This window comes from Rhinolophus ferrumequinum, chromosome 17 (genome assembly GCF_004115265.2).
Source record: "Rhinolophus ferrumequinum isolate MPI-CBG mRhiFer1 chromosome 17, mRhiFer1_v1.p, whole genome shotgun sequence".
Lineage (NCBI taxonomy): Eukaryota > Metazoa > Chordata > Mammalia > Chiroptera > Rhinolophidae > Rhinolophus > Rhinolophus ferrumequinum.
The window spans coordinates 7,727,696-7,791,795 of NC_046300.1; the positions used below are offsets into that span (position 1 = coordinate 7,727,696).

The following is a 64,100-nucleotide window of genomic DNA, read 5'->3' on the forward strand; positions in this document are numbered from 1 at the left end:
AGAACTCTACGTCATGTCCCAGTTCAGACTTCATTCAGGACTGGGACCTAAGGAATTTATGTCACCCAATAGCCTTTGAACTTTCCCTTTAAAGGAAGTTGGTGTTTTGAGGGATTTTTTTGTTCCAAGTGGTAGAGAGAGCTATCATTTAAGGGAATGAGCACTCCATCCCAGAATTCCTCAACTTTGCTAAATAAGACTGAACCTGATAGATTTCACAGAAGGTAAGTTTCTTCTTTAAGATTCTATGAGTCTGGAGCGGGCTGGTTAGGTCAGTTGGTTAGAGCAGGGTGCTCTTAGCAACAAGGTTGCAGGTATGATCCCCACATGGGCCACTGTGAGCTGCGCCCTCCACAACTAGGTTGAAACAACTGCTTGACTTGGAGTTAATGAGTCCTGGAAAAACACACTTATAATAAATGAAAGTTAAAAAAAAAAAAAAGATTCTATGAGTCAATATAGAAACATTCTAAATTAAATGTTTCAGTAAAATGAATATATAGTTTTGATTACTGATAAAATAACTGCATACCCAGATGTGGCAGTTTGTAGTATTGTGTAAATACCTGAAGCTATCCTGAATAAAATAATTGCAACACAGATAAAAATGTACGAATTCAAAAACTGGGTATGACATATCTCTAAAACAGTAGGTTCAGGTTTGGCAAGAACAACTGGATTTTGGAGTGATCGTGAACAATAAACCACCCTCAGAAAACTGAAACAGGAACTCATGAGATTTAGACATTACAGAATTTGGAGTCCAAAGAAATAAGTTTGAGTTGTGTCTACACTTCCTAACTTCAAAGTTCACTCTCTGCCAATGCCAGGCGTCATGACCTTGAAAAGACACTACCCCAGCTACACACATTGTTATTTAATTATCAACAAACTGAAAATTTAAAAATATCTTGTCCAGCCAGTTTCTCAGAGCACCTGTAGGCTTCACAGCAGGTAAATTGGCCTTATTAATTTGTAAACTTTTGAGTTGGAGAAGGGTTATATTCTTTATTATTTGTTTTTATTCAGGGCAGGTCTTGGGCAAAAATTATCTAGATATATAATTTGCCTGGAAAATAGATAGAAAAATGTATAGAAACCTGCAGATAATGTCAATCAGCTTGTACTATAACATTTTCAATAACGTAAGTAAGTTGTTGGTACTCTATGGTTTTCATTTCAATAATGCTATTAGTTACTAAAGGATGAAACAAGAGTTCACGGGAGCTGGCAGGATGGGACAGGTGAAGAGTTAACAGGAGCGAGCTTATAGGCAGACTAACAGGAGCGAGCTAAATATTAACCGCTTGGCTCTGAATGCCCTGGCTAGCACAACACCTGCAAGCTGACAAGCACCTTACTTCCATCACAGGTGGGAACAGAACAGTTCCCAATTGCAATGGCAACCCCCTGCAAGCTAACAAACACCTATCATGGATGGGAACAGAACAGTTCCCAGACATAACAGCAACCCCCTGCAAGCTGACATCCATCATAGACGGGAAGATAACAGTTCCCAGGAGAAGACAATTGTAACGGCAGCCCCCCTACAAGCTGACAAGGACCCTACATCCTGCATGGAAAAATATAAAACCCCAGCATTCCTCCTTGGCACAGCGGTCTCTATCAGACTCTGCCCTGGCAAAACTTCTGCCAGTTCCCAAACAGAACTCTCTCTCTCTCTTTGACATTTAATAAATCTTTTCTTACTTTTTTTAGAGTCTTGTAAATGCTTTTACATTCTATGAATGACCAGGGGTTAATTCTATGCAAAGACACTAAATATTAACACCAAAGTAACAACATTATGGAAGATTAGGGATATGGGTGTGAGTGCCCGCCCTTCTTAATTCAGAGATAAATACCAACTTTTAAACATTTCTTTGAAAAATTCTTGATGCTTATTCTTTATTAAAGGATCGCTTACAGATATTCTTTACGACTTTTTTTTCCTGGCATCTTCTAAAATTCTATGTTTGAGATCCTTTTTTCTAATGTTTAATTATTCTAGGCAAATGAATTAAGCAATTCAATTGCATCCAGCAGAATTTGTTCCAAGTCACCTGAGGAAAGAACAAACTTGAGGTGTTTAGACTTTGTTTCTTGGTCAGTGAACCAAGAAGGAGACATAGGTGTGACAATTTGTACTTCATGTCGGATTTTCTGTCCTACTATTAAAAGCTGCACATTTCCACAGCTTTCGCCAACATGAAGGGGGCCTTCTTGAATGCCGTCCTTGCTCTGGTCATCTCCACATGGGCTGCCTTTGCAGTTGGTGAGTTACATGTCCTTGCTCTGCCCACATTTTCTGCAGTATACCCAGGATCATGGGGGAAATTAGAGGTAGACGTGGAAGTGACAATTAGTTTTATTTAATCCTAATTCCTCATGTTACAGAAGTAGAAGCTAAAACACCCCCAAAAGAAAGATTCACACAATGTCATTGGTATCAAAGCTGGGAGTTGAATCCAAGTCTTCCAAATCCAGGACCATTAAACTTTTCAAAATACCTGGTCACCATTCAGGATGTTCAAATCTTAGAAAGTTCGTTTCCAGAATCTATATATTTACATTTCTTCAACCCAAAAAGAACTTGATTAGGCTCTATGGAAGTAGACTCAGATATCATTCTGGTTAATGGCTGGTTTTAGAGTAAACAGTGTTCATGGGCAACTGTAGGAAATCTCTGAAGGGCTCCACACATTCTTCTTCCATTTGGACTCCGAAATTCTTTCTCATTTGCCTTCAATCTCTTACTTTCCACTGTTGCTCTCTCTCACTTAAAATATTTTTTCAAAAAAAAAATACATATATATATTTTCAAGACTCTCACATTTAAGAGGCTCTGTAAGAAATTGAAAACTATTTGTCGTGCTTCTCGTATCTTATGGGAAAAAACCTTTTCCCTCCTCTACTAAAGAAAAAACTATTTCCTTCTATTCACAACACTTCTGATACCAAATATGAGGGATTTCCACACCAAGTAATTCTCCAGTTCTCTGTGGACACCATCGGGGTGTCCTGCCATTTAATTCAATTATGACACTCACTATCTGGCATTAGCACAGACCCAACAGGTTAAGGACTCAGTCCCACAAGACTGTGCCCTACTTCAGACACCAATCACAAGTCTGGGCCTCCAGTACTTCTGACTGACTGGCTATAAATCAGCAGTTCCCATGACTCCCTCTTCAGGTTCAATAATTTGCTGGAATGGCTCACAGACCTCTGGAAAGTGTTTTACGTACAATTACCAGCTTATTATAAAGGACACAGCTCAGGAATGGCCAAATGGAAGCGATGCACAGGGTAAGGTATGTGGGAAGAGGCAAAGGGATTCCATTCTCTCTCCCACACCTCACTGTGTTCACCAGCCTGGAAGCTCTCCAAACCCTTTCATTTAGGGTTTTTATGGAGGATCCATTTTGAAGGCACGATTGATTAAATCATTGGCCTTTGGTGATTAACTCCACCTCCAGCCCCTCAGGTTGAGCGGTGGGGCTGAAAATTCCAACCCTCTAACCACACAGCTGGTTCTTCTGGCAACCAGCCCCCATCCTCCAAGAGTCACTCATCAGCAGAAACTCAGGTGTGGGGTTGAAAAGGGCTTATTATGAATAACAAAAGACACTCTGTCTTATTGCTCAGGAAATCACAGGAGTTTTGGAGCTGTGTGTCAAGATCTGGTGACAGAGACCAAAAATATATTTCTTATTATATCACACCTTCCCTTCCCTATCGAATTTAATTCCTCTGATGATATCTAGACATTAGCATAAGGATAGAAATACAGATCAATAGCAGAGTATTGAGAATCTAGGGGGAAAAAGACCTTTCTTTTAGGGTGAATTAATTTTAACAAGGTTCCAAAACAATTTGATGAAGAATTGTCTTTTCAACAAATGCTGGAACAACTGGATATTCACATGCAAAAGAATGAACTGGACCCCTCTCTCATGTCAGAGACAAAAATTAACTCAAAATGGATCACAGAACTGAATGTAAGACCTAAAATTATGAAACTATTAGAAGAAAATATGAATGAATTTTCATGACCTTAGGTTAGGCAAAGCCTTCTTAAATATGATACCAAAGGCAGAAGGAACAAAAGAAAAAAATAGGTAAACTGCACTTCATCAAAATAAAAAAAACTTTAGTGATTCAAATGATACCAACAAAGATATCAGTAAAGTGAAAAGACTACCCAGAGAATGGGAGAAATTATTTGTAAAGCATATATCTGATAATGAACTAGTATCCAGAATACATAAAGAATTCTTACAACTCAATAACAAAAAGACAAATAAGCCAAAAAATTTTTAAACAGGCAAAGTATCTGAATAGACATTTCTCCACAGAAGATACACAAATGGCCAATAAGCGCACGCAAACGTGCTCAGCATCACTGGTCAGTGGAGAAATATATATCAAAACCATAATGAGATGCCACTTCATACCCACTAGGGTGGCTAGAATCAAAAAGAGATAAGAGCAAATAGTAGTAGCAAAGACATGGAGAAATTGGACCCCTCATACACTGCTGGTGGGATGTAAAACGGTGCAGCTGCTTTGGAAAATAGTCTGGTAGTTCCTCAGAAGGTCATCATATGATCCAGCAATTCCACTCTTAGGTATATACCCAAGAGAAATGAAAACACAGGGCCACACAAAAATGTGTAGTTGAATGTTCACAGCAGCCCTTCTCATAATAGCCAAACAGTGAAAACAACGAAAATGTCCATTAACTGGTAAATGAATAAATAAAATATGAGATATACATACAGTGGAATATAATTTAATTATAAAAGTTTTTTAATTATAAAAAAACTGATGCATGCTATAACATGGATAAACCTTTAAAACATGCTAAGTGAAAGAAATAACACAAAAGACTACATATTGTATAATTCCATTTATATAGTTTCCAGAAAGGACAGAAGACAAATTAGTGGTTGTCTGGGGAGCGGGAAGGGAACAGGTGTTGAGGGAGGAATGAGAAGTGACTGCTGATGGGTACAGGGTGTCTCTCTGGAAATATGAAAATGTTCTAAAACTGATTGTGGTGATAGCTGCATAACTGTGAATATACTAAAAACCAATGAACTGTACACTTTAAATAGGTGAATTCTTTGGTATGTGAATCATATCTTAATACAGCGGATATACATAAAATAGAGCTGATGATATATTACACTTATTATATATTATAATAGTTACATCAGATTATAGTATATACTATAATAATTATATCATTATATATAATATTATATATATATATATGAATAATTGCAAAGACTGTTTTGGATCAAGATTATGAAAGTTTTAATGAAACCCAGCATCTTTTAAGGTATCTCGATATAACTATTTCATGGTAATTTGTAACTTATAGGGTGTTTTCTAAAAATAGCTGAGAAGGATTGCAGAAGTTGTTATTTACCTGTAAAGCGGAAGAGCCAGAAAATCTCCATTTTACCTGAGGGGAAGAGGCAAAAGTTTTTGGAGTCTTCACTTCTTTAGAGGGCATCATGTATCAAAGAGGACTCGCAGCCTCTTCTGATGGGGTCTGGTGCTTCCTGTGTGCTGACTGGGGTCTCCCTCATCCCAGCTATTTTCCCTAAGGGCAGAAGACAGAGAGCAACAACTCTTCTGAATGTTTTGTCTTCTAGAGTTCCCTCTTCCCACAGGCGAAGGGGCTTCCTTAGAAGACACAAAGGTGAGTTCTGCTTCCTTGGTTCCCAAGAACAGGAATGGGGAGAAAATCGGGTTCCTTGATAGCCCCCATCTTTCTTCTGGGAGATGGGGGGAGGTGGGGACCGAGGGGACTTGCCTGGGAATAACACCACAATAAAAGCTGAGTCATCAACTCTGTGTAGCACATTTTATATGTGCCTGAGACCTCTTTCCATTCATTATCCCAACCGGTTCATACAACTCTCTTGTGAGATAGAAGGCAAGTATTTTGCATCATTAAATGGATGAAGAAGTCATGGCTCCAATTCAGGTCTGTCTTATGCTGCAGTGGACATTCTTGCAGCTGGGATGTACCAAGACATACATCCTGCCACCACACACCAAGGTTCCACAATGTATTCACTTTGTCCCCTTCCTTCTATATAAGTTTGAGCCCACTGCTGTCGGAAGCACCGCATACAAGTTACTCAGTAATGTTCATAAGGAAATTTTAACCTTGAAAGACATTTTCCCCTCTGTAACCTAACAATCAATTTGCGGTTGGTAGGGCAGGGATTTTCACTAATAAGAAACTTATAGCTCAGACTGGGAAGTCCACAGATTATCTGTTATGTGACGTATTGTATTGTATCATGTCGTATCGTATCGTATCGTATTGATATTGTTGGTGGAAAGTGCCAGGGGTCAAACACTGAGGCTTCTGAAGCCTGCTCTCCCAACTCCTGGTCTGCTGCTCCTTATTCCACCCCCTGCCCCACTACCAGGAATAACAGTCAGAGGACCTGGAGGAAGGCATCTAAAGCAGCAGTCTATGTCTTACCTTCAGGTCAAGTGCATCCACAGTATAAACCAGTGCTGGTTTTTCTCCTACATCAAGCCAAGTGAACCCATATGTGGCAGCGACCAGGTTACCTACAATGGTGAATGTCATCTGTGCTTCAACATTCTGTAAGTCTTGCTTTTATTCTTTGTCCTTTCAAGTCCGGAGGCTAAAGGTGGCCCCACAGGATAGGAAGGACCTCCCAGAATGCTTCCTACTGGTTAGAGCTTCCCTCACAGACCACACCACTATTTGCTCCTCCATTCCTTCCACACTCCTTCGTGCCCCCCCCCCGCCCCCAGTGATCCCATTCACAGAGTGCAGAAATCCACTGAGGTGAGGGGGCTGTGTCTGGCCTGGGCAAGGATCAAGTAGAATGAACTCAGTAGCAAGTAGCCACAGTATTCATACGTGAAGGTTATCCTCAAGGCCCTTCAGGCCAGAGAACAAAGACTGATGAAGAACAGGAGGGAGCTGGGTGAAGAATCTTCCCAGTGGCTCATTGATTGATCTATGAATTAATATTATTCCCTCAAACAACGTTCTTTAGCTTTCAGTCTGGTATATGGTTTGGTCTTTGGGCCCATCATGTATTAGAAGTTTCGGGTGATACCATGGAAAATGCCCAATTCTCTGGTCCAAGGGGAATAGTGAGGCACAGAGGTTTTCATCAAGGAAGCTGCCTTCTAGAAATGGGGGGGATTCCTCGACATCTGTGTTCTCCTTTAAGGAGAAAAGCCACACCCTTAGGTAACTAAGATTAGAGAGTAAGTCCAATATCTTAAGAGAAAGGAAAAGCAAAGACGTGAGAGTAGGTAAATGTATGCCTTTCTCCCCCTCCTCTGCTTGGTTTCTCCTTAAGAGAAATAATAAATCTTTGTCAGGATGAGAGATGTTGGCTGGGCAGGATGGGACTTTTTTGCATTTCTGGCTGCATAAATAGCAAAAATTATGCTAGAACCCATGAAAGAGTTGTGAGGTAAACAACTTTGGTGTCAGCCTCCATCACTGGTACAGATATCTGACAATCAGAATGCACATCTTGGGGGATTCACAACATCTAGACTCAGGACTGGAGATACGTGAGAGACGGCTTCCAAAGAACTCACTTTGACTCTATTTTTGAATTATTTTCTTAGCAGTTACCATGGGGATTGCAAGTAAAATTTTTAGTTCTAATAATATAGTTTGAATTAATACCAAATTAATTACAAAAGTATTTTAAACACTTTGCTCTTATAGAGCTCCATTCCATCCATCCTTCTTTGTACTGTTCTCAGGCAAATCACGTCTCTATACATTGTACGCCCATCAACGCAGATTTATAATTACTACTTTATACAGTTGTCTTTTAAATCAGATAGAAGAAAAATGATTTACAGACAAAAGTACTGTCTTTTATATTTTCCAATGTAGTTATCTTTACTGGTTCTCTTTATTTCTTCATGTGAATTTGAGTTTTTGTCTAGTGTCCTCTCATTTTAGCCTGAAGGACTTTCTTTAGTATTTTGCAGGTCTTCCAGCAACAAATTGTTTTTCTGGGCATGACTGCATTTCACCAAAGGTCTCATAGTGATGAATCCACTTGAATATGTTTAATTGAAGTGAAATTCACATCATATTCTATTATATATACATACCACAATTTGGTTTTCATTTATCCATTAATAGGCATTTGGGTTGTTTCTACCTTTTAGCTATTGTGAATAGTGCTGCTATGAACATCTATGTACAAGTATTTATTTGAGCATCTGTTTTCAGTGTTTTGGGGTATATAACTAGGAGTGGAATTTGCTGTGTCATATGGTAATGTTATGTGCAACTTTTGGTGGAACCACCAAACTATTTTCCATTTCATCTAGATTATCTAATTTGTTGATGTACAATTGTTCCCTTATAATCATCTTTATTTCTTTAAGGTCACTTTATTTCTTAACTTTCATCAAATGCATACTTTAATTTTATTGCACATTCTCTTTCTAATACTCTGTATTTATACTTAAATATTCAAGATTATTTTGAATTTCCTATATTTGATTTAGGGCTGAGTATGTTTTATATTCCTTGAAAATAAAGATGTACATAGTAGATATTTTTTTAAAATATATATTAAATAAGAATTCATTATTAGCAGAATGTTTCCTTCTCAGACTTAGCTAAAGATTATCAAATAAAACTTAGTCATAAATTATGATGTCTCATAGAGCAAAAATAATCATTTCAAAATATAATTTCTTTCAGATATGAAGGGCTTAACATAACTAAACTGCATGACGGACCATGTGTAAGTAAAGTCACTTTTATTTCTAATTTTTAGGAGTAAACAAGATAGAGTTAAAAGCTCACTGTTGTGGGGGGTTTTAAATATTTTGTTATGAAAATTTTCAAGCATACATAAAATTAGACACAACAGTATAATAAGCCTCATATGCCTATAATATAGAGTCTGCAATGTGCAAAGTGTTTGCCACATTTCCTTCCTCTGCTATCTCTTTTTTTTTTTTTTTTGCTGCAGTTTATTAACACAAATCTCAGACATTACATCATTTCGCTCCTCCATACTTCAGAGTGGACACTTCCTTACACACCAACAATGTTATTTTACACCTAACTAGTTCCTGTCATCATCTAATAAGTACTTCATGTTCAAATGTTCCCAGCCATCTCAAAAATAACATCTTCTGGGGAAAGAAATGTATTTTGGTTTGATATTTTAGCAGTAAAGAACACCTATTCCACCCCTTTTCTTCCCTGCCAGTCCCATTTCTGGGATGTTGAGAAAAGACCGTAACTGGTAGTGGTGGTTATTCTGAAAGTGAATGGACCAGGCCTCGCGTAGCCCTGCTCTAGATACTGTGTCTTTGAATTTAGGGTCGCAGGGCCAAAGCAAGAGCTCAACTGATGCTATAAAGACCAGCATAGTGTTAGGAGGCGTGGAAATGGGACAGGGACAAATCATCTTGGAAGAGAAAATAAAGAAGGTGGAAGGTAAAGCAGATTGAATGACAATTATATAATTTTGTGATAATTGTATGACAATATCTCCTGACACAATCTCAATTAATTTACAAGGCTCATCTGATTTATAGACCAGCATACATATTACTCACTTGGAGGTCTATAACCTGAATGTTTTCTAGTTCCATTAAGGAGAAATCGTAAAGAGATTTAAACACTTTTGTGATTTGGGGTAATTGTAAAAAGACCACATATGATCTCTATTTCTGTCAGATTCTTTTGAGTTGGGCTAATTCATAGAAAATCCTGCTGAATCCCTTCCTCTTATATCAGGACCACAACCGTTGTCAAATAAACCTCTGGTCTTATGTCCATTTCAAACCTGTAACTTCAAAGAGATGCTTTTAAACTTAAGGATATCCATAGAATGGTGTCCAAAGGCTGTTTTCTGGCAGAATTTCTTTTTGCTTGGGGAAAAAGTCCACTGATTTAAATGTTAATCTCATCCTGTACTGGAAGGTCCAGTCTTAGATATTTGCTCTTCTATGACACTGCCACACTGCCACACAAAAACACCTTCACAGAAATATTCAAAATGTTTGACCAAATATCTGGGCACTGTGGTCCTAACAAGTTGACATGAAAAATGAACCATCCCAAAGCCTGTCCCTGAACCACTGGCTGGAAGACACCTCCAATGCAGGACATCTGTCCCAGGGACCAGTACATGAACAAGCAATGAACTTTTTGTTTTATTTGAGCCTTTCCGTTTTTTCGTCTGTTTACAAGATGGCACTTCAGTCTGCCTAAGACAAAAATGAAGATACTATAATCTTCAATCCAGGGATGGTTGAATCATAGACCATTAACACTGCTAAGGGGGTTCTGAAATTCTGCTGGATGCATGATCAACCTACAGAATTGATAACATGTCTACAGCAGTAACACCCAGCTGGAAAATAAAACAGAAACAAAAACTACGAAGTATCTGGAAATTAACCTATGTAAGAATTAAAAACACTCAAGACTTCTGAAAACTTTAAAACTCAAAGGATATTTAAGAGCATAGGAATAAATGGAGAGACAGTCCATGCTCTTGGATTATAACTTAAGTTTTATGACTGCCCTCCACCTTTGCTGCCCCACGGCTCTCCTGGGGTCCGAAAGGCTCACAGAGGCATTCTTAGTGCTCCTCTGCCCACTTCCAGTCTTGTGCTTTTTTTCTTCTTCAATGAAATTAGGATATCTCTAGCCTGCCTTAATTCACAGAATAATTGTTTGGCATTCCTCCTGCTGGACTCTGGGTGTAGTTACCAGTGTGGTAATTTTTCTCTTAATTTCCCCAAATTTGATTTCTCTAAGTAGATATTTCTTTTGCAGGCAAACTCCTGAACTTCCCATGAAGCATTATAGAAGTTGCTGAGTCCGCAGATGACCAAGTGAAACGTAACGGCTGTCTCTTCGAGTATATTCCCATTAGAGGAGAGCGCTAGTGCTACAGAAATCCGATTAGGATCAAATTCATTGATTTGCCTCTTCAATAAATGATTCTCAGCAGAAAAATCTGGCTGGCAAATAATGTTCTTGATTAATAAGAATCTTTTAAAAATATCAGCTATTCTATGTTCTCATCCCAAAACTACATAACTTGTGCCATGGGCTCCTTCTGTTCTTGTATAGATTGTGAGCGACGAGGGAATAGGTTTCCCCAGAGCAGCAATATTTACAACATGAAGACTTTGATCATTATTGAGCTGAATATGTGTCATGTGAGTGACATGGCTTTCACTATATCGGGATCTGGTTTGAGAAATTTTGACCATACCCTAAGAAATTCAGAATTTTATTTGAAGAAAACTTACTGAGCACAATACCTGGAGAAGTGCCTTGCCACAGTAAGGTTCCTAAATCCTTACAAGCCCTAACTTATTTAAGTTTCACAACAAACTCAAGTACAACCTCGTTTCATAGACAAAGTAACTGCGGCTTAGAGACTTTCACATAACTCCACAGTGAGGATTCTATTAGAACGAATTGCGTGCTTAGATCCCTGTATAAAACCTTTGGTTATGGTGTTAGGGACACACTTATATACACATACACACATTAAACTGAGAACGGATGAGGAAATAATACATAGGTGTATGTGAAGCTTACAGAAAGCCAGGCAGGTATAGCTTGGCCCCTTCTTCTCTCCCTTAGCTTGGGAACCAGTGGCCCACAGGTTCTGCTGCTGTGTTGGAAGTTTGACAGGAGTAGGCTCTGCCCTTGGACAGGGGTGGAGGATAAGTTTTATTCAAAGGAATGCTAAGATCTGCTGATATGGCAGAGAATGGAAGCAATAGAGACCAGGTGAGAAAGGTGTGGCTCACAGCATCACTTTGAGGCTATGATGTGATGGGACCGATGCTTGCGGCATTTAACACTTTCCAGGCTGGTCACGTTCAATGTTGGCCACGTTGTTCATAGGCAAGTGTTTCTCTAAATCTGATTTTATCTACAGGCGGGGCAAATGAAGACCTGCGCCAGTGCTGGTCACATGGGTCAGCAAAGGCACCGTCCTTCTGCAAACACTATGGTTTTAGCAGGTAAGGGCTAAGGTCTGGGCCTTAGCGCACAGTAGGTTGCAGTCTGACCCTTAACTATACCAGCACTGGCCCTGACCTTCACTGCATTCCTTTGTGGGGCCCCTGCAGACTCTAAGCAGCAGTAGGGATCTCAGTGAAAGGCTCTGCTGAGGCACAGAGTTGACTTTCCCTGTACAGGGAAGTCTTTCCCTGGGTAGGTCTTGTACATATCAGGGGCAAAACAATTATTTGGTTCTTTACTACTGTTGTGCTTTTTTTTTTTTTTTTTTTTTTTTTTAGCTAGTTTGATAGGCCAGGGGCTTTAAACCACAATTAAGTTCCACATATGCTAAGGACACAAGTGTGTAACCTCTGAACTTTAAACGGTTAGTCCCAGCCTAGCAGGCCCACATTCCATCCCTTATGCTATTCTGAGCTAAACTCACGGCCAAAGGACAAAACTTGTGGAACTCATGCATTTTTCTTTTTTACATAGTTTAAGAGTCACTCTCTACAGAATTGCACACCTGAAATCTATGTATTTTACTAACAATTGTCACCCCAATAAATTTAAAAAATAAAATTTAAAAAAAAAAAAGAGTCACTCTCTACCTACTGGTCAGTTTGTCAATAACTCTGGCCATGGTTTTATAGCTCTGAGATTTACACAGCAGCTTCAATTGTAAAAAGGTGGTGGGTTCTACTTATAACAACAACAAAAATACAGTGCCCTTATTTCAAATAAAATATGCCATCTTCTTAGACTGAACTAGAAAAAACACTCAATGAAATTACCGCAGCCACAAAGGTTAAGAACGTAATGAGAAAAGCCTGTGCCTGGAACATTGTCTTCAGGAATCACATATGCTCAGGAAGTCCAGGAAGAAAAGCAGAGCTTCAGAAACCTGCTCTATCAGATTAGGAGCAGTGAAGAAAGAAAACAAAGGAAGACAGATTTTCTTAAAAGATAATCTTAGAGAGACTCATTTCCTCCCCTCTCTGCAGCCTAGCAAAGAGCCCGCTCCATGGGCCTTTCTTCTCTCCAATAAAATGTTAGAAACTCAGTAAGCCTTCTGGAAAGGAGGAAGGGAACAGCAGAGGAAAATGCCAGAAGAAAAGTGTCTAAAAGAAATGCTACTCCTTATTTGACACATCTAGAAGCTGAGGACAGTGTCTTGAGGGACACACGGCAGAGTTCTCAATTCTCACTGGGTCCCTGCGGGAACAAATTTTAGAAGAACAGCAGCTTCAGCTAAAAGATCTACCGAAAGTGATTCTCAGCTGAACGTTGTGGGGTAGAGAACCCCTTCTCGCCTCCCGCCCAGGAGGCAGCTGTCCTGGGCCTGAGTAACTCAGCAGCAGAGAGCAGTGGTCATTGAAGACTGCTCACAGCGGACTGGGGAAGTTCTGTCAGTGGAGCTCACCTTCAAAGCAGCCCTGGGGTGCCAGAAAGAGGACCCAGAGGGGAAATGGTATTAAAATCTTGAAAATGTTGGATGAAAAAGAAAGACCTGGTTATCAAAGAAGACCCGCTTATGGCTGCCACTACTATAAATTAACATTGCAAGAGGGCAGTATCGTCTTAAATACCACTGTCTAGAAACAAGACAAGACGCTGGTACATGCTCCGCAGGACACAATGAACATAGGTCATAATTCATCTCTTAATGGGATCATTCTTCCAACTGAGTTTAGACTCACAAGTTGGAGACTCTGAATAACTGGTATAGAATTATTGGAGTCCCAGTGAAACTGAACCAAGATGTTTTCAGCCTACTCACCTTCCCTCAGGTATCACTGAGTATCAGGGTCTTTTGACAGGTTTCCAAGGACAAAATTTTGCCTGGCATCTGCTAGGAACTGGGGATTGGCCTGCTTTTTAAGTTTTGTGGATGTGGGGCAATGCTGTGATAATTTTATTGTCTTGTTAACTATTTAGATTCTTTTTGTTGTTGCTGTTGTTTTGAGACTTATTAAGAGACTCGGCATTGAACTTGGGTAGCAGAGTTAGAAGACAGGTGCATTTGGCGCTCATACTATGTTCTCCAACAGCTCCATCAGTATTGAGCTGATATTTGGCCTCCACCTGCCTGCCATTCTTCTATTTCTGTTGGTTCTGAGCACAAGCTCAGCAAAAGGGTGTTATTTACTGGGTCTTCCCCTAAAATTGCATTTGTTCGTACTTTCACTATTGTTGTTGTTGAGATGATCAAAGCAACTATAAAATGCAGACAAAACCTTCTACAGTGTGTGTGTGAGACAGAGACAGACAGAGAATTAATTGCCATGGTTCTAAAAATGGGCAAAGTCCCTATAGTCCAAAGGCATGTTAATAAAGAGAAAGGTAGAAAATATAATTGGAGCTGGTGCCCTTGGAAAATAAAACTAAAAACAGATGTCTGGTCAGTGGCATATGGTAAATTTACTCTCATCCTATGAAGACAGAAATGGAGCCGTACCTTCACCAGCCAGACAGGTGAGAAGTGGGCTTTCCTAAAGACACCTTGTGGAAACAAGCTGCCAGAACCACAGATCCTCCTTCCAACATTCCAGGAGTGCAACACCTGTATGCCGGCACTAGAATCAGTTAAAAATAATAATAAAGACTGTCAACTATAATTTAATGTTTATATACATATAGTCCTAGGATGTGGAGTACAGCATAAGGAAGGGAGACAGCGGAAATGTAACCGCTGTGTGTGATGTCAGAGGGGTAGTAGGTTGGGGGGGGGGGGTTGTCACTTTGTGAGGGGTATAAATGTCCGTTACATTGTTTTGTACGCCTGAAACTAATAATAAAACAATAATAAATATTTAAATTGATGACAGTTCTCGTTTATTTTCTCTCTTCTCAAATTCAGTGATTCCCTTCAAGAAAAAAAATTACCACGTATTCAACCTGCCACAGCTGTACCCTCTCCATACATTAGACTACGCACCAGGAGTACCCTAGTTCTCACCACCCCTTGGACTGCTTCAATAGACTCCAGGGTAACCCGTTTCACAACCTGCTGCTCAAATTCCTTAGCGACACATTCAAGGCCCTTACGACTAGTTTCCCTCACGCCCTCCGTACACCTGGGCTCCAGCTAAGAATCCTCCCTCACCAAGCCCTCATTAGCTATGCTCCTTCGTGTCTGTGCAATCGCTGCGAACTCAAAAGGTTTTCAGTGGCTGCCTGCCTCTGTCCTCCGCGTACCTCTGACAAACACTGGGCAGCAATCTTGTGCGAGGCAAAGAATATGAGAGATCGAGTCAGGCAAGGAGCATTCTGGTGGCCCCGCTGAAGGCATTGCCCTCTGCCAGGCTGCCACCTGGATCGCCCATCCTTTCTACTCTGTGCATCCCGGCCTCGTCCTCCTCTCCGCACGAGGGCGCCCAAGCTAGGCTCGGAGGCGCGGTTTTCCCCCGCCCCGCAGGCGGCTTCATCCTCCCGACCGGTCCCGGGCGAGGGCCGGAGAGAGACAAGCGCCGCCGGTAGTCGGCCCTCCTGCGGCCAACTGTCCCGGCCGTGAGCCCGGGCGGACCTGACAGCACGCTCGCCTCGCAGGGCTCCCCCTCCGCGTCCGGCTCGGCCCACAGCCTCACCGCCAGGACCGGGGGCGCTGCCCGGCCGAACGCCTGAAGGACCCCGCGCGGGCCGCACCGGCTAGCTAGCACGGCGCCCGGTGGCCCGGGCCCGCGGCGGGACGACCAGGTGGACCGGCCTCCAGCGGGACCGGGGCTCCGAATGGCCCAGAATCTGGGGTGGGCTATGGTTCCTGATTCCAAGAGGCAGGGGTCGCTCAGCTGCAGGCCTGGAGAAGTGGAGAGGGGGCGAGGGGATGGCGACAAGAGATGAGACTGTGAGCCTGGGGGGGCCAGAGGGCGGGGCGTCAGGTGTTGTGGGGCGATGGCTGAATTGAGGGGCTGCAGGTCCCCGCAGCGCATGCGAGGACGAGGGGCTTGGCTGCTGCCTTCCCGGAAGCAGAGGGATGGGTGCCTCCAGGTGTGGGGACAAATGTCCAGGCAGCTTCTAAAATTTGTAATTCTCCGATGGAGTGACCTTTAAGTTGAGCAGGTTTCTCGAGCTGTCGTCATTTTTTGTAAAGAGCCAAGACAGCCGTAACTTAGCTGGCATTAGGAAAGGACTCAGGTCCTCTCCTGGAGGGCCCCTAGCGGCCTGGCCTTCGAATAGCTGGATCATTCATTCGTTGGTGCAACAAATACTGTTGCGAGCCAGCTACGTGGCAGGCACTCTCCGGAGGTACTGAGGATACATGGTGAGCAAAACAGAACCCCTGCTTTCATGGGGAAGAAGGAACTGAAGAAAACGTGCAAGGAGCCATGAGACAGTGTTACAAAAGTGAGGAAGACCTAGTGGGAGTGGGAGGAAACCAGAGGAAGCACATTCTGGCTGCGAAAACTTCTCCCACAAAGGCTGCCAGGCCAGAAAGTCTTGGAGCTGTAAGACCCACGAGGCTGGAGAAAAAGAAAGTTCAGGAGTGGGGGGTTCCAAATGAGGCTCCAGAGGGATGCAGGGATGGGATCGTGCAAAGCCTAATAGGCCACGATAAGGATTTGGGGTTTTATCATACTTGAAAGGGTTAAGGAGGGGAATGATATGATTCAATTTGCATTTTTAGTTCACTCTGGCTGCTGTGTGGAGAACAGATAGTAGAGGGTGGCAAAAGGAGAGATGGAGACTGTTGCAGAAGTCCAGGGAGGGAGGGTGGTGTCCTAGACTCGGGTGATGGCAGTTGAGAGGGAGAATTGTGTGGATTTGTTTGAGATGTGCTGGTTACATAAAACTGCCAGAACTTTGCTAGTGGATATGGAGGGTGAGGGAGGGGAGGTGTCAAAGACGTCTCTCCCTAGATACATGGCAAAGATTCCACTTGCTTTTGGGTTACTCACCACCTGGGATATTAGGGAGATTGGGATGGCTGATCTTATACTGGTTAGACGGGGCTTAGCTTTGTGGTTCGAGTGGCGCATCTTGCTGAAACCTACAGAAAGGACCTGAGTAGAAGAGACCTTGGCACAACACCACCTTTGACATAATTGTCAGGCAACTTGTGGGCTAAGAAAAAGGACAGTGTTGTCCAGACTGCCCTGTGTGTGTTCGTGGAAGCCTTCTCTATTGGTTGGCAAATAGGGGTTCCACCAGATCATCTTTTGAGACCTAGTCCTTAGTCCTGCAGAGATGACCAATTTCTCACATGCAGATATAATTTCATAATTGGAAGAGACCTCATATTCTCTTAGTTCAGTTTATAAAATACTTTTATATGCTTTATATCATTTCCACAATTATTTATTGAGTTCTTATACCATGCTAGACACTAGAAATACAAGTATGAATAGAATAAGATTATATAGGTTCATTTAGTCAATACATCAAGCACCTTTGTGTCAGGCATTGTTTCAGCTGCTTCAGATACAACGAGGTTGCAACTAGTTCCTGACCTTGGAGTTGCATGTCTACAAGCCTCGCCATTGAGGACTATGTGTAAGAGTAGATAAGAGATGGCATCCAGCAGACTTGCTGGTGTCCTGGCAACACCCCAATTCTTGTCCAGTCTTCCAGTTTTAGAAGTGATGGGCACTATTGAATAGAAGGCCTTTGGAGTGGACACAGTCTGCCCTTGTGGCCTGGCTGTTGAGAAGTGGAAACTGTAAATCCTCTGGAGAACACCAAGGACAGTTAGGAAGGGAAGGGAATATTGGAGAGCTAGGTAGTGTTTAAACTTGAATTTCTCTTGAATGGGTAACTCTTTCATAGGCTGCAGTCACAGAAAGCAGGTAATGTACTCCACAGGGCAACCTGAATGCCCCCTCTACCAGTCCCTTCCCTCAATCCCATGAGTCCAAATGGCCATTAAATACAAGGTACACATGTATATAGTAACAATGTATACAGTTTTACTTTGTAACTGTCATGTGCTTTTTGGGTGTCAGGAGTGAAAGAACTGGTTGACTTGCAAGGCTGCGTGGCTCCAGAGTCGTACGGTGGGGAGTGCAGCCCCGCTGGGTCCCTAATCCAGCTCTCTGGTGGCAGGAGGGAGATGACCTCAATCTTGCGAAGCCCTCAGGCTCTCCAGCTTACTCTGGCCCTGATCAAGCCTGATGCGGTCGCTCACCCACTGATCCTGGAGGTAAGAACGAATCCTAAGCCTCTGCTGTATATATACCCTGGGCACTCCTTCTGTTTCAGGTGCCACAGGGCCACTTGTGAAGACTGACAACACAATCCTGTGTTAGATGCCATGGAGGCAAAGCTAGGAGCCATGGACTCAGACCCTAAGGAGACTAAAAATCTTTGGGAGAATGGGGACACATATAAAATAATAGGACCCAATACAGTAATAAGAAAAACCAACCTCAAGACAGTGTATGTATATTAGTTTTCTATTGCTACATAAAAAGTTACCACACATTTAGTAATTTAAAAAACATTTATTATTTCAGTGTTAGAATCTGAGGTATAGTAGGCTTGGCTGGGTTCTCTCCGTAGGGTCTCACAAGGCCAGAGCCAAGGTATCAGCCGACTGGGCCCGATCTGGAGGGTGTGGGGAAGAATCCACTCCCACACTCATTCGGGTTGCTGGCAGAATTCGGTTTCTGTGGTCAGAGGACTGAGGTCCCCATGTTCTTGCCTTTAGGTGGGGCCTTGTCTCTAGGGACCACTCACATTCCTCATCAGATGGCCCACTCCATCTTCAAGACAGCAACAGGGCATCAGATGCCACAAAACTGACTTCTTAAGCTCCCAGCCAGATAAAACTCTACTTTTAAAGAGCTCATGTCATTCAATAGGCCCATCTGGATAATCTCCCTTTTGATTGAAGCAAAGTCAACGGATAGTGACCTTAATTACACCTGCAAAATCCCTTTTGTCGTGTAATGTACCAATGACAGTGCATCATATTCAGTCCTGGAGATTGGGGTAGGATCTCAGTGGGGCTCGGCGAGGGTCATTTTGGCATTCTGCCTACAATAGTTGAGTAAGTATTAGCAGTCCTGCTAAGCCAGCCCACTGTGGGGAAGACCAGAGCCTTCGGGAACGTGGCCTGCCTGTGTTGGGACTAGGACAGGCCACCAAGGGAAGGTGGACTTCCACTGATGCACAGGAGGGTAGGTGTGCCACCGCAGGGAGGTGCTGAGGCAGGACTGTGTGTGTGTTGGGGGGGGGGCACAGATGGGCTGGGCTGGTGGGACGAGAGAATCGGAAGAGGCGGAGGGCAAGAAAGTGCAGCCTTGAGCAGGGGACTAAAGTGGTTGCACTTCATTCCATGAATAATAACAACTCAGAAGCTTCTGATCAGTGTGTGACATATAAATTATGGTGTTTTTAATTTATCAAGTGTGGTGGTTCAGAGAGTGGGAGAAACTCAATGCACGACCACTATCAGGAGACTCATGGTGGTCTGAGTGCTACTTCCTGTAGGCTTGCGCGCAAGGGGCTGTAGGATGGGGGCAAACACGGCACTTCCTGCCCCCTCCACCCAAGGCACACACTCTGGTCATGTGACTGAAGGTCTTCACCTCACCTTCTCTTCTGACCCACACGGACAGACTCAAGTCCTGGCCTCCGATGGGTCCTCGCGATTCTTTGAGTCAGCCCGAGCCTCCTGTTCACTCAGATGGTCCTTTTGACTGATTTTTATCTTTGTGGTGGTGTTTTCCCAGGCTGTTCATCAGCAGATTCTGAGCAACAAGTTCCTTATTGTACGAATGAGAGAACTTCTGTGGAGAAAAGAAGATTGCCAGAGATTTTACCAAGAGCATGAAGGTAGGATCAACAGCCATCTGATCCCAAGAGGCGTACAAGAGACTTTACCTGGACACACAAAGGCAGGCTCTCTACTTCCGACCGTAAAATTGTAGCCAGTCTTCTAAAGTCTCTGTTGATACACAAACTTTTCATGATTATCAGGTTCTTGTTTTTTTTATATTTTCTAAGAAAGTTCGACCTCACAGTCCCAACCAGAAACTTAGTTTTATGTCCTGATAACATCAGTAGTTAACATTTAGTAAATGTTTACTGTGTCAGACATTTCCTAATGCTCATGATTTCATTTCTTTCTTCCAGCAGCCCTACGAGGTAGGTTGTGTTATATCCCCAGTACACAGATTAGGAAACTGAGTTAGGGAAGTCAATGACTCCCCCAAAATTGCAAAGGTTTTAAGTGGCAGAGCCAGGTATGTCAGGCTCCAAGGTCCTCGTTCTTTTCTCTAGAAGTTTTTATCACTCCATGTTAGGAGACAGAAGTACTACAAGTTCTCTTGGGCACCAGTGTCTTGATGAAGGTTGTCTTTTTGCAGGGCGTTTTTTCTATCAGCGGCTGGTGGAGTTCATGGCCAGGTACTTCTAATTTTGGTTCCAGCATCTTCATCTACTAAGACACCTTTCTCCCTGCCTCCTGTATAGATTCATTAATTTCATTTGTCACTCTGTAAAGTTGTAATCAGTGCCAAGTGTCCAAAGAAATGTGGGCTTGGGGCTCTGACTAGCCAACACTGAGCTGGTGGCCACCTGTCCCAGGGTGGTCACCAATCCAGTGGCTATAGAAGAGTGTTGCTGAATGCTGCCTAGCAACTCTGCTGATCTCTGTGGCTTCCTAGTACGTCAGCAGTAGCCCTCCCCCCCATCACCTTCTATTTGAAGCAGCATTGGTACTCAGCTACTAGAAAAGGCAAGAAAACTCTCAGGATGTACAGTGTGCCTTTATCTCTGCCCTGCTCACGGCATGCCCCCCTAAATCCGATAGCCAGATTCCTGCCATGAGCTCCTTTTGTTCACAGTGGGCCAATCCGAGCCTACATCCTTGCCCACAAGGATGCCATCCAGCTCTGGAGGTCGCTAATGGGACCCACCAGAGTGTTTCGAGCACGCCATGTGGCCCCAGATACAATTCGTGGGAGTTTTGGCCTCACCGACACCCGGAACACCACCCATGGCTCTGGTGAGTTGTCCTCCCGGGTCCACGGCCATGAACAGGAGGATGGTTGGGGTTGGTGGGCGGGCCATATGCTGGGGTTGAGAGTCAGGTCCGTCCAGTGAGCTTTTTTCCCAATTGTATTTCTGGCCTTTGTGACCATCTCAGCAGATGTGGCCCCAGGACTGAGGGGCAGGAAGGGGAAGTAGAGGCTCAGGTTTCTGAACCTGACTCTGACCGTCTCTTGCCTCCGTTCAACACTCCCTATTAGAATCCCTTCTCTTCTTTACTTCCTCTTACAGACTCTGTGGTTTCAGCCAGTAGAGAGATTGCAGCCTTCTTCCCTGACTTTAGTGAGCGGCGCTGGTACGAGGAAGAGGAGCCCCAGTTGCGCTGTGGCCCCGTGCGCTACAGTCCCGAGGGCGGCATCCACTGCGCAGCCGGACCAGGAGGCCCCGGCCCAGCCTGATGCAGGCCTGTGGGTCTGGAAGACTGGGGGCATTGCCCATCCTTTCTCTTAGTCCTCTGGTCCAGAGCATTCTCTTGGGACCTGAGAGGCCTGGGGCTCGTGGTGCCATCTCGGCTAGGCACTGCCACCTGCCTGGGGGCCTAGCTTCTCACTGCCGCTGCCTCTAGAACCTAACTCTCTATCTACCTCTTCTCTGGAATGTTCATGGCTGGGTCAGAGGGATGATGGCTCCTCTTTTTTCTGAAAACTATTCATCCTTTTTCAAGGAGGAGCTTGCCTAATTGACTTGCCTGAAAAATGCAGGGACTCTGTATAAGCGACATCTGGCCTGTCTTCTCAATACAAGTCAGCATCTAGCGAATCCTCACGGCTGGGAGCACCTGCACGTGCCTTCTTTCTCTCTGTCCTGGAGTACTTGAACCTGTCCCGAAGCCAAGTTTCCCTCTCTGCTAAGTGAAGAGAATTGTGTAGCAATCTCCAGGAGGTTCACACACACAGTGTGCGGCTTATGTCATGCAGAAAGGCACCCTGGGACAGAGCTGAGTGTGGGCTCAAATCCGTGCTGTGCACCTGGCACAGGGCTGCATCCTGAAGGAAGGGGCACCTTTTATTTGAATAAAGGTGTATCTGCCCAGTGGAGGCATGTTTTTATGACTCACATTTTTCTGGTTTCCACAAAGCCACTAAAGGTCGCCCTGTCTCTGCGGTAGCTGAGGATGACAGTTATCAATTGTATGACGAACCACCTCAAAATTTAGTGGCTTGAAACAATAACGATTTATTCGTATGTGTCTTTGCATTGGCTGGGTAATTCCACTGGTCTAACTTGGACTCACTCACGTGGCTGCATTCAGCAGGTGGGTCCAACGTGGTCTTTCACTCTGAGCTGCTCATACCATGAAGAGGGCAGGCCTCCATTCACAAGCTCATGAAGCTTCTGCTTGTGCCATGTTTGTTAACATCCCTTTGGTCAAAACAAGTCACACGGCGAAGCACAGAGTCCAGTGGGAAGGGCCTGCATAAAAGCATGGATACCAGGAGGTGTGAACCATTGGTGTCCACTTCCATGACAAGTCAATGTCCCAAAGACACTATTTCATACCTACCATGTTTCCCCAAAAATAAGACTTAGCTGGACAATCAGCTCTCATATGTCTTTTGGAGCAAAAATTAATATAAGACCGGGTCTTAAATAATATAATTAATATAATATAATATATAATGTAATAATACCAATGTCTTACATTAATTTTTGCTCGAAAAGCCGCATTAAAGCTGATTGTCCGGCTAGGTCTTATTTTCGGGGAAACGGGGTATTATAAGCTGAATTGTGACCCTCAAAAACCCGTATGTCCTAACCTACAGTCCCTCAGAATATAACCTTATTTGGAAATAGGGTCATTGCAGATATAACGAGTTACGATGAAGTCATACTGGAGTAGGATGGACCTCTAATCCAATATAACTGGTGTCTTTATAAAAATGGGAAAATTTGGCACAGACACGCATACATGGAGAACACCAGGTGAACATGAAGACAGAGATCAGAGCAATTCTTCTACAAACGAAGGAATGCTAAAGATTGCCAGACTAACTGCTAAAGCAGAGATGACTGTGCCCACCCTCCCCCAAACTTTAGTTAGCTACCCTCCCTGTAGTTAGAGCACACATAGAGCCTTTGTCAGTTCTCGAATATAATGGATGAAAAGGATAGAATACCCTGCTTTTCTGTTAGTATGATAGCTGGTACAGTCCGTTACCTTACCACAAAGGACACAATCACGGTCTTAAAAGCAGGTAAAATACCTCTTTATTGTTCCCATACAAATCAACTCTACATCTATACAAAACCAGCCTCAGAGGGGTCCCCGGAAGTCATTATTCCAGTAGTATGCCTCCAGGTCTCCTATCTAGTCCTTAAAACTCTGTCCCTCTGAGTATTTCTAGCTCCATGTCTCCCTCAGTCCCTACCTATGTGGCCGTCATAGAGAAGGTGTCCTTGGTGACTGACAAAGTGAAATGACTAGAGATTGAAGGGAAGGGAAGGGATGTGATTGGCAAGCAGAGCAGGAAAGGGAAGAGGGAGGGGATGGATGTGAGCGAATCCAGCACCTAGCTGTGAAGTATCTTACAGAAAGCTGACGGTGATTTTGAAGCTGAAAAAATCGCGAGTCCAGGGAAAAGGTTTGAATAAGAAAAAAGTAATCAAATTCTGTTGGGGCTCAAGAAAGACGAAGACTGAGGGGAAAAGGGGGATGAAAAACAAAGATCATCAGTGCTGTCGGCATACGGTGCACTGAGCGGTGGGCACAGAAACAAGACTGCAGAGCTTCGAGATACGTGTGGGACGAGGAAAGAGTGAATAATGGGGATTACTTCCCAGTTTGTTAAAGAGATACGGGAGCTGGAGAGAAAATGGGATTAGAAGAGGTTTTTTTTCAGAATGGTAATAATCTGAACATACTTAAATGTTAAGGAAGTGGTCAGTAGACAGGGACTGGTTCAGGATAAATAGAATTCATAATCGCTAATATAAAGTTCCTGACAGGCAGGACGGAATAGGATCTCAGGAAACAGGAGTGGAGGGACTGGGGAAGTAAAATGGAAGAGAAAGCCAACCCAAGCATGGGGTACTGAGCTGGTCACCACTGTGGACAACGGGCCTCGATCTAGCTGGAGGGCCTCTGCCTGCCACCAGAGGCCAGGAGGCTGGGTGTGTGCCTACTTGTTTCCATCATCCATTGTCAAGCATTTACCAGGGAGACTGAATTCTTTTGCGGGTCCAGATTTGCACATTGCCAGAAGGGCTTCCTGCATTGAACCAGCAGAGGAGCTCCTGAGAGGAGCATAAGAGAAATGGAGTGAGGAGCTCTGGGGTTTCTCCTGGGTGCAGCGTCAGGGTAAGAATGTGGCCAAGACGACGGAGATGGGACACAGAAGTGGTCCAAGGCTGTCCACCCCTGGTCGTGCATGTGCACAGAGCCAAGCAAATTCCTGGTGGGCCTCAATCTCTAGTGAAGACTCAATGTAAGCAGATTAGTGGGGGGAAAAACACATTCCCCACTACTGCGAGTAGCCCTGAGGCCACAGTTGAGTCTTATTATCTCCATCCTTTACATACCATATTAAATTCCTTCCCCCAGACCAGCATTTACAGGTCTAAGATGCTTACCGACCGGGGAAACACAGACCTTCTCTCTAAGGGGTTTCACCTTGGCGAGGAGCTGATTACTGCGAGTGCGCACTGACGGTTATCCCTGGGTATGGAAGCGCACCAGAGAATCCCCTGGGCTCAGATGTATTGTTCCTTCCCCCCTGGGAGCAGCAATGTCAGCAACGCATGATAATCAGGGTCAGTGACCTACGTGAGCACGGTAGCTCCTTTCTTTCCCTGGCCATCTGCCCTCATGAGAAGCTCAAAGTGACCCAGTCAGTCCTAGCAGTTCAGTGGGTACTTCTGCCGTGGCAGAAGGCGCGCCCCTTCTCCTCCTTCCTTCCCACCCCCACCCCCAGTAACAAGGAACTCTAAGTCAGAAGGGCCTTTCTAGGCACTGGAAGCACAGGTTTCCACCAGGTACTCTCTGCAGTGCCCTGTCATGGAGGTTTCCACCTTAGAATCCGCGTGTAAGGTGTCTGCAGATGGGTCCAAAGCAGCGAACACCTACGTCTTGTGTCCCAGAATTAGATTTTAGGAGCCCAAAGGAATGTGAAGGACTAGGCTGCTTGTGGGCAAGGAACTGAACAGAATAAGCCCTTCGACCCAAACTCCTGCCTCCCAGGCTGAATCCCACACCATCAATTATTAGTTGTGAGAACCTGGGCAAATTACCCACATTTCTGTTTTAACTTCCTCATCTGTAAGACTGGCGTGCTACTGTTACCCACATCACATATTTGAGTTTTTTCTTGTCTCTCTTCTTTCCTTGGGGACAGGCAATCCACCAGGGGTCCTAAGCATCCTGCATGCTCAGTTCTGGTGGTGAGGATGGGAGCTGTCATAAAGACAAGGCTTTCTGGAAGAAAAGAGCCAGTTCCAGGGATATAATGTGTTCTCACCCAGTGTTGGAGCCAGTGTTCCACCTGTTGATAAAAGTTTGTAGGCTGCGTGGTGGGTGGTAGGACTGAAACAAGCCCCTGGGTGTGGTCTTGGTGGTTGCTCACTCTCTTCCAGGGGAAAAGGGAAGAATGTTATGACCGTGGGACAGCCAGCCCTGCAGCCTGACTGAAAGGTGATCCTAGGCCAAGGTGTCACCAAAGCTGAACTCAATGTCAGGAATGCTAAATGAAGAGCTGCCTGTGGGGTGAAAGCACTCCAGAGTCCTTGGCTGAGCCCCAGGCAGCCACTCACATGTGAGAATGCAGAGCCTCGCTTCTGGCAGACCAGCATTCTCCACATTCCCGGGCACTCCCTTCCTCCTACCCCAACCTCAGCTGCTCTGAGGGCGACCAAGTTTCCCTGTCCCCGAGGGGAACCAAAGGCTTTATGTGCCTGTCTGAGTATGCTGGGTAATTTTCAGAGGGGAGAGACTCCGATTTTTACAGCCCTACTGGATACAGGTGCCTAAGGCACCACGTCACCTGGTCGGGCCGGGGTGAAGGGAGCACTGACTGCACGCGTGCCCAAAAGCACTGAAGACTGCAGTGTGGACCCAAGTGGCACAGCGGGAGTCAGAAAGCACCCCAGTGCTCAGCAGGTGCCAGGAGGCACATGGAAAGTGAGCAGCACCAACCCTGGAACAACACCCAGGGTAGTAAAAAGGCCTCCCTGCTCTTTCCCCATGAGACCTGCCCTCCCGTCTCCTGGTGGCTATGGCTTTAGCCCCTGATGGCCTCCTAAAGGGAAAAATGCACCCAAATTCAACTGATGGGTTTGCAGTGGGGGAGCTAACGTGACCTTGTGAGTGAGGCTTCTGGGCCCACTCGCGTCCTGCTGACTGATCCTCGTAGCTGACATGCGTGTTACACGCCGGTATTGAGAATGCTCATGTGCATTCAGGGACTGTCACGTACACACAAGTGATCCCAGTGCCCTTCCAGCGGGTTCAACAGAAACAACATAGAATCACGGGAACAGAAATTGCAGCTTAAAGACTTAATGGCTGTCAGAGAACTCAGAGTGGACAAGGAATGGAGCAGAAAGGAAGGAGCCCTGGACTATACTTCAAGCACTGGTTCATCTTCCCACGATGTGTGACGGTGAAAAAGCAGCCTAATAGATACCACATGTTATGCAACTAGTGTCTCCCAGACACAGATCTAGATCCATCTGACCATTATTTCCTACAAAAGAATAACTTCCAAAGTTTAAAAATGATTATGTACAGAAGGTGGCGGTATGTATTTGCTTTAACCTGAAATCAAGTATATTCATGATCTGTTTCTGCATTTGTGTACGTTTTGCTTAAAAATCAAATAAAACACTTACCATTAAAATATACCAAATTAAAAATATAAGCAGTATAGATTTAGCTTGAGAACAGGTGACAGAAATCCAGCAAAATATGGGTATTTCAAGACAGACCTCTTCACAACATCTATTAGAACCGCCACATTTTCTCACCTGTCAGCCTCTCACCACACGAAATCCTCGGGAACTGCAATCTCCAAGTTTACTCTCCCATGAATTCCTCAGTCCACAAATTCTCCCTCAGACTTGTTCTTCTTGGTCATACATGGCCCTGGGGAAGCTGGGCCCTTGAGTCATCCAAGGTCAGGGTGCAGAGTGGGATCCACCTCCCCAAACGAGCAGCCCTGGATGCTGCATCTGAGTGCACCTTCATCCCAGTTCTCCAGGAGCTCCCGAGGACTACAAGTCCTGGATTCTGAAGTTCTGAGAGCCCACGGTCCCTTTAAGACTCATAAATGCCCGACCCTCATCCCCATCATCCTCTCCTCCTCTCCTGGAGGCTTACCCTAGAACCCAGCATGCGAATTACAGGAGCCAGTTCTGGGGGCCTTAATTCCCACCTCTCACCCCAAGTCCTAGAAAGAAGTATCACTGGGTCAGGGTATAAAGGACCTTCTCAAACTGGGTAAAGTAGGGGCAACAAGACAGGGGAGAGGAGGGAACAATGACAGAAACAGCTACAGAAAACCAGGACTCCTGGGTGAACACCCTCACAAAGCCTCATGGGAGTGGCCTCTAAATGCAGACCTCTTAAGATGTTAAAATTGTGCAGAAGTGAGGTGGGGTAATGTGGGTGCCTCCCTTACTCATGGAAGCGTAGGGTAGGGAATCAGTGACAGTAACTTGAGTTGACCTTGGAAGGTTCTATCCTCACCTCCATGGCAGTTGGGAAAGCAGCAGATGCAGCAAGGAGCCCCTCCAGTGACCCTCTGACCCCTCCCCAAGCTCTCTTCCCCACCATCCCATCCTGCAGGCACTTTGTGTTCCGTTATAATACCCCTTCCTGAAAAAGAGAGAAAGAAAAAGAAAGAAATCACCTAAATGTAAAGCTACAATTATAAAATTTCTAAAAGAAAATGTAGACTATCTTCACAACTTGGGGGTAAGCAATGATTTCTTAGACAGCAACATTTTTAAAAAGCTAATAAATTAGATTTCATCAAAATCTAAAAATTTCTGCTCATCAAAAGACATTAAGAAATCAAATAGGCAAGCTCCAGACTAGACAAAATATCCACAAAGCAAATATCTGACAAAGGACTAGTATCCTGGATATATAAAGAGCTCCTACAACTCAATAACACAAACACAAACAACCCAATAAAATATAGGCCAAAATTTGAACAGACACATCAAAAAGGAAGATATGGGATATATGTATGGCTAACAAGTATATATAAAAGTACTAAACTCATCAAATTATACACTTGAAATTTATACATTTCATTGTTGTAAATTTTACCTTAAAAATTTGGATTCTACTTAATAATATGCATACTGAAGTTTTTTGAGGTGAAATGTACTGCCATTTTCAGCTGTCGACTGGCAAAAATAACTCCAGAAAATCCACCAAAAGAGCGGATTATTCAGAAAAAGAAAAAAGAAACAAAAACCATCACCGCAGCAGTGCGGGAACACACGCCTCCAACCCGGGGCTCTAACCGGCCGCCCCCCGCGTGAAGAATAGCCCAAATTCCAAGATGGCTATTCTATTTATTAGTATCCCTCTCCTGGATTGTACCATATAGTTTTAACAGGAAGTCAGGATTAGAGAGTTAACAAGGGGCCCAGCTTCACCCATAGTCCTCCCAGCTCTACGGTTAAGCATTTTAAGATGCCAGTTCACTTTTATCTTTATCACAGCTTACTCAGAAGTGCATCAAAATATAAGATGGCTTAATAGATGAATAGAAGGATGGATAAATGGATAGATATGGCATAAAGCAAATATAATAAAATGTCAATTATAGACTTTAAGTGTTGGATTTAGGTATTGGGTATTCATTTTACAATTCTTTGAACTTTTCTGTATACTTAAAGTTTTTAATAAGAAAATGTTGGCAGGGGGTAGAATACGGAAAATAAAGACAGTTGCTTCCCTGTTAGGAAGTGATTTACTACCGAGTCACCCACATCTCTAACAATCAAGGTTGGCCCCTGTGGCTCTACAGCCTGGAAACTGACCATCTGGCTAGTGTAAAACCTGAGGAAAATACCAATGATGTAAGTTAAAAAGAAGTTCAATATACAAGCTCACACTATTACATGCCATTAAGGTAATATAATTATTTGTGTGAATGTTGGCATAGAGAATTTTAATACTGCATTTTAGGACTTTAATAATCCCAAGTTTTCATTAAAAATTACGCTTTTGGGGCCAGCCCAGTGGCTCCGGTGGTTAGAGCTCCAGGCTCCTAACTCCGAAGGATGCCGGTTCGATTCCCACATGGGCCAGGGGGCTCTCAACCACAAGGTTGCCGGTTCAACTCCTCGAGTCCCGCAAGGGATGGTGGGCAGCACCCCTTGCAATTAAGATTGAAGACGGCACCTTGAGCTGAGCTGCTGCTGAGCTCCCAGATGGCTCAGTTGGTTGGAGTGCGTCCTGTTAACCACAAGGTTGCTGGTTCGACTCCCGCAACTAGAAAACGTCAACTGGACCTGGAGCTGAGCTGCACCCTCCACAACTAAGACTGAAAGAACAACAACTTGAAGCTGAACGGCACCCTCCACAACTAAGATTAAAAGGACAACAACTTGACTTGGAAAAAAAAAAAAAAGTCCTGGAAGTACACACTGTTCCCCAATAAAGTCCTGTTGCCCTTCCCCAATAAAATCTTTAAAAAAAAAAAAAAAAAAGTTACCCTTTTGTTTTAGAATACCCTAATTTTTTAAATTTTTTTTCTTTTCATACAAATATTATTAAAAGAAAGCTTTAGCTGTGTACACTGGGCAGCTCATTTTATTCCATCTGCCAGCACTACATTTTGGATCTAACTCTTCCTTTACATTATCTTAATCCATCCTGTGGCAGTAATGTTTAAAATGAAGGTGTGGGAGTTCAGAACAAGTCACTCCAAGATGTGCTTTTGTGGTTTGCAGATTGTTTTGAGCTAAGGGTAATTTTATCCTCAGGCTGAAGATAAACTTCTGCCCTTCCTTTAACTATCCGGAATAATGTGAATCAGGCACCTTGCCCATAATAAGAGATCATCAGCCACCATCTCTGAGCCACCTACAGGGCACGGCAAACTGACAGTCACTCACCCTCTGCTCTCATCATCCTGCAAGGGCTCTTGGAGGCCCCCAGGGCACCTTACCTCACCCCTGGCTCAGGATGTCTTCTATACCCAGTTCCCTTTCTAGCTCTCTGCCTCTCCTGCATGTGGGATCTCTGACTCTCTCATGTGTGCGGGGTTCCCACATATAGAGGGGGCCAAAAAAAGGTATATACATTTTAAGAAAGGAAAAAACTATTAAAATTGTAATACTCAATATATACCAATAACAAAAGACGAATACAAGTCATATGCGTACATTTTTTTGGCCCCCCTGATATATGTATGTATTAAGTTGGGTTATTTTCTCTTGCTAATCTGTCTCGTGTCTATTTGATCAGACCAGCCAGAAGAACCTTGAGGGTAAAGGATAGAATACCCTAAATTCTTAATATTAAAGTTAGTTATGTTTTTCTGTGAGCTTAAAAAATTAAAAAGAGCTCTTTCCATCTCTGGCTGCCCCAAGGAGAGGAGCTGTCGCCGCGTCCACACATCTGTAATGGATGGTCGTGTGCAACTGCTCCAGCGTCCTGATCAAAAGGAACAAGCAGACGTACAGCACGGAGCCCAATCATCTGAAGGCCCGCAACTCCTTCCGCTACAGGGGGCTGACTCACTGCAAGACCGTGGGCCTGGAGCCAGTGGCCAAAGGCAAAGGCGTGGTGGTCGTCATGAAGCGGAGATCCAGGAGCAACAGCCAGCCAGCGACAGCCAGCCACCTCCTACGTGTAGACCCCCACCAACAACAACACCCGGGTCCCCTCAGCAACATCCGGCACACGATCCGCAAGAGTAAGTAAGGCCCAGAACTGCGCGCGGCCGCCATCTGCAGAGCCAGCGCCATCCTGTGCAGCCAGAAGCCCATGATGCTGAAGAGGAAGTGGCCTCGCCCCTCCAAGAGCTCCCGAGCACCTCTCCCCAAAAGCAATAAAGTATAAAGCATCAGCCAACTTTCTCCAACAACAATAACAAAAAAATTTAAAAAGATTAGAGTGCCTAGCACAATGGTTAACAAACACAGGCACGAACCACCTAAATGTTGATCTCTTCCTCCCTTCCCAAGAAAGATGCACCGATTCTCTGGACCATGAGCTAGGATTTCAGAGAAGAGAAAGGTGGCGCCAACTCACCAGGTATGTCAGCTTCTCCTCCTCACAGAGCCGGCGGGCGGGGAAAGGCGGAGCTGGGGAAAGAAATGAAGCGGCAGTGAGAACCCGGGCCATCACGAGGATTCCTGAGGACCCTTCTGGACCACAGCGTGGCCGCTTGTGCCCTCTCACCTGAACCAGAACCAGGAGTCTCAGCGCCTCCTGACCCCACCCAGGCCCTCAGCTCCTCTCACCTTGGCCTTGGGATTGAGTTAACTTCTCCACCGTCTACACCGCTTCTGTATTTTCGTATGTTTTCAGAAAAATACAGGTTTTAAGTCAATGTAATAAGCTAAACTCTCAGCACCCATTATCATCTTTCTACCCCACATATAAGCAAAATTGTCAAGACAAGGCACAGTTTTTCCCCAATACTTGTTATATGGCTCCAGTTACAAAAAAAAAAATAGTTTATAAAAATGTTAAATACAGAAATAGAAGTCTGTGATTTAAGAAAAATAAAAAAAATAATAATGAGTACCACATTTGGCCTCTCCCAGTGATTAGATGTGAGCAAGGCACAAGGCAAGAACTGTCTGAGCCCCACTCTGGCACAGAAGGGACAGGTAGCTCTAATTCCACTAAGCAAGTGGGGAAACTGAGGTACACAGAGTTACCTCACACAGTGAGCAAACGTCCTACGCACTGGGTCCTGGCTCTGCCCTAACTCTGAGATGCCACCCCTTCTCCCCAGCAGGAGACCATTCATAGGCACAGTAATCCTTCAGGGAGGCAAAGAAGTCCTTCGCTGGGGGGGGGGGGGGGACAAGAGGTGTTGGATGACAGGCCTACCCCAGGACCTCACCAGCAGGTGCCTGGGTCCATGTTGGACACATCTGCACAACATCCAGAGAAGTCAAAGATCCTTTCCAGCTCGGTGTAAAACACCTTTGCCATTCCTGACAACAAGGAAATGTCACTCTATTAAAATGTAATTTGATGGTTACTGCCTACATTTTCTTCAACTTTGCTGTCCAATAGAAATGGTCCTGCATACGCTCAAAGAGTGGATGAAAGGAGACAGAGGCGCTCCTGCCACTGGACAAATGGCTGTGTACTGGGCCAGGGGATGGCAAACTACGCACAGACCAAATCCAGCCTACCGCCTGTTCTTATACCACCCATAAGCTAAGAAGAATTTTTACAGTTTTAAATGGTAAAACAAAGAAAAAAAATTTTCATGACACATGAAAGTCAGATGAAATTCAAATTTCAATGTCCGTAAATAAAGTTTTATTGGAACACAGCAATGTCCGTTCAAACCTACTGGCTGCTTTCACACAACAGAGTTGAGTAATTGTAACAAAAACCATGTGGCCCCCAAAACCAAAAATATTTACCACCTGGTTCTTGATAGAAAGTTTGCCAAGCCCTGATCTGGACTGCTCTTGTTTGTCACATCCAAAGTCACTTGCTCTGGACTCTGATTTTCCAGGGGTCTCTGCCATTATTGTAGCAATTCGACTTTTGGCATTTGGGTGGGGGCAGTCGTTGGAAGTGGCAGCTGTGCATCTTCGAGTCTTGTTCTCACATCCTTTGATTCCAAGTTTCACTGCCTGCACAACACACCTTCCACTTAACAGGTGGTCAGTGGTTGCAGGCCCTCAACCCCAACTGGATTGAAGACCCTACGGGCCCTCTCCAACACCGACTCGGGCTTATCTTCCAATTCCCCAGGACTGCTGGGAAGTGCCTGCCAATTCATACCCTGAAGAAGCCAGGTTACTGGAGGTGGCCAGGTTAAAGCACTGGCTGAGCAGTCCCGGGGCTACCAGCCTGCTTACAGAGACCTCCGAGAATTCACCATCACATAACCACTGGACCCGTCTCACGCCAGACCTGAGCTGGTGCTTGAAGGCCGTGTTCCAAAACCCCACACGACAAGACACCAGCAGAAACCTGGCCTGTGCTCAGACGAAGACCTGCCCTGATCCTGCACTGTCCCTGAGCACCCTCCTCCCACAGGCGCTCTGAGCTTTCCTGCCGGATATGCTGAATCAGTCAGGGGCACGAGGAATTGCTTCGTGGGTTGCCACATCTCCCATTAGGTCAGAGGTAAGGTAGGGGCTTACAGGGGACTGCCACCCCATGACTGCCCTAGATGCTGCCTAGATGCCTCAGGTCCTTGGAAGTGAAGATTCGGTAGGAAACGGATCCACAGGACTCAGGTCTACCAGCCGCTGGGAAAGTACTGGGGAGGATCTACATGCCTCTCGCAGCTGAGACACAGTCACCATTTCAGGTGTGACAGCTGGGCTTTCAGATGGAGTCCTGATTCCACAAGAGTTCTGGCATCACTGGACTGTCACAACCACCCCATCTTCCCCTCCAATACCTTATCACCCGTCAGATCCTGACTGTCACGCAGAAGACGGAGGCCTCCCTCTCAGACAGTCATGAACTTGGTCTGCAGCCTGTGATACTGGGGGTCAGGACTAAGGCAAGAGAGGACTAGGAGCTGTAGGCCCTCATGGTTATGAGGGAGTCTTTCTTCCCACTAGTATTCTCCCCTCTGCTGAATTATCTGGGTCTCCCTTCAAATGTTTCCTTCATTTCAGGGGTTAAGTGTGCCTACTTCAAATGGTGGTAAAGGTTAGTTAGCCCTGCTGAGAACTTGGCTCTCAAGCATATCTCCCCAGCCAGCTGCTAGGCACCGAATGCCTTGGCTTCCAAATTTCTCTGGCAGATATGCCCAAATTACATTTACTTGGGCCCCTGTGTCAGGGGTCCCCAAGACCACCCACACATTCAGTGATTCACTAGAAGGACTCACAGGACACAGCATATAGTTGTACTCACAGCTAAGGTTTATAACAGCAAAAAGCTATGCAACAGGATCAGCAAGGGAAAATGACACAGGCCGAGTCTGGAGAAATCCATGCACATGCTTCCTTATACTCTGTCTTTCGCATACGGGGACAAACAGTTTCTTTAGCTGTGAAAAATGGAATAACACATGTGCAATGTTTCTACTCAGGGAAGATCACTAAAGACTCAGATGCCCAAGGTTTTTACTGGGAGCTGGTCATATAGGCACCTTCTGCCTAGCAGCTATAAAAATTCCAGACTTCCAGAAGAAAGGTGGGTCTTCAGCATAAGTTACATTGAAATATACTTTCAATATACTTTCACTGAAATATACTTTCAGTGAAATATACTTATTAGTTAGGGAACAGGTCAAGTGCCACGTTCCCGGATGCCAGCAAAGGGCCGAACTTGAAAGCACGTCTTGCTAAAGACAGTAGTCTCCGTCCTACTGTGTTAAATCTTTCCTGCACAGCCTCTTAACCCTTGTACTGCCTGCTGGGCAGCGCTCACTGACCCACCTACTAGTCTGTCAAAGGGAATTATGAGCCTCCATCACACAGGCTGTCAGTATGGAGCTCAGAGGCTGCTGCTTTTGCTGCAAGAAAGAAGCATCGGTGTGATTAGACAGTGGGAGCCTTCTCGTCCAGCTCCACTTCCACAGGCATCACCCCCTGCCCTCCATGCCTGGAAAAATCACAAATAGGAATAACATTCCAAATGAGGGATCCCCAGAGTCCCCCCAAACTCCAGACTCTCAGCCCCACAATATACACACCTGTCTTGGTGCCAGAAAGGGAAAGACCCCCGCTGGAGCCACACAGCAGCCAGAGGCTTCCCTCTGAGCAGTACCCAGCCGCAACGCCCCACGAGCGTTGTGTACCCCTGCCAATTACCCCACTCACAACCATCTCGCACATCCTCTCTCCCTTTTCCCAAACACTTTGGCCTTTGTCAGCCATATTGAAAGACGAGAAGAGGAGAGAGGAGACGAGAGGTTAGGTCCCCAATTAGTAGCCCAAGGCCTGAATTTTCAAGTCACTGCTAGCACCAAACAGCTCAGCAACTTTGGATGAACCCCACTGTTACCAGACTATTTCTCTTCAGGCAGAGACTTTAACAACCCCCACTACTCCCACTTCTCCAAACCCTTCGTTGAAGGGGCAGGTGATGCCATGGCTATAGTGACATAGTACCTGGGTTTCTATTCTGACCCAGCTCAGGGCATACAATGCCCAGCTTCTGACTCTCCTGGTCTAGGTTCCAGCTGTACTCCATTGCCCGTACTCTAAGGCGTTCCTACAATATTGAACTGAGTCCCATCAGTTAGGTAGAGAACCAGGCCGTACACTGACTTCTGGGAAGCTATCTTTCTATCTTCCATTTTTTATCTGTGTGGCACACGACACTATCAGAAATTTGCTTGTCTGTTTCCCCATGAGCCTGAGTCAAAGACCTCCAGCAACATGGCCCAGAGAAAGGCAAGCAGCGTTAGAGACTATGCCAGTTACAGAACCCGAAACACTGCAGACGCCTTGACTAGAGTCTCAGCCCAAGTGAGATCGTAATATGTTATATGGGAAAATGAAGAGTCATACCAAACTGCTGGACAGGATGAATTATACTGTAATCCAATCAATGTCTTTCAAATTAAATAAACTCAATGTAACACCAATCAAAATCACAAGATTTTTTATGAATCTAGACAAGATAATTCTTCTTTTAAAGAAATATATAATAGCCAAGAAAATTATGAAAATAAATAAAAGGATGACTTGTCTTCTAAAATATAACACTATTAAGCCATAGTAAATAAAATTGTTTTAGCATTAGTGCAGCAATAGACAGAGTGATGGGACAGAATCGTAAGTCCAGAAAGGGATGCATATGCTGCGCTCCTTTCAATACGATTTTTTAGAAGAGAGAGAGTTGATATATGACGTCAGAAAGGTAGTACATTGGGGGGGGGGGGTATCACTTTGTGAGGGATGTAAATGTCTATTACTTTGTTTTGAATACCGGAAACTAATTTAAAAAAAAAAAGAAGAAGAAGAGCGGGAGTTGAAGGGAAGGGAAACGCTGGCCCTGAGATTACACTAATTAGCTCTCACCAGTCACTAAAAGCTGGAACAGAAAGAAGGCATACCTTCATGTTCTTAAGAGTCCTTTCCTGACTTCTCATCCTCCTATTTTCTCCAGGACTCTGCCAAACACGTGTCCCTAACAGTGCTTAACGCAATTCTTCAGCATTTTTGTAATCTTAGTGATTAGGGTAAAGTAGGCCCTTGGAATGGACTGTATTATTCCCAACTAACTGCTTTCTCTCTCTGGAAAAGTTTTCCCACCCACTGACATCCGGCACAGCCATAGTACTTGCCTCAGCCAGTGACATGTGAGTGGAAATGGCATGTCTCTGTTCTAAACAGCATCTTTAACAGTCACTGTGTGGTTTCATCTCTCTTGGTTTCCCTCCGCCGTAAGTGCTACTTACCCCCACATAGGGTCTGCTTTTCACCCTTGGTCGTGGACTAAAAGGACACAAAGTAGAGCCACAGCTAAAAAACGAAGGGTTAGATAGGATTGGGGTTAGATCGCTGTTGTTAGATTGCCATTAAGATTTGAGGGTCGGGGCCCGGCCTGGTAGCTCAGATGGTTGGAACGCCGCGCTCCTAATGCTGAGGTCTCCCGTACTATTCCCACATGGGCTAGTGAGCTGCGCCCTCTACAGTTATTTGTTACTGCAACATAACTTTGCATACACAGCTCTTCTTTTTCCAGAACTACTAGCAGCAGGAGTTATGTGCCAGGTATTAAGTGCCAGGCACTGTGCTAAGTCTACTGTTTCATTAACCTTTATGACAAAGCCATGAGGGGGTTACTGCTGTTATCTCCATTTCACAAAAGAAGGAAATGAGAGGTTACTTAGGTCACTGGCTCACAAGCTCATGTCCCTCTCAGGTGGCAGAGCCAAGCCTAGAAACCAAGTCTTCAGTTTCTGAGCAGCTTCACTTAACCACTGCCTCAATAAATGCCTATAGAACCAATGACTGAATGAAAAAGCAAAATGACCAGACATCTAGAATTCACAGTAAAGCAGCAGATTTTTCAGAGTGACATGGAGGACCACTATCAGTCAAAACAAGCTGAATTATGCTCTGGTAAATGACCTCCAAAAATCTAAGTAGATAAAAGCAATTAAGATGTTGTTTTTCCCCTTGCTCAGGTTGCAGGTCAATCACAGGTTGGCCATGTCTGTAATTCAGATAGCAGAAGAAGAATAGGATGGATAGATGGATGGGTGGGTGGGTGAAAGGAAGGACAATCTAATCACAGTATATGACAAATATGGCATTTTAAATCAGTGAGGAAACAATACCTTTTTAATAATTGGTGGGAACAAACTACCATCTTCATAGCAGTTCAGTATCCGTCAAAATTGCAAATATAAAATGCCTTCTAAAACCATTAGAATCTTCTTTATCTTGGCAGAAAAGAAAATACGAGTCTCAGCAGACATTTGGTTGTGAGGGATGCATGCTCCTCCAATCTTACCCCCGACCCCCCAAAATCACCATCATTCCTTACCCTTCTGTCTACAGCACAATCCATCTAAGGAATGCCCATGGTGGCTAGGGAAGGGGGACTGAAAAAGCCATTCTGCAGGAACCTCCAACAGAAACACGCAATGTGTTAGAATTACAGACCCCCTCAGGCAAGACAGGATAAGAATACCCTCCAAACACATCAGCTTGTCTAGAAAACCTTCCCCAAGAGCCCAGGAGGTCTCTGCGGGATGCACACAGACACATTGTCACAGGGTAGCAATTGAATCCAGCGTTAATAAGAGCCACAGTGCCAACTACATGGGTAATTTTAAATTTCCTAGCAGCCATCTCAAAAAGTTTTTAAAGGTAAGATTAATTTTAATAACATTTAACCCAATACATCGAAATTATTATCATTTCAACACAATCAATATTTAAAAGTTATCAAGAGTTTATATTTTTTTGCAACCATCTCTTTGAAATCAGGTGTGTATCTGGCACAGCACATCTCAATAAAGATGTTAAATTTTCAAAGGTTAAAGAGAAACCTAGTCTTACTAAAACAATAAACTTGTGTCTGATGGGAAAATATTTTAAACTTCTTCAGTATTTAGTTACAAATTAATTAAAAGTAAGTAAAGTTAAGAATGTAGTTCCTCAGTACCACTCGCCATAACTCAAATGCTCAAAAGTCACTTGTAGCCAATGGTTGCGAGTGGACAGCGCGGATCCGACCCCGCCACGGGAGACTTGAGGAGGGGGCTTTTAGCACCATGGACAGTGAGTGTACTGGACGGAGGGAGGGAACCGCGCCCCACCCACTGGGGAAGTGAGCCGTCGGGAGGGGTCGTCAGCACCGCCCACAGCGCGCACTACCCCCACCCCCTGAGGGAACAGCCTCTGCCTGGGACACCGCGAACGCCAGCCCCGCGCCAGAAATTGGAGTGCAGGGGAGGGAGACGGCCACCTTCTCCCCTGACCTTCGCTTCGCCCTTCCTCTCTCACCCGACTCACCGTCTGCAGCCGAGCCTAGGCGATGCTCCCGCGGCGCCCACATCTGCAACTCAGCTGACACTATCCGCGAGGCAGCGTCGACTGAGTCAGCAGCGGCGATGCAGGTCACAAGCGGATAGAGGTGCGATCTCCTAACGGTTGGCGGCGCCGAAAGACTGAAGTGCGTCTGGAGGAAGTGCGTCACTTTGCGGCGCGCAGCCTGCCGGGAAGCGTAGTTCCCGGGACCTAACACTTCTCGGGGCAAACGGAGAAAGTGACTGCCCCGGGTTGCATTGACCTGCTGGCTTCCCCTTGGCCCGAGCCCGTTTTTTGTTTATACCACAGCTACTCGCAAGCAAAATATAATGTTGTTGTCCATGCTTTTAAACATTATGTAAATAGCTTTATAACGTAAATGCTAATTCAATTTGCACAGTTTCTATAATGATATGCAGGAATCCATTCATTTGTGTTCATTGCAATATGGTAACTTGTAGAAAGAGATCAATATTCCAGTTGAATATTCTCATATGTCTCCTTGCACACTGATGGAGAGTTTCTCTAGGGCAATAAATCACAAACTTTTTGTTGTATTAATCCCTTTACACTCTTAAATTTTTTTTTTCAGTTTTGTTGAGGTATAATTGACATACAGCACTGTATAAGTTTAAGGTGTACAGCATGATGATTTGACATTGTGAAATGATTACCACAATAAGTTACTTAATATCCATCATATACAGATGTCAAAAGAAAAGAAGTTTTTTTCCTTGTGATAAGAACTCTTAGAATCTACTTTCTTAACAACTTTCAAATATACCATAAAGCAGTGTTAACCATAATCATCAATACAGCCCTAGTACTTATTTATCTTGTAACTGGAAATATGTACCTTTTGACCATCTTCATCCAATCCTCCTCTACCCCACTGATAACCACAAATCTGATCTCTTTTTCTATGACTTGGTTGGTTATGTTTTTTAGATTCTACACATACGAGTGAGATCATACAGTATTTGTCTTTCTCTGTCTGACTTATTTCACTTAGCATAATGCCCTCAAGGTCCATCCATGTTGTCGCAAATAGCAGGATTTCCTTTTTATGGCTGAATAATATTCCACTGTATATGTATTCCACAATTTCTTTATCCATTCATTCATCGATGGACACTTAAGTTGTTTTCATGTCTTGGCTATAGTTAATACTGCTGCTATGAACATGGGAGTACAGATATCCTTTGTTTAAAAAAAAAGATTTTATTGGGGAAGGGGAACAGGACTTTATTGGGGAACAGTGTGTACTTCCAGGCCTTTTTTTTCCAAGTCAAGTTCTTCTAAGAGTATTATGGTATGGGCACAGAGTCCCAGACAGCAGTTTCCGGGCTCTCGGCCTCACATGGAAAGGTGCTGGCTTGGTTATTAGATGGCCATCAGCTGTAATCAGATGGCCATCCGCTATGGCTGGGTAGCCATCAGCTGTTATTGGTTAGCCATTAGCTACAAATATAACTGCTATGACTACGCTAGCGGGTTGTTTGGTTGGTTGGTTGGCAGAGAAGCAAACAGCGGATTGCAGATCGTGTGGCTCCTGCTTCTTGTGTCTCCAACCCAACCTTCAGCGAGAATAGAATGGTTTCTCCTATCTATGGCTCCGTGGGTGTTCCTTTTTGGCCTCACCATATCCTGCATTCTTGTGCAGGGAGAGGAGCTGAGACCCTGCATGACATATGGTTTCAAGGGTTACATTTAAGTCTTTATAGCCTATTTTGAATTAATTTTTGTGAGTGGTGTAAAATAGAGGTCTAGTTTCACCTAAAAATTGTAGAGGACCCCAAAAAGATTTTTTTTTTTAGATTTTTTTTTTATTGGGGAGGGGGAACAGGACTTTATTGGGGAACAGTGTGTACTTCCAGGACTTTTTTTTTTCCCCAAGTCAAGTTGTTGTCCTTTCAATCTCAGTTGTGGAGGGTGCCGTTCAGCTTCAAGTTGTTGTCCTTTCCGTCTTAGTTGTGGAGGGCGCAGCTCAGCTCCAGGTACAGTTGCCGTTGCTAGTTGCAGGGGGCACAGCCCACCATCCCTTGTGGGAATCGAACTGGCAACCTTGTGGTTGAGAGGACACACTCCAACCAGCTGAGCCATCCGGGAGCTCAGCAGCAGCTTAGCTCAAGGTACCATGTTCAATCTTAGTTGCAGGGGGCGCTGCCCACCATCCCTTGTGGGACTCGAGGAATTGAACTGGCAACCTTGTGGTTGAGAGCCCACTGGCCCATGTGGGAATTGAACCAGCAGCCTTTGGAGTTAGGAGCATGGAGCTCTAACCGCCTGAGCCACCGGGCAGGCCCTTATTATATATATATTCCATTTAAAAAACAATAACAAATCCATCACTTGTTAACATAAATACTATATTTTTATGAAAACTATCTGTATTTTCCTTTAAAAATTTAGTGATAAAAGAGGCATTGTTTTACATTTTTGCAAATTTCTTTAATGTCCAACTTGATAGAAAAAGCTGGATTCCCTTCTGCTTCTGTATCCAATCTATTGTGACATATGTCAAGCACAGGACCCAGGCAAAGGCCTGACAGATTTGTCAGGTTAAGTAACATGGAATCCTTTTTAGATCTGGCAGTTTATTACTTATATAGATAGCAAGAGGAAAAGTAGCCAAAGGTGCCAGCTCCCCAAGGCCCTTATATAAAGTGACACCAAAATAGAAAGGACTGGATGACTCCATCACAAATGGTAGGACACACTCTTGCTGAGAAGCCAATTCTAGACTACAATTGAGTGGTTTATAGTCCATAGCTGTACCCTCGGAGGTGGTGGGGAGCCGGGGCAGAGAGTTGCATACCTCATCAACACTCTCCTAAGAGAGATGCGGGAATGACTGGGAGATGGCATCTGAGCAGCTGTTCACAAGCCTCCCAGGCTTGTGCTCCCAGGAGGGCCACTTTATACCAATCCCAAGATAAGGATGTCAGGGCATAACAATACCTGCTCTTGCTTGGTTAGTCTCTCAATGTCCACTAAAGCCCAATGACAAGCCAGTAATTGCATATCAGATGGGCTATACCAGGTGGCACTGCTAGGCAAATGCTGTATCCATAGCCACAGGGGGACCATTGCGTAGTGGCTACATCCTTCTGCCACAGGCTCCGGTCAGTATAATTGTCAGTCACCAACACTTGTAAATTTAAAGGCTCTTTAGGACTAACTGGCCTGAGGGAGGGCAGTTGTCCAGCCTGCTGCGTGGTTTCTTTAAGCACTTCTGCACCTACCAGCTCTCTAGTTGGTGCGTGGTGATCTCTGCCCCCACCACCCTCGCCTTCTGTGCTGCGTTGCTGCCACCATGTGGCTGGGCTCCCACTTGTGCACCTGTCCCACTGCCATTGTCCTTCCTAACCATGGCCTTTCCCCAATGGCAGCATCCCTTACAGGGATGAAGGAGAAGTGTTACTCGTACTTAACACATCCATTTTCACCATGCATTCAGCAGGATCAGCTCCCTGGGTGTGTGGAATGTCCACCAAATGAAATATGACACAAACTGGTTTCAAGGACCATCGTAAGGCTAGCGTTGGCTGAAACAGCACATTTATAACCTGCAAAAGACAGCCTTGAACTCCACCATTATTCTGGAGAGAGGGGGTCAAAAATCCCATGTGGGACACTTAGGGCCAGAGCCCAGTGGAGTGTGCCTCTTTTTACTATAAGACAAACAAGGACAATCTTTTAACAGGTGTTACAAGTTTGGCACACAATGGAAGTTTTAGTACAAGGAACTGTGGAGTTCTTTACTTTATAAAACGCAGCTTGTTTTCTTTGACTGCCAGAGGGATTCAGTTTTATGAGCCCGCCCACATTGTTTCAAGAAACTGCTTGGCAAACAGGCCTCTGAGTCTTGCTGTGATTTATCAGTCACTCCCGTAGACTGTTGATAACACAGAGGTAGAAGCACTAAGATGGAATCTTTTGGTTTGCTAACTAACAGAACATTGTTTTTTTGTGAAAACATTGGGCAGTGTTATTGTTAGAAGATCCTAATACTACATGATGAAGTGGTAATGTTATTTGATACAGGTGTAATTAATTAAAACCCCAGGACAACCACTTAAAAATATTTTAAACAGAAGTATAAATAGTAAGCTGAAAATAGACATAAAACAGAATCATAAAAACAATCCAAAAGAAGGCAGAGAAGGAGAGAGGGAAAAATGAAGTACAAACTGAATAAGAAAGAGCTACAGGTATTAGGTTACATTCCAAATATGTCACTGACTACATTAAATGTAAGTGGTCCAATGTTAACCGCATTTATTAGTTTCTGTATCTGACGCATGGGGCCTTGTTGACCAGGAAGGGGCTGCCCCTCCCAGGGTTAGTGGATTCCTAGACACGCCAGCGCCAGCGTTGTCCCTCCAGGAGCCTTCTTATGCAAACTAACCATAATCACCCCAGGGCCAAGCCTGGGACAACTTGGGGTCAGCCTCTACACACGCGCGCGCGCGCGCGCGCGCGCACACGCGCGCGCACGCGCGCGCACACACACACACACACACAGCCTCCCAAACTCTGTCACATTAAGTGGGAGGAGGCAAGACAAGTGAAATTGAAGCATGGAGGAAGTTGCTTTTACAAGAATTTATTTTTCAGAATCCAGTAGCCTGAGCCAGGGCAAAGCAGGCCCTTAGGACTCTTCCCTGGGCTGAACATTTGAAAAAAAATCTTTGATTCTCTTGCCAATGTTTTCAAGCCCTTGGCCAATCTTCCGCCCACCTTTCCGTATGATTTCACGAAGCCGGCCGCCGAGTTTGACGTTCCGGAGCTGTGTACCAGGAGGAAACAGGTTCCTTGTGGAGACTGGACCCAAGGTCAAGACCCCTCCCCACCTAGACACCCCCCTTCCTGGGCCACCCTAAGAGCCTTGGGGCCCCAGTTCACCCTCTGGCTATGAACTCTGGAGCATATGCTAAGTCCCTACAGCCATAAACAGATGAGGAAACTGAGGCCCAGAGATGGCGAGGGGCTCCCAGGGTCACAAAGTCCAGCACAGCAAAGCTGAGACTGGAGCATGGGCTAAAAGCTCAAAACTCTAAGTCAGTGGCTCTCAAGTTTCAGTAAGGGTCAGAATCCTCTGCAGGGCTTGTTCAATTCAAACTGCTGGATTCCACCCAGATTCTAACTGGGGACTGAGAATTTGCATTTCTGACAAGTTCCCAGGTGAGGACCACACTTTGAGCACCACCACTCTAAGGGATTGCAGAGCCAGTCCCCGTGGGGCGCAGGTTGAGAGAGGAGCTCAGGGTAGAAGGGGCTTTCTCAGCCCTGGATGGGGCAGTGGTTAACTGTTCCATAGGAAGTTCCATGCGCCATGTCCCGTCAGACCCTGCAACCCAGAAGGGGCCACTTACCTCCTCACAGCTAATGTCAAAATAGCCATCGACCTGGTCCAGAGTGACTGTCCCCACACACTGTTTCACCAGCTAAAAAGGGGAGGTTCAAGATCAAACTGGAAGCCCCGAGCCATAACGTTCCAGCCTCACCCCAGTGCCAGGGTCTGAAAATTGTTCAGCATCTTGGGAGGCATCCGACAGCACCCCCAGACCCCAATCCCCAGCCTCACCCCCTTCTCCTTGAAGTCACACTGCTCCGTTGGCTGCTGTGTACTCCGCGGGCACACAGTCTCCTTCACAGTGAAGCTCACAGGCTGCGGGATGTTTGGGTTCCCATCCTAGCCAGGGGAGAAAGCGGGGAGAATGGGCTTGGGCTCCTGCTTGCCTTCTCTGATCTGTCTCCCTGCCCCCTGCCCCCCCATCAAGAGAGCAGCTTTTCAACAGCTCCTACTGTGTGCCTGGCCCTGAGCTTGGTGCTGAGGCACAGAGGTAAGGAGGACAGAGCCCATTCCTGCCCTCACCAAACATACAGAGAGCAGGAGAGGACCTCAGACAATCTCTAAGGGGGCTGAGGGAGATTGGGGGCCTCCTGGAGAAAAGACATTACCACTGGCACCTCCGGGCTGAGCACAGCCCTTTTCTGTGTGGAAGACAATGGATTGCAGAGGAGACTTAAAGCAGGGAAGTCACATCCCAGAATCAGTGACCCCATTCTTGTCCCTGGAATTCCCAGAAGTCCCTGAAGCCTGAATGTGGGGGTCACCTCGCCACCTAGTAGAGATTCTAAGGCAGGAAGTTATCATACTGGGAAGGTACACAGCTTTGGAAGGCTTCCTGGAAGAGGCAGGATCCCACTTAATGAGAGAAGTGCCTTCCTGAGAAGAGGTCCAGCGTGAGCAAAAGGAGTGGCAGTACGGTTGCACCTCGTGGAAGCAGGGCCTCCCTCCCCAGCCCCTTTCCCCAACTCACTCCGTGGGGCTGCTGGTCCAGCTCCAGGAGGCGGTAGAGACTAGCTTCTGAGGACTGCTGGTTGAAGCCATCCACAGCACGGAGCACAGCCTCCCTGTAGGTGAGGGCCTGGGCAGTGGCTGGAGGCATGGCCAGGCCCAGCAGCAGTAGCAACAGTGACCACCGCCTCAAGGAGGGGCTGCCGCCCTGGGTCTCCATGGTCCCCAAGTCTGCCTCCTCCCAGCCTGCAGGACCCTCCTTTATGCCCAACCAGGTGCCTTCCTGACCTGCCCACCACTGGCCACCTGCCAGGGTGTGGGCTGGGGCTTGCTTCAGCCCTTGCTGTTGCCTCATGGGGCATGCTGGGCAGTGGACAAGGTCTGCCTCCTGTGTAAGTGAAGAAATGGTTTCTCCATCTCCCTAACAATGCCTCGGCCTCTCCTGGGCCCCACTGGGGAGTTTTGGCCAGGGTTTCTTAAGAGAGTTGGGTCCTTTGGGAGAGGAAGGAAGCCAGGCGCCTGTCCTGCATCCTTCTCCCCACCGTGGCCTCCTCAGCAATCAGGGTCGTGTAGTGTATTTGCCACCAAATCCCCAGCTCTGGACACTGCCTGGCACTCAGTTAACGTATAATTCATGATTGACAGTAACCATCCTCAATCTAGAGCCTTACCCACTGTCGTGCGGTGCGGCCTGCGGGGTCTCTGGTGTCTCTGGTCCTGGTCCCCACACAAGAACGCAGGACATGGTGAGGACAAAAAGGAACACCCACAGAGCCATAGATAGGGGAGTGTGGGGACAGAGCCCCAAAAAGCAGTTTCCAGGCTCTCGGCCTTACATAGAAAGGTGCTGGCTCAGGTAGTAAATGGCCATCGACTGTGATCAAATGGCCATCAGCTGTGGCTAGTTGGCCGTCAGCTGTAACCAGTGAGCCATTAGCCATGAATATAACTGCCGTGGCTACGCTAGCAGGAAAAGGGGGAGCTAGCAAGAAGATGGTGGCTGAGTCTGCAAGCGGCACAGTGAGGGTTGAGAATTGTGTTGCTCCTGGTTCCTGTGTCTCCAACCCAGCCGCCAGTGAGAGTATAGTGGTGTGACTCCCCTACCTATGGCTCTGTGGGTGTTCCTTTTTGGCCTCACCATGTCCTGCATTCTTATGTGGGGAGTGGGACCAGAGACCCCGCCGGACGCCCCGCAAGACAGGGAGTCACACCACTATATTCTCGCTGGCGGCTGGGTTGAATAAACAGGAAACAGGAGCCACACAATCCGCAACCCTCACTCCGCCGCTTGCTGGCTCAGCCACCATCTTCTTGCTAGCCCCCATTTTTCTGCTAGCGTAACCACAGCAGTTATATTCGTGGCCAGTGGCTCACCAGTTACAGCTGATGGCCAATTAGCCACAGCTGATGGCCATCCAATCACAGCTGATGGCCATTTACTACCTGAGCCAGCACCTTTCTATGTGAGGTCGAGAGCCTGGAAACTGCTTTCTCGGGCTCTGTCCCCACACACACCCAGCCAATCCCAAGGAAGACTTTCAAGGCCACACCATCCTGTCCTCAAGACCCAGCCCTCAGCCAGTTCTGATGAGGCTCGGTTGCATCTGTCTCCTCTCTCCTGGATTCTTCTCCACTGCTTTTCAGTCTAAAAATGTCCCCAGTTCCCACCAGACATGGCCTGTGGCCCTGGCCTCTCCCCAGTCAAACCTGAGGAAGTGTTATCTATAACTACATTGACCCACTACTCTCTCTCACACTCAAGGTCACTGCAGGCTGGCCAGCCCTCACTGGATCCAGTGGCCACTCTCAAGCCTTGTCTTTATCCACCCAGGTGCTGGTGACCCCTCTGTCCTCCTGAAACTGCCCCCACCCCGTTGTCCCCTGAAGCTGCTCTCCTGGCGGCTCCTTCTCCATCTCCTCCAAGGACCCTCCCTGTAGTATGGAGGGCTTGCAGAGTGGCATCTTGGGCTACTGCTCTCCCCAGGCCTCACATCTCCCTGCGGACATCCCCTCTCAGAACACCAGTTCTCATGGACAGTTACCAACTGGTCTGTATCTCTGAGTTCAAGATTCCCACGAATATGTCCCCATTGAGCCACCTAGCCTGCTATTTTGGTGAGGTAAAAGCCAGGGGAGCACCCCACCTGCTCCTTCTTCTTCCTGGGGACACCGTCCTGCCCTGCCGCCTACCCCCATCTTCTCTCATCTGACGTGAGGCCATAACCTCCAGACTCCACCTTCTCCAGGCTCCAGGCTCTCCCCAGACCGCAGTGCACCCTCCACACCACTGTCTTGGGGCTCCTTCAAACTGCCGATTTGGCCAATTCACCCTAGCCTTTAGGAGCCCGCACCCCCGGGCTGGCATCAGGGCCTGGAGTCTTGTCGCTCCCCTTGCCCTTACCTGCAGCCCTGCATGTCCAGGTGTCAGCCTGCCACACACCCCTAACCACGCAGGTCTCTCTGAGCTTCCTGCTCCTTCTCCTATCAGCACCTGATTCCCCTGCTCGGTAGGCCCGTCACCTTAGGAAGCCTTCCCTGACCTCTAACCAAACACAGCAACCTCCTCCTCTTTGCTCCCTCAGCCTTTAGGAAGTCTCCTCTGATTTGACCCCAAATGACTCCCTGTCCAGCGCTCTCATTGAGACACCAGGCTGGAGCAGCAGGTGCTGGGAGGTGGAGAGTGCACAGCTGGGAGAGATAATGGGCCAACGTAATAAAGGGGTCCAGAGGCCATGAAGAAAATTCTAGTAGTAGCTGGCCTTTGGAATGGCCATATGGCCCTGAGGCCTGGAGTCGTTTGTTGGCCTGTGGGACTCTTTGGTACTTGGACAGGGCCCCTTGGAAGGTGGCAGCCTGGATGAATGCTGCTGGTTGCACACTCAGCCTTGGGAAAAGGAAGGAGAAATGGGCCTTTGTGCAACTTGGTTTCATAGTGCACGTATTGCCCCAGGGGCCTGTTGATCAAGTAGGGCTTGCACATCAGGCTCCTTTATAGCGGTTGGAAGGAGGGCCACCCCTAAAAGCTCTCCTGGACCCTTCACCTTTTTTTGTTGGCTTCAGGGTCCCCAAGAGCCAAACTGGGAGAGACGTAGGTATCAGTGTTAGTCCTTAGACTGGGCTTGAGACCTGCCCAGTTCTGCATTCCTCTAGGTCAGATCCATCACACTCAGAGCCCTTTCCCCCACTGGCTGAAGGGAACATTCTGCCTCGGCCAACACTGCACACTCCTCTTACATCGCATCAGCCAGAGCCCAAGAGGCTTCCACAGGTCCTCTGCTGCAAGTCAGAAGTGTGAATCCAGGGGGCTCGCCTGCCCTCTCTGGGCCACAGCACCGGAGCGAGGCTGCCCAGCTTCCAGAAGTGAGCCCTGTCCAGGACTGGGTACGTACAGGTGGGTGTCTGCCATGTGAGATAGGGAGACTGACTCAGACCCAGCTTGCCTTTTTCACAATGTCTCATCTCATTGACAAGGTGATCAGAACATTCTAGGCGATTCTAGATCAGAAAGGAAAAAAAAAGAAAAAGAGAAGATTTTCACATCGGGTCTTGAGAGCTGGACTCAGCTTGTCACAGTGTGGTCAGGGAGTGTGGTCCACTGAGGCTGCCAAGAGCTCTGGGAGGCCTTCTGCAGATTAGCAGATGCTGGAGGCCCCCTCCCCCACTCTGGAATCCCTTCCACTTCTGGAACTAGACCACTTTAGCTGCCTCTCTGCATTCCCTCTCCAGAGCCCTGGAGCCTGAAGAACCCAGTGGCTGCCCTGGTCGAGGTACTCAATCCCTCAGGCTTGCTTGCCCTTGAGATGACCTTCATCAGGTTGGCTGGCTTATCTAAAATAAAGGACTTGTGGACAGTTTGGTCATCCTCTCAGGGAACACCACATCCATCCTCAGGCTCTGTCTTTGTGGGCAGGCCACTTTCCCTCTGTGCCCAGAGCCCATGGTCACAGGGCTTGGCAGTTAAAGAGCTCAGGCTCCCGCACCCCAATTCCTGGGTTCTGGGCTCAGCCCTGCCACAACCAGCTGTGTGGCCTTGGGCACCTGTGTACTCACTCTGTGCCTCAATTTTCTCATTTGTAAAACAGAAATAACAATACAATGTCCTGTTTATAGAATTATTGTGTAGGTCAAATGCAATACGGTGTGTGCTCAGTGTTAGTACATTATCAATGTGAGCTCTTGGGTTAATATTTCAGAAGTAAACACAGGAGGTTGGGAAATTGGGGCTTCTTAGGTCATGAGCTGCCATCTCTCAGGGAGTCAGAATCCTCTAAAATGAGGGTTTTGTGCAAGATGGTCCCCAAAGACCCTTTGGACCCTTTGTTCACATTTTCACAGGATCAACCTAAAACAAATAAAGCTCTGAGGGGGAACTTAGGGGCCCGCTTAAGAAAAACATTTTATTACAGAATCTCAAATCGTATGCTGGGGGCTGGGGGAAGCTCTCAAGTCTAACCACTGCAGGAATCTCCATACCTTACAATGGATACATGTGACCCCCTACAGGACCAGAGGGAAACAATCTGATGTAAGACAGCTCAACTTGCTCTTTTGTTCTTGGTCTTGTTACTTCACCTCCCTGTGCCTCCCTCTGCTATAAAATGAGTCCAGGGAGGGCTGCCTGAAGCCCTGTGAGGACCACAGCAGCAGTGAGCATGCGTGCTGTACCTGTACCTGTACCTGACACTGCTGAGCACGTGCTCATGAAATACCAAGTGGACAGCTCACCCCCTGCAGCGGACCCCAGGTGGACTGCCAACTCTGCAAAGCAGCTAAGGAAAAGTGGTGCCACAGCGTGGCCCTGGTGGCATAGGTGGCTCAACCTGCACTTCTGGCAAGTTGCCTCCCCTCCCTGAGCCCCAGTGTTCTTGTGCAAAAACTGGGGACTGGAACTCCCACCATGCATTGGATGGAGGCAGATGCACTCAGAGACAGGATGTGCTTACACCCTGTGGTCAGAGAGGGCGCCAGACTCAGGGCCAGCCCAGACCGGACAATTCCCACTTCCACCTTTCTTTCACCTGCAAGATTGTACTGCCAGGAGTCCTGGAGTGGGGGGTCCCAAGCATCATTGTTTACTAGCTGCATGACTTTGAGCAAGTCGCTTTGTTTTTCTGGGCCTTGATGTCCTCATGTGTAGAATGGGAATTACATGTCCTGCAGTGTTTGCATGGGGACAAACATTACAGTGAGTAAGCACAAGTTCACTACTAAGTCCTGCCCTCCCAGAGTTTCTGTAAGTGAGGTCAAGGTCAGGTCCCCTTCCTCTGCGATGGCTCTAGGCCACTGTCCCCCCACAGACACATGCACCTGTGCAAACTTGGGACCTGTGCCCTGTCTCCTTGCCAAAAACACTGCCCACTGCCCTAGGCCCCTGTCACATTTCCACTCAGAGTCAGCCTCTCCAGGAAGTCGGCCCCAATGTCACCCCCAGCTGGCATTCTTTGTGATGAACCCCCCACCCAACCCCAGGATGGAAGACAGCTCCCCAACCCTGCCTTTAGTGTCAGGTTTTTCCCCAGGCTAGGACCACCTGTTTCTTCAGACATGAGTCACAGAGGCCAAGTGTCCATCTAAGAGTATGCCTTCGGTGTTCTGGAAGCTCAGCCCTAGCCAGACTGGATGAAAAGGAGCATGGCCCAGGGCAAGCCCACCCCAGCCAGACAACCTGAAGGGAATACTGGGCTAAAAGTTTTGCTGCCCGATAGGCTGGGGGAGCTAGCCTCTCTGGGCCTCAGTTTCCATTTCCTAGGGCAGTGCTCTGCACTTTTCTGAAGGTTTTTCCAGCTGGTATGATGGGTGACATGACATGTGGAAATAGTACCAAACATGGGGATAATATGGACCTGGCTTTAAGTCCTTGCTCTGCCACTCTTGATTGTGTGGCATCAGCTAATTTGCTTCTCTTCTCTGGACCTCAGTTTGGAGCTGGTGGATAGTGGCAAGGGTCTTTCCAGGCCCTGACTTCCCCACCTGCTGCGATACTCTCTGGATGCCCTTCACAGATGGATATGCTAACTAACTATGGAGGGCCCAGATTCCTATTGTCTCTTTGCTTGACAGGACACAAGCCCAGTTACTGACCGTCACCATAAAAGAGACAAAGTGCAAGGTGGGGAATCCCACTCCTGAGCAGTGGCCCTTCAAGGACACTGGGGTAAAGTCCTCAGACTCCAGCCCTGTCCTGTCTCAAGGCTGTACGGTGAATCCCTGGCTTTGTTCTTCCACTAGGTCTGCTCCAGGAGCCCAGTGTTCCCTGCTTCTACACCAAATAAGTGGCCATGGTCTGAACTTGTTCTCTCTCACAGCAAGTGGAAAACTGCTGGTGTTGCTTCAGGGCCTCAGCTACGTGCACACCTGAGAATCCCAGAGTCTGCAGCAACGAGCAAACCCCTGGAGAAGGGGCAGAAGGGCAGAGGGCCCAGAAGCCATAACTCAGGCTGGGAGGTTTCAGAATAAAGGGCAAGGGATGGAGGGCTGGACTGTCACTTGCTCAACAGGCATCTTGGGCACCTCTACACTCTTCCCAGGCCCTGAGGAGTATTCTGAGAGCCCGAAAACAGTGACCCAGAGAAGGTGACTCCTAGCTGAGCCCTTTTTCTCCTCTGTGGTGACCTGAGCAAACCACTTCACGCCCTGAGCCTCAGTCTTCACAATGTAGGGAGTTCCCGACCTTGTCTGTCCATGGAAATCAGCTGGGAAGATTCTGTAAGGTACTGAGCCGTGCCACACCCTCACAGCCTGATTTCTCTGGCAGGGGTCGGGACTGAACTCAGACTGGCCTTCCGAGGAATAAGTGTCTGGGGGATTGTATCATCAGCAAGTGGAACTGGGATTACAGATTTCAAACATGGGGTCACTCATGGTACACACTACACTGAAACATTCACTTTTACAGTGAGGAAACTAAAACCTGAAAAGAAATCATCTGGCAGTTACCCAGGAAACTTTGAACAGTGGTTCTCAAAGTGTGGGCCCCAGACCATCAGCATCAGCACCCCCAGGAACTTGCTAGAAATGGAAATTCTTGGGCCTCCCTCCAGACCTACTGACTCAGAAACTCCGGGGGTGGGGCCCAGCAATCTGTCTTTTAATGAGCCCTGCAATGATTCTGATGCATAACGAAGTTTGTGAACCAATGCCTTAGGACAATAGAAGCATCAGAGCTGGTAGAGACACTAACTTGGAGAGAAAACCAAGGCTCAGAGAGGTTAATACGCCCAGGGTCACACAGCAAGCCCAGAACAGAGCTGAGCAGTCCTCCAAGCCTCCTGGCGAGTCTGAAGCATTTCCTTGCTGCCAGTCTCCTCTGGACCCTCCACACTTGTCCCTCCTCCTAGGGGAGAGAGGATACTAGAGGATACTGACCTTGACCCTCAGTGGGACCATCCTACTCTCCTAGCCCCAAGGCCCTAGCCCTGGCTAATGCCAACCCTCTCTGACTCCCCCTCCCGCAGGCCATGTGAGCCCACAGAGGCCAAAGAAAATTCTTACAGAAAATGAAAAATTTCAAATGGATACATCCAAAAAAGTCATTCTGAATGCATGTGTCCAAGGCTTTCTGAGATGGCTCTGAGCGCCTGGAGCCAACTCTGTTGACCACTCCCGTCCTGTAGTCCCCAATTCAGGCCCTTCTCGAACTGTTCACTGAGGACTGCTCTGGTCCAATAAAATCCCAGCTGAAAACATGGTCTGTGTTTTCCTTCCCCTCCCCTGTTGCAGAACCCCCAAAGGAGGCCAGGTCTGGGATGGCGTCCCTTTTTGTACTCTGCCTCCACCCCAGGCCAGGCTTTCCCTGGCCCCTCTATGTCCCAGGCCCCCACCCTCCATCCATCCTTTTTGTCACTGCCCGGGTAAGATGCCGAGGGCCAGGTCTCATCATTTGGATCGAGGGTGGAACTGCTATTGGAACTTCACACAGCTGGTCCGGCAGACATGCAGCCCTGAGGTGACAGTGAAGCTATGGTGGCAATGCCACTCTAGTTCACGCATGACCAGTGCTGCCCCTACCTCACAAGAAGTCATGAAGAAGGTAGCAGACAGAGGCCAGATCAGGGGAGGAATCCGCGAGGAGGGTCAACATAAGATGGAAGAGAGAACCACGGCCTGGGCCCAGCCTGCACAAAGGCATGTGGCCAGCAGGGCCTATGAGGAGACAAGTGGGGAGGGGGCAGTGTTGGAAGCAGTGACAGAGGAGAGGGGACAGTGGTCCCCAAGGGTCTTAGTGAGGGCCCAGAGCAGAAAACTGAGGGCTTGTTTGCAGCCTGAGTACGGCAGAGGGGGTAGAGGGGTCAGGAGGTTGCAAAGGGTGGGACTCCCAAACTCCAGAGGAGCGTATGACAGAACCAGCCCAGGTAGGACATCACCCAGCACAAGGGGTGCCAGCGACACTTGAAGGAAATCAATTGGGTAAAAAGAATCTCCTTGAGTCAATGACCAAATATCAATTTCCTAATAATCCATTCAAACAATTGACTAAATTCACTGATTTGTTCAAACATATAAGATGTAGCTATGTGATTTTTTTTTGAGGGGGGTGAAGAGTACAGTTACAGGGCCTGAGAGCATTGGAGGAGCCAGGTCTCCAGGATTCCCAGGACCCCAAATCCTCTCTGTGTCCTCAGCCTCCCTCTCTTTGCCCCCCTCTTTCAGGCATCACCATCCCAGGTTATGTTCCCATGTCTGCTAACAGAGGTAATAAAATTGCACATAAATCTTCGAAATATTCAAACCATCTCCTTGATTAAACCAGCAGCACAAGGGAAGCGCCTGGGGAGCTCTGGTTGGACGAGGAGGGAGACAAGGAGGGCTGATGGGTGGCAGGGACTGTGTAGAGGGAAGAGCTGAGGCTGATGGGAGCCACGCGGTGTGGTGTGAACCCCTGGCTATAAGTAAGAGACAAGCTGGATCCCCCTCCTGCCCCTGCAGCCTGTGAAGCAGGGTCTCTCTCCATTGGGCACTGAGCCCCTGCCAGGATGGTCACCTGTGTGCTCACAGGTAACTTCATTGAAGTGTTTTCTTCCAAGGAATTTGTCAATGGCAATAGCACTGAGTGGGGCCCCTGGGGCCCATCCTGTCACCAAAGCAACAACCCTAACACTTATCCCTGGGACTGTCATGGTAACAACACTGTGGGCAGAACCTGGGCCGCTTGTGTCGTGTACTCCCCAACACACAGCCTCATGGTGGCTGTGTTATATCTATAGAGTCTGGCCACCTAAGTCCAAGGATGTGACCTGTGTGTGGTCCTTTAGGGAACAACGGGTTCCCGTGCACCCACCTCCTCTGAGCTCACAACACTCCTGTGAGGAGGGCGGAGCAGGGGTGGCCACCACACTCATTTGGCAAGGGAGGAAACCGGGGCCCAGGGCGGGATGTAGCCCTGGGAGGGAGGGCTTAACCAAGTCAAAGTTCATGGCAGGACCCAGAACTCTGGCTCCAGTTTGGAGTTTTCCCTGGCTGAATCTGGGGTTTCCTATGTCTCTCAGATGGGTTCCCTGGGCTCCTCAGCCCTGACCCCACGCAGTAGCAGCAGCCTGGCCAGCCCTGCAGCTCTCCTGCAGCACATTGCATGAAGAGGCGCTGGAGACTCAGCTTTTTGACCTGCTGCACTATGGGCATTGAAGAGCTAGACTGGCAGTCCCCTTCTGCCCTATGTCACCTCCTGTGGCTGTCCCTTGTCCTCCAGCTGCTCAAGGCTGGGGGCAAAGACTACCGGGAGACTTTAGACAAGTATAGAGGGAAATGAGTTGCTCTCAGAGTGATTTCCAGGCCTCCTTCGTGTGTCGTGGGAAATATGGAGCCACCACTGGCCAGGACCAGCTACATAAGTTGCAGAATGAAAATACGGGGTTCTTGTTCCAATTTTTTTTAGAATTTTAAGACCTCGAGAATGGAGCATTAAACCAAGTACAGAGCCCTTCTAAGCACGAGTGCCCTGTGTGACTGCAGTGGTGGCACACTCACAAAGCTGGCCCTGCCACCGCTGGCCCCACAGCCATGGCAGGAGGACAGTTGCTTCAGGAGTTCCTCAAGTGGAGATTTAAATTGCCTGGGAAATTAAACATGCGCTTATGACTGATTTACCGGTTCCGTAAAATCTTCTTTAGGAAATAAAGAAGAGCTAGAAACACACACATACAAGTGTGTAACCGCACCGACTATTGCAGCTCCCCATTACTCAGAAGGGCTAAGTGAAGCCCCAGAGAGCAAGGGAGAAAGGGGCTTAGTTTAGCAAGGCTGCAGATCGTGGAAGTGGCCCTGCTGGGGCCGAATTCCCAAGCCAGCGCTCTTTCCACAGCACCCCCAGCCATCCGGCCCTAGGGGGCAGTCTGGAGCTTTGTGATCTGGCCTCTGGCCTCCTGTCCAGACCCAGCACCCTTCGAGCCTCACTGGCACCGTGGGGCCCCCCACAAAAACAGGCCGCTTTCCTGGGCTGGAGCTGGAACACCCTTGCCCAGCCTTCTGGAGCCGCTCCTTCAGCACAGGCTTCCCCTCCTCAGGAACGCCCGCCCTGACTGGCCTCCCTGCCTGAGGTTCTCTTTCAGCACGTTGCCCCACAGTGGAGTCTCTGTGGGATTCATGATGGTGTGAAAATGTTGGGATCCAGACAACAAGTACAGAATTCCTCTCGGGAATCCTGGGGAAATGTTCAGAAAGCTGATAATGGTAAATAAGAAGTCAAAAGGAGACTTAGACTTGCTCCTGAGAAGTTGAGGAGGGCAGAGAAGAATGAGGGGAACTGAGGTAAGAAAGAAAGGGTTTGAGGCTGGGGCTGGGAGACCCAGCTGACATAGGGGCCACGTCCACTTGCTTGTCTGTCTTCCTCCAGGCTGTGTGCCTCTAAGGGGTGAGACCTGTTCGTTCTGTGCCCCAGCGTGGGGTGGGCCCTGTACCACACAGCCACTCAGTGTGGGGTGGATAGATGGGCACCCAGTCCTGTGAGCTCAGTAAGGGACACTCAGGACTCTCCCGGGCCCACCCCACAGAGGGCGCACCGGCAGCTGAGTCAGGGAAGACATCAGCACCCCAGGTTCCCAAAGTGCCCTCTCAGCTTTTCCACAACTGAGCGGGGGATCTAGACACTGTTCCCTGAAGAGAAACTGGGAAGACTCCTCAAGAAAATGAGTCTTCTGTTCCTGCAGGGTGGGGACAGATGGGACAGGTGCTGAGGAAGCAATTCTGATGAAGGCCATGCCATAGAGTGGTAAAGAGCACGGACAGTGGAGCCAGAGTGCCCAAGTTCAGGTCCTCACTCTGCCACTTACCTGCTGTGTATTTTTGGGCAAGAAGCTACCAAACCTCTCTGTGCCTCCCATTCCCTCTCTGTAAAATTGGCTTTGGAAAGCACAGCCTCTCAGGTGGCAGATAAAGGATGAGGTCTGATAAAGGAGTAAGACGGTAAAAGACTTGAGAAATGGGCTGGCCCATAATTGATGCTTCATAAACAGCAGCTGTTATTATCAAGAGGGTGGGAAGCTGCCCCCCCAGGGCTGGTCAGGACCTCAGACTCTGTGGTCTGAGGCAGGCATGTATTTGAATCACTGGTTTGCCTCTCACTAGCTGTGGCTTCCTTTGAAAACTTCTGCTCTGGTAACCGCTCTTAGCATCAGGAGAGTACGAATCCAACTCAAATTGCCTCAAGCATAACTGAGAAGCTCAATAGGAGAACAGGAGAGCAAGCTGTAGAACTGGTCCACTTGGACTGGCCTGCTGGGTTTTTGTGTGGAAAGAGAAAGAAAGAGGGGGAGGCAAAAGGGAGAGCAAAAGAGAAGCCAGGTCAGGAATGGGCAGGAGACACTCAGGCTGGACCCTGGGCACTTTCCCTACGCCCACATCTAACCCAACAAAGAGGGTAGACAAGCTCAAGAGATGGGAGCAGACGGTCCTGCAAAGGCTGGCACAAGAGTCTTGCCACCACCTCCTTCACAACCTGGGGCTCCCACCTTTCCCAATTTCACTCTGTTTCCCTTACTAGTCTGATTGAGCCAGAATGTTCTTCCCCATTATGTTCTGTACTTCAAAGCCTCACCTCCCTCCACAGCCCCTCTGACAGCCAGGGCTGGACCCCACCCCTCTACCTTTGCAGGGCCCTCACCATCTGGCTGTCCATCTCAGGGGCCAGCCCCACCATCCAACAGCAGGCTCCCTGTGCAGCCAGCTCTCTCACCAGGAGCTCAGTCCACTGGAGCTGCTGGGATCCTTTTCTGTAAGCCAGCGGACCTCTGTGGGGCCTGCCTCAGTCCACCAGAGATAGTCTAACAATACTGACCCTCCCAGAGGGAAGGGTTCGGGGTCTCAATCAGGCTGTCCAATAGAACTTTCTGTGATGAAGGAAATGTTCTATATCTGTGCTGTCCAATATGGTAACCACTAACCACACATGGCTACTGAGCACTTGAAATGAGGCTAGTATAACTGAGGAACTGCTTTCTTCATTTAATTTAATTTTCATCACTTTAAACTTAAGTAGCCACATATGTGCAGGACAGTGGTGGAGACTCTTTCTTCCATGGCCTCCTTGCAAAAATTTCCTCCTCCTTTATAGCTTCATATTTCAAGTGTTTAGGCAAATGGATGGCCTTTGACAACCCAAAACAAGTTAGCCTTTCCCCACACAGCTCAGGGCCAAAAGGAAACTCTCAAGATTGGCAGAAGTGGGCTGTTGCCATGTCCACATCGACTTGAGAGAGAATGGCGCTCTCAGAGGGAGGCCTTTCTCCCAAGGCCATGCTCTGTATCACAAGTCCCACCGGAGTTCTGCTCCACCCCTCAGAGTGCAGCTCCCAAAAATGGCTCTTGCCCATCTCCTTTGATCCAGAGAACATCCTCTGGGATAGGCAGGGAGGATTGTGGTGCTATTGCCATTTCACAGATCAGTAAACTGAGGCTGGCCCAGAGCAGACAAAGCAACTTGCCTAAGACACCAAGCTACTAGGAGACAGACATGTAAGGCTGAGGCCCCGGTTATCCTCAGGCTCTCCTGGCCTCAGCTCACCCTTTCATCCCCACCAGTCCTTCCCTCCTCCCCCATCCAAGAGATAATGGCAGAAGGACAACAAGGAATCATTTTGAAAAGAGTAAGCTCTGACATTTATCATATAACCCAGAAATTCCATTCCTAAGTGCTTATCGTCAAGAAAGGAAAGCTTCACACAAAAAACTTGTACGAGAATGTGCATAGCAACTTTATTCATAATAGTCAAAAACCAGGAACAACTCAAACGTCGATCAGCAGGCTCCTCAAATTGTGGGACATCCACACAAGTTACTGGAAGGCTTCTCACTAGTAAAAAGGAACGAACTGCCAACATACGAGTACACATCTTGAATGAACCTCATAACCATGATGCTAGGTGAAAGAGGCCAGATGCAAAAGATCACGTATTGTATGGTTCTGTTTATGTGAAATTTCCAGAAAAGGCAAACCTATAGTGAGAGGAAGTAGACCAGTGGCTGCCAGTGGCCAATGTTAGGAAGATGAGATTGACCACAAAGGGGCATGAGGGAATGTTTTGGGGCGATGAAAATGTTCTACATCTTGATTGTGGTGGTGGGTACACAATTGTATACATTTGTCACAATTCATGTCATTACACTGAAAATTGTGAATTTTATGGTAGATAACTTATACCTCAGTTTTCAAGGTTGCAGAGTGAGGGGGTAAGTGCTGGCAATATGTGGGCCTATCTTTCCAAGAAGGAGCATTGTTCCTTCTCCCCAACACTCTGTGACAGCAGAGCCCAAGCTTACATGAACTGGGCCTTGGGCATAAAGGTGAGGAAAAGGAGCCCTGCGGCTGCTCCCTCCTAGCCCACTGGGGGGCCCTCTGAGTGTGCCCAGAGAAGAGAGGTCCAGGCTGTGCTAAGACCCAGCTTGGGTCAGGGGTAAGCCTTTCCCCTCTCTGTTTCCGTTTCCTCATCTATAAAACGAAGGTGGGGGCTGCATCAGACTAAGTGGTTACTTCTGGGATTTACCTCTCTTTTCACAGAACACATAGACATCCCAGAAGGCCTGGGGCATGCCTTGGAGCCTGGATTTTAGGCTCAAAGGATTGGAATGGGTCCACTCCCACCCAACTCCCTCTAGGGCAGCTATTGCTCAGGGCTGGAAAGGAACAAGTCCGGAAAACCACGACCCCTTCTCCCCACCCGCCATCCCCCCCAACACACCACCTTGCCTAACGTGGGCATTTGTCAACCAGCTAACAGCAGGATGGTGCAAGAGGCTCTAACTCAACCAGGATGGGAGGCAACCCCAGGAACAATTTCACCTCCCAGAGGCCCAGGATTGAGAAATACTGGGACAGGGCAATGATACCACAAGTCCAGCTTGCTGGTCTCCAGCCTCCAACACTGTGTTTCCTCTTCTCCTAGTACATTCTGTGGGGGCCACAGCACTCAGGTGTAAGCTGTTAAAAAGAGCTCAGCTGCTCCCTAGGACCTCTGACTTCCAGAGGAGGACCCCAGGAAACCTCATAAGTAAACTTGACCCTTTGAGATGAAGCCCTCCGTCCCCCCTGCTCCAGAACCTACTGAGGCTCTCTATTGCCTGTGGCTTTCTCTGCCCTCTGCTGTCTCTGACCTAACTCGGGCTTCATCACCTCTACTGCTGGGGAATCACCTCTCCCAGAATGCCCAGTGCTGGGAACTCACTTGCAGTGGTGTACATGACTGCAGTGTCACACACTCAACAGTGTCACATTAGCATAGGACGAGGGTGGGGGACAGCGAGGATCAGCAATCCTTTGCATTTCTTCAGTACAGTTATTTCAACTCCCAAAAAGTATTTACACTACGTGGTTTGTTCTCTCTTGCTAACACCTCTAGGTGGTAGACTGATCAGGGGTCATTCCTCCCATTTTCCTGAGGGGTAAAACAGACCCATAGTGGTCAAGAAGCTGACACGTAAGATAAAGGACCGGCAGAGGCTAAAAACAAAGGGTTGGGGTTCCTGGCCCTGAGCACGTTGCACGCTGCAAAAGGCCTTGGAAATAGATCCCCAACAATTGCCACGCATTCAGTTTTTCACATGTGCTTAGCTTCCGGTCCAAGTCCCTCTTATTACAGCTGTCTTTCCTCCCAACTCGCCTCGGTTCTTTCTAGAATATTCTCCTGGGAGACAAGTGCCCTCTGGCGGCCACCTCTGGTGCTGCGCCAATGCCCACCAAGGGGAAAAGTAGCCGAAAAATCCTCAGTCTTTTCAGGAGAGAAAAGGGACCCTCGGGACCTGCCTCACCACCCCAAAACCATAAATCCAGTCCATCTTCCATGAGGAAGAGGAGGAGGAAAGATGGGTTCTCAGAGGCCCTTGTAAGCCTCTGACTTCAGGATAACATTCAAATTCTTCGTCTTCATTCACTCCACAAACATTTTTCTTTATCACTAAGAACCAGGCTCTATGCTGCTGCTGGGCAACAGGTCGTGATGCCCCAGAAGAGCTTATCCAAGAGGTCCAAGGAGGTTCTTTACCCCTATGCCTGGTTGCCACCCTTGGGGGGCCAAATAATTTCCTCGATCATAACCTCTCTATAGCATCTTTTTTAAGGAGCAACTGGAGAGAGGGGGGAAATCTGGAGAATGGTGTCCTGAAAGCTCTGTGAAGCAAATGTTTCTAGAAGGGAGTGATCAACTGTATCCAGTGCTGTCATGGGTGGCTGCTGAGCAGAGGAAGACAAGGTGAGCGATTTGGACACTGGATTCAGCGAAATGAAGGTCCCTGGAGAACTTGCCAAAGGCCATTTCTGTGGAGTAGGGAGGTTGAATGTCTGATTGCAGTGGGTTCAAGAGAAAAATGGGAGGAGAGACATTAGAGACAACTCTTTTGTTTACTGTGAAGGGAAGGAGTACAGCTGGAGGGTCAAGTGGGGTCAAGGGAAATTTTTACTATTAACAAACATGTCATTGAAGTATACCATTCATACAGAAAAGCAAGCAAATCATGAGTGTGTAGCTCAGTGAATTTCCAGAGTGAACACATTCACATAACCAGTACCCAGATCAAGAAAAAATGTGGCAAGTTCCCAAAAGTCTTCCTCAGGTCCTCTTCCAGTCACCACCCACCCCAAAGATAACCAGTACCCTAATTTCTATCTCCAAGGATAAAAAAGCAGGACTTCCTATTTTTTAAAACTTTATGTCAATGGAATTAAATAGCATGTCCTCTTCTGTTTTGGGCTTATGTTCCTCATCGATTGTGAGGAGTGTGGGTAGTTCTTTCCTAAAGAACCTCTATTTACCCATTCTATTGTTGATTGGCATTTGAGCTGTTCTCTGCTTGGGGCTAAAATGAATAATGTGGCTATGGACGTTCATCTACGTGCTTTTTGGTTCGTGCATGAATCGGAACGGTACTGTACCTTCTGTGCCAAGCTTTCCTATGGCTACTTCCTCACCTCCCACCTTTCCCACCCACAGGACTTCCATTTGGCCACCTTCCGTGCACTTCTGGATCATGGATTGGCTACTCCCTCCCTTTGGTTCTTTCCCCAGCACCACCTTCATGGGCCCCTCTTGCTACATCCAGGCTTCAGGTGCTCCCCAGATGCAGTCTCCTAAAACACTCTTTGCATATCCTCAGTGGACATGACCATCCTCAGGCTAACGAAGCCCAGATCTTTTTGCCAATCCCAGACAGTACACAAACACAAAACTGAGTTCATCAAATTCCTCCAAGAACTATGCTGCCTGTTGTTGAAATAATGGTACTGCCAACCCAGATGCTTAAGTCATAGGAACCCTTCTGACTGCTCCCTCCCCTTCCCCCCTGCAACTCTCAATCATCAAACTCCACTGAGCTCCTCCTCCTTTCTGACTCCCGAGCTCCCTCCCTTTCTCTGTTGCTGAGGCCCTCCATCTCAGCTCAAGTTTTCTCACCCAGGACTCTTTGGCTAGCCCCCTCCTTGTTCCTCAGGCTTCCCCACTCACCCTCATTGATCCACCCTGCGGCAATTCTGATCCTGTATCACCCACCCTCCTCACCCTCCACAGGATGAGGCTGAACCCCTCAGTAGCCTCTAAGTCCTTCAAGAGTTATCCCTCCTTTCCAGTTGGGTCCCTCACAACCGCTGCATGTGCCCATTCCTGGGACTGAGAAGTCATTCCCAGAACATGCTCTGCTCGCTATCTGACTTCTGAGGGCTCTTTTGGAAGAAAGCGCCCCACCTCACTCGCCTCAAATTCCTCTTTTCCCCGCAACCTAAGCCTTCAAGCTTCAGCAGCTTTAATCTCCCTTGGGAAGTCGCCCCTCTCCCACCCCTCCAGCCTTTCCCATCTCCACCCCCTTCCCCTCCTCCAGGTTCCACCAACCCTCCACAAATTATCACAGCAATTATCACAGTGATGGTTCCATTATTATAAGGAATGTTCTGTGAGATAGTATTTGGCAGATGTGAGCCTTCGGGGTAGGAATTGTGGGCTTTTATTTCAAGCACTGGGTTTGTCTCAGTGCACAATGAATAAACATTTGCTGAATGAATGAATGCAAGAACAGTGATATGGAGCCAAATACTAAAGTTCACAAAACAGAAGGAGATAGGAGAGAAATTTTTCAGAGGTTTAATGGAGGAAAGTATTTCAAATAGTGCACACAGTGAGGGTAGGCTCCGCAGACCGTGGGAACTGTGACAACTGAGAGGATTAAACAGCCTGAGGCTTCTGGAGGGGCGGGGTGGTCACGGCTGGAGCTTGAGTGCTTGTGGGGGAAAACGGAGGTGAAGCAGTGTTCCTGCCTCACTGTGAAGGAATTAGTGTTCTGAGCCAAAGGTTTTAATCTTCAGCCTGTCAGCCATTGTTTTGAAAGGAAAATGGGCACATGTAAAACATTAAATAAAAAAAGAGATGTTTCTTTTTCTACAGAAAATAAATCAGTCTTATAAATTAATGGGAAAGTTTGGGTTTTTTGGGGTTTTTTTGCTTTTGTTTTTAACAAGGGGAATCCCTTCTTCAAACAAAATATACAGGGCACTCCAATACATAATGTAGACTTAAAAGCCAAGTTTTTATGGTTATCAGGGAGTGGCAGGGAACAGCCAGGAGCTCTGCTGGGGTACCTCACTGAAAAACACAGCTGCAGTCCACCTCTGTCACCACTCACAAGTGGAAAGAGACGCCTGCTTTTCTCCTCTGCGTCATCTTCAACTGGCCACCATCTCATAGTAGGATCTTGTAGGATCCCTTTCAAACTGGCATGCCAGTGCCACCCTTGTCACTCTCTAATCAACTTTCCGCTCTGGAGCCAGGGTTATCTTTTAAATATGTAAATGTAAACCTTGCCATTGTTTCCCATTGTCCTTGAGATAAAGTTCAAGTTCCAGAATGCCGTCTCCAAAGTCCCGCAGATTCTGGGTCTCCCCAACCTCCTCTACTGCTTGTTCTCTGCCACACACGGGACTCCTTCCAGCCTCAGAGGCTTTGTTTAGGGCAAATCCCTATGCCCAGGGCACTCTCTTCCACATCCTTAGGACTTCCCTACTGGTCACTTCCTCAGGGATTCCTTATCAGATTCCCTTCCTAAACACTCTCAAAGAATTTCCACTTTTTCTCTGCAGCACGTATTCAATCTATTTGTACTGAGGGGTCTCCTAACCAGGCACTGGGTGATACTAGAGAAAAGGAAAGGCAGGGTCCTTATCCTTTTGAGTTCATAGTCATTCGGGCTGACTCACCCCGATTAAATAATCACAGAAACAAAAGTAAACATGGGGTGCCTGAAAGGTGGATAATAACAGGAGAATGTATCAGTTAGGGTGTCTGAGGGTAGAACTTTCCTTGTTAGCTGAGTGAAGTGGGTATCGGGGTGAGGAGGATGGCCCGGCATTCTCCAAAGAAGTATTGACTGTTTGGATCTAGCAAACTGGTTGGCTCGCAGTGGAGAATGAATGAATGAATGAATGGGCAAAAATTGACTTGCCCCAAGGCGGAAGCAATTAGAACTCAGACCTTCCAATTCACAGTGCAAGACTCTTCCCTTCCCTTAGTGAGAGTTTGCCTAAGTGAATCGGGAAAAGGGTTTAGTTAAGTTATGCTTTTCCTTTCACGCCATTTCACAATTGAAGATGGCCCCAAACATAATAAAAAATCACACTCAACATTTCAACCTTTAAAAAGGAAAAAACAAACAAACAATGGTTCTCTGACATTTCTGACACCAAGTTTGTATTCC

General features: G+C 46.9%; 3 protein-coding genes, 2 long non-coding RNA genes and 1 pseudogene across 9 annotated transcripts; 3 read left to right on the top strand and 3 right to left on the bottom strand.

Annotated features, from left to right (window-relative positions):
- The first annotated feature begins 2,123 nt into the window (after positions 1-2,123).
- On the top strand, positions 2,124-15,661 carry SPINK8 (serine peptidase inhibitor Kazal type 8 (putative)). The gene is made up of 5 exons (XM_033132848.1): positions 2,124-2,275; positions 5,667-5,713; positions 6,518-6,639; positions 8,753-8,795; positions 15,587-15,661. The coding sequence occupies exons 1-5, from the start codon at positions 2,209-2,211 to the stop codon at positions 15,659-15,661; spliced, it is 354 nt and encodes a 117-aa protein (XP_032988739.1). The 5' UTR covers positions 2,124-2,208.
- On the top strand, positions 15,588-22,194 carry NME6 (NME/NM23 nucleoside diphosphate kinase 6). 4 transcript variants are annotated; one of them, XM_033132292.1, is made up of 6 exons: positions 15,588-15,783; positions 17,977-18,173; positions 19,708-19,810; positions 20,344-20,383; positions 20,824-20,984; positions 21,260-22,194. In XM_033132292.1, exons 2-6 carry the CDS (start codon positions 18,084-18,086, stop codon positions 21,424-21,426), a joined length of 561 nt encoding a protein of 186 aa, XP_032988183.1. In that variant the 5' UTR covers positions 15,588-15,783; positions 17,977-18,083; the 3' UTR covers positions 21,427-22,194. The 4 variants fall into 4 exon arrangements, with proteins under 4 accessions (XP_032988183.1, XP_032988182.1, XP_032988184.1 ...); XM_033132291.1 differs by having other exon boundaries at positions 18,077-18,173; XM_033132293.1 differs by lacking the exon at positions 15,588-15,783 and adding an exon at positions 15,860-15,881.
- On the bottom strand, positions 19,685-27,701 carry LOC117036880 (uncharacterized). 2 transcript variants are annotated; one of them, XR_004425451.1, is made up of 4 exons: positions 26,987-27,701; positions 22,267-22,441; positions 19,859-19,922; positions 19,685-19,764 (listed from the first exon to the last, which is right to left on the bottom strand). It is a non-coding gene; the product is annotated as an uncharacterized LOC117036880 (long non-coding RNA). The 2 variants fall into 2 exon arrangements; XR_004425450.1 differs by lacking the exons at positions 22,267-22,441; positions 26,987-27,701 and having other exon boundaries at positions 19,859-20,337.
- A 1,350-nt stretch (positions 27,702-29,051) lies between these two features.
- On the top strand, positions 29,052-31,046 carry LOC117037120 (60S ribosomal protein L28-like; annotated as a pseudogene).
- Positions 31,047-36,553: 5,507 nt separating this feature from the next.
- Positions 36,554-38,915, bottom strand: LOC117036881 (uncharacterized). The gene is made up of 3 exons (XR_004425452.1): positions 38,621-38,915; positions 37,438-37,542; positions 36,554-36,616 (listed from the first exon to the last, which is right to left on the bottom strand). It is a non-coding gene; the product is annotated as an uncharacterized LOC117036881 (long non-coding RNA).
- Positions 38,916-43,224: 4,309 nt separating this feature from the next.
- On the bottom strand, positions 43,225-45,192 carry CAMP (cathelicidin antimicrobial peptide). The gene is made up of 4 exons (XM_033132622.1): positions 44,965-45,192; positions 44,226-44,333; positions 44,014-44,085; positions 43,225-43,427 (listed from the first exon to the last, which is right to left on the bottom strand). The coding sequence occupies exons 1-4, from the start codon at positions 45,160-45,162 to the stop codon at positions 43,290-43,292; spliced, it is 516 nt and encodes a 171-aa protein (XP_032988513.1). The 5' UTR covers positions 45,163-45,192; the 3' UTR covers positions 43,225-43,289.
- Positions 45,193-64,100: the final 18,908 nt, after the last annotated feature.

Coding starts and splice junctions, on each gene's coding strand:
- SPINK8 (XM_033132848.1), top strand. CDS start 2,209: ATGAAGGGGGCCTTCTTGAATGCCGTCCTTGCTCTGGTCATCTCCACA. Junction 2,276..5,666: donor ATGGGCTGCCTTTGCAGTTG/GTGAGTTACATG, acceptor TTTGTCTTCTAG/AGTTCCCTCTTCCCACAGGC. Junction 5,714..6,517: donor CTTCCTTAGAAGACACAAAG/GTGAGTTCTGCT, acceptor TCTTACCTTCAG/GTCAAGTGCATCCACAGTAT.
- NME6 (XM_033132291.1), top strand. Junction 19,811..20,343: donor ATTTTACCAAGAGCATGAAG/GTAGGATCAACA, acceptor GTCTTTTTGCAG/GGCGTTTTTTCTATCAGCGG. Junction 20,985..21,259: donor GAACACCACCCATGGCTCTG/GTGAGTTGTCCT, acceptor TTCCTCTTACAG/ACTCTGTGGTTTCAGCCAGT.
- CAMP (XM_033132622.1), bottom strand. CDS start 45,162: ATGGAGACCCAGGGCGGCAGCCCCTCCTTGAGGCGGTGGTCACTGTTG. Junction 44,086..44,225: donor GTGACTTCAAGGAGAAGGGG/GTGAGGCTGGGG, acceptor TCCCCTTTTTAG/CTGGTGAAACAGTGTGTGGG. Junction 43,428..44,013: donor TTGACATTAGCTGTGAGGAG/GTAAGTGGCCCC, acceptor CCTGGTACACAG/CTCCGGAACGTCAAACTCGG.